Source organism: Anolis sagrei, chromosome 6 (assembly GCF_037176765.1).
Source record: "Anolis sagrei isolate rAnoSag1 chromosome 6, rAnoSag1.mat, whole genome shotgun sequence".
Classification (NCBI taxonomy): domain Eukaryota; kingdom Metazoa; phylum Chordata; class Lepidosauria; order Squamata; family Dactyloidae; genus Anolis; species Anolis sagrei.
This window is the reverse complement of record NC_090026.1, coordinates 119,286,028-119,337,587: the sequence shown is the minus strand read 5'-3', so window position 1 is coordinate 119,337,587 and position 51,560 is coordinate 119,286,028. Positions and strand designations below refer to the sequence as shown.

Genomic DNA, 51,560 nt, shown 5'->3' with positions numbered 1-51,560 from the left:
AGTCTGGAGAAGAGCAAACCACAAATCACTTGTTTCAATGCAGCCTGTGCCCTGCCATGTGGACAATGGAGGACCTTCTCACAGCAACACCAGAGGCTCTCTAAGTGGCCAGCTTCTGATCAAAGGTCATTTAGCATCATGCCAAGTTTTTTTAAAAAAAAAACCTTTGTTTTGTGTTTTTAATGCATTTTAACTGTACCCTCAACTTGCTTCTGACACGATAAATAAATGAAACCTCAGCAAGCAAGAATCCAAAAGTGGCAGACTAAAACCCAGAAACTTAGTCATTGTCTGACACCGGATGAGAAACTCTCTCCTGGGCAAACAGAACATCAGGCAACCTGGAAGGTGCTGAACAGGCAGGCCTGTAGCGAGGGGGGGGGGGGGGAGGTTGGGGTTCAACCCCCTCCCCCCTGAAATTTTTCAGGTTAAAAAAAAACTGGTTTACTCATGAATTTTAACTGGTTAAACAAATCCCCATGCTAAGTGTGTGAGATGCAAAAAATTAAGAGTCCCTCCAGAACTGCAAGCACTATCTCAAGCAAATATTGTCAATTTATTCACACTGTCATTACTTGCAGCAATAGCCGATGCAGTGAAGCAACCAAGTTGGGGGGGGGGGGGTTGAATGCTCTCATTAAGGAGGCCAGACTTGGTGGAGGTGATTGACAGGGGCGGAGCTGCAGGCTACTGAAGGCTGCTCTGCCCCTGCTGTGCTCTTTGCTTCAGCGTGAGCTGAGAGGCAGGTTTCAACCCCCGTGCCCGAAATTTTCAACCCTCCCCGAAAATTTTTTGTGGCTACAGCCCTGTGAATAGGCTACACTCTGGCACTATGAGATGCAAAGCCAACCTTAAGAAATGGGACTAGAAAGTGGAGTCGACGACATGTGAGTGTGGAGAAGAGCAAATCACAGACCACCTACTACAATGCAACCTGAGCCCTGCCACATGTGCAATGGAGGACCTTCTTACATTGACATCAGAGTCACTCCAAGTGGCCAGCTTCTGGTCAAAGGTCATTTAGTATAATGCCAAGTTCTTAACTTTGTGTTTTAAAATACATTTTAACTGTACCCTCAATTTGCTTCTGACACGATATATAAATTGAAAAATTCCGGACTTTGACCTGCCAGAGTTACAATTCACCTGGACCTGTGATTGCTGGAATGGCGACTTTACTAGCAAAATGGGCCCATAATACCATTTGCATGGTTTTTCATGTACATCCCATTGTACTTAGCTATCTTTACCACATGAGTGTGTCTCCTGGGCGCCATATAATGGCTGTTTCACTTCCAACTTTTTATACAACTAGATTGCTTGGAACTGACTTTGAAACTGCGCACCGAAGTAAAATGTATTTCCCCCAATGGGTTTACATAATCACATTTTGCCATTTTCTCTTTGACAATAAGCCATGTACTTTTTATTAAAGCTGCTCCCCTCTCTTTTTATTAAAAAAAATGCTTGAAATCTTAAAGGCCGTAAATCAGTTTAATTCTCACAATTAATAGAGGCAAGATTTATTCTTAAATCATGGGTGCTCCTTTCTAATTAAATTCAAATGAGTTTAATACCTCTCCAAAGTGCTCAGATAATAAGTAATCCCCCTTTTTGGACTTTAACATCCTTGATCCCTGTCAATAATTAGATTGGGTGCCTTATAAAGCATAATGGTTGGCATTTTTAAAAAATCTTTATATTCGTCTCCTGTCTCATTAACAAAAATGAATAGGCACCCTTTTCTGGCACAGGAAACTTGGAAAAATTCAATGTTGCTCAAGGACATGACAAATAAATTCTAGTGTTAGTGAATTAGCCCTTCTGTCCTCCTTGAAATACTCCCCAATGAAAGAGAGAGAGAGAGAGAGATCTAGATTTCAGGATTGGTAATTATTTCGCAGCCGGAAAACTCAAATTGTATCATGAAAAGATGATGCAAAGGTATAAATCAAAGTAATTTTCAGAACGTGTTCCGGGCTTCTAAAATTCTTGGCAGGATGATGGGAGCAGGGCAGAGCCAAAGGTACTTGGCTACCCCAAGCAACCTTTCCAAAGACTCGGAGCACACCAAAGGCCAGAGTTTTATTATGTATGTGTGTACGTTGTACTATAACTCCCAGCTGCCCTGGCCATCGTAGTTAAGTTTGCTAGAAGTTGCAGTGTATGCATACCAAGGACCCTCCAGGTATTTTTGGATTAGAGTTTATAATCCCTTACAATTTGCCACACTGTCTGTGGCAATCCGAACGTATCTCCTTCTATAAACCATCAAGGACTTTAAGATCTTCCGGAAAGGCCCTGCTCTCAGTCCCACCACCTTCGCAGTCGTGTTTGGTGGGGAACAAGAGACAGGGCCTTCTCTGTGGTGGCCCCCCAGCTATGGAACTCTCTCCCTGGTGAGATTAGGTCTGCCCCCTCCCTCCTGTCCTTCAGGAAGCAGCTAAAATCCTAGCTTTGGAATCAGGCATTTGCAGATTGATAGAGTTATTTGACCACAACATTTGGATTAAGTTGGATGATGTTTTTAACTTGATGAATATGTGTTTTAGAACTTATTTATTGTGTAAGTTTTTTATGATGTTATTTATTGTATAACATTGAATTTTTGCTGCTCTGAGTCCCTCCACGGAGGTAGAGAAGAACGGGATATAAAAGTTCTAAATAAATAAATAAATTCAAAATTTCAGGAGCACAAAAGGTTCCAGAGTCCTCTGTCTATAACAGGCATGGGCAAACCTTGGCCCTCCGGGTGTTCTGGACTTCAACTTCCACAATTCCTAACATCCAGGCTGTTATGGATTGTGGGAGTTGAAGTCCAAAACACCTGAAGGGCCAAAGTTTGCCATGCCTGGTTTATAGATCTGAATGTTCTCCTCACTATCCATCATTGTATTCACTTGACTGGTCCCAGAAGCCTCTCCATCTGTCTATTTATTCTCCATCTTCGTATTTGATTGCTGTATTGCTCCAGGCCATTAAGCTTGCTGCATTGTTCAACAGACCACAGCAAATAACTTAGAATAGCATTTAATGCCATGAACCTTAAGAACCAGAGCACCGGACTTTATTAAGTGGATTTAATGAGATTGACAGGGACAAGTTCTTGGTTTCAGAATTACGTAATATCCTCCAATATTTCACAGATGAAAACTCAGGGTGCAGCTATGCTGTAGAATTCATGCAGTTTGATATATATCACTTGTACTGATAATGGCTTAATGCTACAAGATGCTGAGATTTACAGTTTTGTGAAGCACTAGGACCATTTGGCAAAGAAGGCTAAGGACCTTGTATAAATTCAGCTCCCATGGTTCCATAACAAAGATAAAGTGGTATCAAACTGCATTAATTTGACAGTATATGCCAGGCATGAGAAAACTTCAGCCCTCCATGTGTTTTGGCTGTTAGGACTTGTAGGAATTGAAGTCCAAAACACCTGGAGGGCCGAAGTTTGCCCATGCCTGGTCTAGGCGCACCCTGAGACATGTGTGGCTAAGAAATATCAATATATGACTGGAACGGAGATTCGACGGATGAGACTGTTTTATTGTTTTAATGATTGTTTTATTGCTTGTGGATGTGCTGTTTTTAACTTGATTTATGTCTAATTGCAGTGTATAATTGTAATTGTTTGTACTGGCATTGAATGTTGCCATTACTTATGTGTAAACTGCTTTGAGTCCCCCTCGGGGTGAGAAAAGCGGTATACAAATACTGTAAATAAATAAATAAATACATAAATAAAATATCAATATATGAGCAATAATATATATAAATAAAAATGTAATGTTCGCTTGTGGGATCAACATAACTCAAAAACCACTAGATGAATTGACACCAAACTTGGACACAATACACGTATCAGGCCAATGAGTGACCATCACTCATAAAAACACAGAAGAGACTTAAAAAGCTAAAAAGTAAAAAATGCATTATAACACATGCACAAAACCACTTATATATGCAAGCATACAAATATACACAAATCTATATGCAGATATACACATGCTGGGCCACAGCAACAAGTGCGGGGACAGCTAGTATGATAATAACACTTTATTTATTTTCCACCTTATCTCCCCGAGGGGGCTCAGGGCGGATCACAGTACACATATGTGGCAAACATGTCATTTTGGACAGACAAGACAGAGACAGGCAGAACAAAAAGGAGGTATGTTGTGTCGATGTCCTGCTTTTTGGCGCCTTGGAGGTTGTGCTTGAATCCAGCCACATGGGGTGCTGTTGCTCCATCCTCTATGGCAAAGAGCCATCAGGACACCCTCCTTCCTTTTGGTCATGAGATATTTTCTGATCTTTTTCTTTATGGCGTCGTAAAATACTTCCCCCTGCTTGTTTTAGCGATACCTAATTTCTCTACTTACAGCTCAAGCTGCTTTTGAACTGCTTAGGTAAACCGTGAGTTGAACTGGCAGTCGGGAGCCCATGTCAACCTGGGGCTTCTAACAGACAACCTTTTGTTTGGTAGATCTTATCATTGCTGGTGATTTACCAGCTGTGCTAAAGCGGCTAAAGTCACTATTGAGGAAGAACTCTACCAGAGGCTGTAGCAGTTTGGTTTTGCCTAAGTCTGTTGGAAAGGGCAAAATTGATTGAGCACAAACTGCTTTTGCTTTCTGAGAGCAGTTTGCAGCAATTGAATTAAGACAAAGAGGGAAAGTGTGGTGGAGAGTAGGACATGGGGACATTTTAAAACAGCAGAAAAGGGGCTGCTACCTATTTTCATCCTATGGCATTCAAACTGTACGTCAGCATTGGCTACTGAGAGAGCTGTGCTTTTGTTTAAAATCTAAATGTACTGTTATTGGTGATTCACAACTTAACCACTATTCACAAAAGATACAAAGCGATTTAGAGCTGATGCGCTCTGTTGACACATTGGCATTCTGCACATGGCGAGCCCTCTGCAATTATACTTTCATCTGGAAGGTACAACCTCTTTCAGTCAGGACGCATTTGTGACTTTGCCAAAGGCAAAGGACAAGCTTGTGTGCCTCTTGTCAAATCACTCTAAAAGTAGATCTCAATTAGATTGTGACTCATTCCAAAGCACTCGGGAAGAAAGAGATGCAATTCACTTCTAGGTTTACAAGAATTAGTTCAAAAGCAGGCTGGCTGTGTACCCAGAAGTAATGCGGGAAAGAGGAAGGATGACTTTTTGTAGATATTTTTATTATTTATTTTATTTAAAACATTTATATTCCACCCTTCTCACCCCAAAGGGGACTCAGGGCGGAGCACAACATATATACGGCAAACATTCAATGCCAGGACACAAATTCTTATATACATAAACATTAAAAACATTTATCAAAATATTAAAATACACCATTTAAAACTGTCCTAGTCATCTGCATCAAATCTGATTGGCCTGGTAATCTTTCCTATTGCTGTTTTATTGCCCTGTCCTGAAAGCTCGGTCCCACAGCCAAATTTCTACCATCCTTATAAAGGACAGGAGGGAGGGGGCCGACCTGATCTCACCAGGAAGGGGGGTCCATAGCTGGGGAGCAATCACTGAGAAGGCCCTGTCTCTCGTCCCCACCATTTGCGCCTGTAACAATGGCGGGACAGGAAGCAGGGCCTCCCCGGAGGATCTTAATCTCCACGATGGTTCATAGGGGGAGATGCGTTTGGATAGGTATTTGGGCCAGGGCCGTTTAGGGCTTTATAGGTCAAAGCCAGCACTTTGAATTGTGCCCGGTAGCAAACTGGCACCCTGTGGAGATGGTGTAACATGGGAGTTGTATACTCCCTTTATGCTGCCCCAGTTATTAACCTGGCTGCCTCTCGTTGGAGTATTTGAAGCTTCCGAGTAGTCTTCAAAGGCAACCCCATGTAGAGTGCATTGCAGTAGTCTATCCTAGATGTAATGAGAGCCTGGACCACCATGGCCAAGTCTGACTTCCCTAGGTACGGTATTTTCAACGTGTATTGCATTCTTTATCGCTGTGTGAGGTACATACATGTACATACATGTATGAGCATCCGTTCTGGTATGTTTCTGACCTGGAGAATCCAATTTAACTAGCAAATCTAATAGGTCTGTGCATTGCCAGGGGTAAGAAGAACATAATCGCATTTGTAGTCACAGCAGTCATTACTCAGGATACCCAAAATATGAGACCATGGGGTTGGATCCAGATTTAGTCAGATAGGAAACTCAATGAAATCAATGGGACTTAAGTTCGTTGTAACTCAGAGTGCATCAACACTGCAGAATTAAAACTGTTTGACATCACTTTAACTGCTATGGCTCAGTGCTGTTGTGAGTTGTAGTTTTACAAGGTCTTTAGACTTCTCTAGGGCCCCCTGGTGGCGTAACGAGGTAAACCGCTGAGCAGCTAAGCTCGCTACTGAAACATTGGCAGTTCGAATCTGAGCAGGGTGAGCTCCCACTGTTAGGCCCAGCTTCTGCCAACCTAGCAGTTCGAAGGTACCACTTCTGCAGGAAGGAAACAGAGCTCCAAGCAGTCATGCTGGCCACATGACCTAGGAGATGTCTCCGGACAACGCCGGTGTGGTGAAGTGTGAGTTTTAATCTACAGTTATGCATAATAATAGATAGGTGTTTAAAAGGGTAAGTTTTAAACTAGCATAACTGGGGAATGGTAGCCAAATGAACTCACTTTGAGCTGGGTTGCCATGAAAAAAGGGACGGAGCCAACTGCCACTTGGCAGTGCAGCCATTTTAAAACGGTTAGTCTGTAGTCAGCGAACTGCAGGGAAGGCTGCTTCTGTTGTGTGTTGAGAACCAGTAAGGTAGTCTGTAGTCTAAGAACTACAGGGAAAGGCTGATTCTACTGTGTTGAGAATCAGGGAGGTTTTGGCTTTTAGCCTGTATAGTTTAGGTAGGTTGAGTTGACTTATTTATACTATTAGTCACTGTATGAACAAAAGGGGGAGAGAACCCTAATAAGAATTTTTACTGCAACAGAAATAACATAAGGAAAGAATAAGCTTGTACCTGAAGTAATCTGCCAAAGAAAGAAACACATTTTGAAGGAAAATAAGTTTAAAACCTGTTTAGTGGAAGGAATAGTCCTCTTTTTTTCTGAAATGTATTAAATGTAACCACTGAAGAAATGTGTCTTTAAGAGTTAAGAAACATTGAAACCATCAAGCTTCTTCTATACTTCAATAAACTTGTTACAGTTTCTTCTAAAGCCAAGTCTCTGTTACAAATACTTTCAAGTTAAGCCACGCTACACATTGAAGAAAGCCCAAATCAATATTGCAAGCTATTAGTTGTGTTATCAATTTAGTAAGTCCTTACAAACTGGTGGCCTCTTTACAGCCGGCTCTTTGGCTTAGAAATTGAGATGAGCAACACCCCCCAGAGTCGGACACGACTAGACTTAATATCAGGGGAAACCTTTACCTTTACTTTTAGACTCTTAGTTTTGGTGCCTATAAAAGCTACAAATCCCATAATCCCATAGTATTGAGCCATGGCAATTCAAATAGTGTCAAACTACATTGATTCTACTATGTAGATGCTCCCTTAGTTCATTCCCCTTGATTTCAGTAGGTCTGTTCTAGGCATGACTAAGGGTCCATCTGCAACAGGCATGGGCCAACTTTGGCCCTCTGGGTGTTTTGGACTTCAATTTCCACAATTCCTAACAGCTGGTAGGCTGTTAGGAATTGTGGGAGTTGAAGTCCAAAACACCCAGAGGGCCAAAGTTTGCCCATGCCTAATCTACAACCACAAGACAGATTAGGCCAATGAAAGCACATGCTTCTATATGTTTTTGGGCTCTAACTCCCATTATCCCCACAATTGGATATAGTCTCCACAGCTGTCAGGAGTTGTAGTTCAGCAAAGTCTGGAGGGCAGCGTTTTGCCCGCCCTGCTTTACATGATCTCAGTTTAATCTGCATATCTTTATTGAGAGATGAGATTTAATGGGCGAGTCTAACCTTGCTGCCTATTATGTGATTGCTGCTTTCATATTTCTCTTCAGAGAAAAAAACTTTTGAAAGGAATTGGGCATCCCCCCAAAAGGGAAATGGTTGGTCTCAACCCACAGGAAACATTTGTTCTGATCTCTGGAAGAAATATGAGCATGGGTAAGGCAAATCCAGGCATTAAAATTGAGAAATGATATTTATATGTAAATATATAAACCATATTAACCAAAGCATTATGTTAATTATTTCTTTGCAATATAGCTGGCCTGCTTTGCAGAATGCACATGGGCCTTAGAAGGCTATAATAACGCTATTGCAAGGGAAATGGGCACATTGATTTAGATGTCTCCTTGTCTGAATTATTCCAATTAAACCCCACAGCCGTGCTTAAGAGAACAAAATAGACCAGGTTTTTTTCTGCTGCAAAAGAGCATCATTGTGGAAGTACTTGTGCACCAGCTGCGCCCGTACCTTGGGAAGTCTGACTTGGCCACGGTGGTCCACGCTCTGGTTACATTCCGTATAGACTACTGCAACACTCTCTACATGGGGTTGCCTCTGAATACTGCCCGGAAGCTCCAATTAGTCCAACGAGCAGCAGCCAGATTACTAACAGGGAACATACTACTCCTCTGTTGTGCCAGCTCCACTGGCTGCCAATTAGCTTCCAAGCACAATTCAAAGTGCTGGTGTTGACCTATAAATCCCTAAACGACTCCGGCCCAATTTACCTGTCCAAATGGATTCTCCCTATGAACCATCAAGGTTGTTAAGATCTTCTGGAGCGGCCCTGCTCTCGGTCCCACCATCTTTGCAATTGCGTTTGGTGGGGACGAGGGACAGGGACTTCTTGGTGGTGGCCCCTCAGCTCTGGAACTCTCTCCCACTGGAGATTAGAACTGCCCCTTCCCTCCTGACTTTTAGAAAGTTGGTGAAAACCTGGCTTTGGAATCTGGCATTTGATGAGTTAGACAATGGCTTTTGACCACACGGACGGATGGGGATGAATAGTGATTTTTATGCTAATGACTTGGCTTTATATAATTATATGATAGTACTTTAATGTGTTTATATTAGTTTATTATTGATGTGATGTTTTTAAACTATTGTGTATGAACCCCTTGTTGTAAACCAGCCTCAGTCCCTCGTTGGAGGTGAGAAGACCGGTATATAAAAGTTCTAAATAAATAAATAAAGTACATTGAGGGACGGGGGTTCCATCCTGGGCCTGGTTCTGTTCAACATCTTTTTTAATGACTTAGATGAAGGGTTAAAAGGCATGATCATCAAGTTTGCAGACGACACCAAATTGGGAGGAATAGCCAATACTCCAGAAGACAGGAGCAAAATTCAAAACAATCTTGACAGATTAGAGAGATGGGCCAAAACTAACAAGATGAAGTTCAACAGTGACAAATGCAAGATACTCCACTTTGGCAGAAAAAATGAAATGCAAAGATACAGAATGAGGGACAATGCCTGGCTCGAGAGCAGTACGTGTGAAAAAGATCTTGGAGTCATCATGGGCAACAAGTTAAACATGAGCCAACAATGTGATGCGGCAGCTTAAAAAGCCAATGGGATTTTGGCCTGTATCAATAGGAGTCTAGTGTCTAGATCCAGGGAAGTCATGCTGCCCCTCTATCCTGCCTTACTCAGACCACACCTGGAATACTGTGTCCAATTCTGGCCACCACAATTGAAGGGAGATGCTGCAAGTTGGAATGTGTCCAGAGGAGGGCAACTAAAATGATCAACGATCTGGAGAACAAGCCCTATGAGGAGCAGCTTTAAGAGCTGGGCATGTTTGGCCTGCAGAAGAGAAGGCTGAGAGTAGACATGATAGCCATGTATAAATATGTGAGAGGAAGTCATAGGGAGGAGGGAGCAAGCTTGTTTTCTGCTGCCCTGGAGACTAGGACACAATGGAACAATGGCTTTAAACGACAGGAAAGGAGATTCCACCTGAACTTTCTAACAGTGAGAGCTGTTCAGCAGTGGAACTCTCTGCTCCGGAGTGTGGTGGTGGCTCCTTATTTGGAGGCTTTTAAACTGAGGCTGGATGGCCATCTGTCAGGGGTGCTTAGAATGTGGTTTTTTTGCTTCTTGGCACAGGGTTGGACTTGATGGCCCACTAGGTCTCTTCTACCTCTATGATTCTATAATAATGTAGAGTTATCAATAAGTTGGTTATACCAACTGAGGGATTTGGTGATTTATAGTCCAAAAGGTAACTTTTTGAAACTGGTTTTGAATATCAGATACAAAAGAGTTCTTCTATACAAAATAACCCATACCATATGGTTCACTTTTACAAAAATTCTGCAAGGGAGTTAGAAATTCTTGCTGACCTATTTCAGGTTGCCTACAGAAGATCTTTATGTACATTCTTCCCTTGGCTGGAGTAACCAAACTATGTCATAGGTATGTCAAAGAACAAAGAAGTATTCAGAAATGCAATTATCTACCCATTGCAATTAATATATATATATATATATATATATATATATATATATATATATTTAATGCAATGTCCAGTTCTATTTCCATGAGCCATCTTATCCACACTGAGTGCAGATTCCTATGGGGAAAAAACAAAAATTTTGGAAAGGCATGACTTTTTTTTAGTGAGCATAACCTTTTGGGAAACCAGAAATCTCCATAGCCTTCTGGAAGTGTGACCTTTTGGAGATTAATTGGCATTCACTATAATTTGGGAAATCACAACCCTTTTGTAAAGTATGATCTTCCTGAGAAGAGCTAAAAACTCATGTGAGTGAATCTTCTCTTTAGTTGCAAATGTCCATGAGTACTCATGCAAGGCAAATTAGATTTCTCAGCTGTTAGACTGATATCCCTAATTATCTCTTTGAACTGTTAGGAACAAAGATTATGCCAATGCACAAAATATATTGCAGAGTTTCAGAAGTATCACTTCAGTTGCCCAAAAGACATCTATTCTCCCTTAAAACATCTTGGTTTAAATCACATAAAAATAAAGTAGTCTTCGGTAAAAATAACATAGTTGTTTTACTTACAAACTTCATGTATACAGCATGCAGGTGCATTGCTTATCAATCCAGTTACAGATAGGTTTGAAGTAGTTTCTCTGTGCAGATAACAAAGAGTGTCATTCTTAGAATCAGAGTCCAAAGTCTAATGGAGTCTGTCTTTCTAAAATGGAGTCTGAGCTTTGAGCAGTCCCAGATCCGATCACATGGTCTGCAGTCCCTCTTTAACATAGAGTTAAGGGAAAAACTGCAGACCAATACACACATATACTGTAAGCAATCTGGATTATAGACATAACAAATAACTAGTATCAGAGGCTTATAGAAGGTTGCTATTTCCAATTTTAAAAAGCTACACTTTATTTACTTACTTAGACGATCCCTCGTAGCTCGTGATGATCCTCCAAGTGGAGTGTCTTTGCGTTGGGTCCGTAGGTGGCTATGGAACCCTATTCTTGATCCGCTTGTTCTCCCGCAGTGAGGACATCCGTTTCCAGGTAGAAGGCGGTTCTGGCCAGGGTTAGCTTGATGTGCTTTCCTCTTGGCATGCTTCACCCTTTCGTCCTCCATTTGTATCTCTTTGAATTCTGCAGCACTGTTGGTCGCAGCAGACCTCCAGTTAGAGGACTCAAGGGCCAGGACTTCCCAGTTCTCAGTGTCTATGTCACAGTTTTTAAGGTTGGCTTTAAGCCCATTTTTAAATCTCTTTTCCAGTCCACCAACATTAAGTTTCCCGTTCTTGAGTTTGGAGTATAGTAACTGCTTTGGGAGATGGTGGGATTGAACTAGGGTCGTGTTCAGTGTTTGTTGATTGCTCTCCTGTCTGCTTTGGTTTTGTCTGTTCCCCCACTGTAATTGTGCACATTACTTTGTCAAATACAAATTGTGGCTTAATGGAAATAAGGATTGACATCAAGAGCCAGATAAGAAAGGACTGACATTTTTGCATATTAAACATAAAGCCATACATCCATTCAACTCACATGATGAAAATAAAGAGGGAAAACGAAATGTCCTTTGTTAAATATTTACTGCTTTGAGTATTGATGAAAACTGCCCAATAAATGACAATATAATACAAGTAAGTGTTCCCAAGGTTAGGTCAACTTTCAGGCTGAAGTTAAGTCATTCATAGAGGGAAGAATTACATTTCTTGGCTTTGACACATTAATTATATAAATTTCGAAAAGGAAATGCAAAGTCCTATAATGTGTGACATTGATGAATGATCCTCCCCTGATTTATTGTTGTGTATTTTTGAACTGTGAAATTTAACAAGCAGCTAATTTAAAAGCTGGGCTTCTGTCACAACTTTTATGATGCTTCTAGTAGTTCCATGAATAAGATGAAAATGGTTCTGCTAATGCTTCTACAGCCAGTTTCCAAAACGACATTTTCTTCCATCAAGAAAATAAAAAGATGTGGTGGATTAGAAAGTTGTGCTCAGTTTGGTTCTTCGGTTCCTCACATACAAGTGAGGTAGTAGATATAGCAGAGCCCCCTTCTACACTGTCCTTATATCCCAGGATCTGATCCCAGGTTATCTGCTTTGAACTGGAATATATGAGTCTCCACTTCCATACAATCTGGGATAAGCAGATCTGGGATCAGATCTTGGGATATAAGGACAGTGTAGAAGGGCCCTGAGATGACCCCACTTGATATTTAAGTTTAGGTAGGGGGACCTTTCTCAGACCCCATCTACACTGCAACATACAATCCAGATTATCTGCTTTGAACTGGAATATATAGCAATGTATATTCATATAATCTGAATTATATGACAGTGTGCAGATCCAACCTCACTGCCAAAGCTCACGTCAAACTACCAAGTGTGATTTATCTGAAAGATTGCTTTCTCCCTAGATGAGGCCACTCCAATTTGCTCCCATGCAGAAACAAACAACTAAAGGACCGAAAATCACCATCCAATCTGTTTAAAGAAGAGAAGGGGTCTCCACCATCCACTGTGACACTTTCCACTATGGAGGTCTGGAGGCCATGAATCCCTATGAGGAGCATCTTAAAGAGCTGGGTATATTTAGCCTGTAGAAGAGACAGTTGAGAGGAGCCATGTATAAATATGTGAAAGGGTGTCATATAAGGAGGGGGGAGCAGGCTTGCTTTCTGCTGTCCTGGAAACTAGGACATGAAGCAATGGGTTCAAATTACAGGAACATTAGGAAGAACTTCCTGATTGCAAAAAAAGCTGTTCAGCAGTGGAACCCTCTGCCTCGGAGTGTGGTGGAAGCTCTTTCCCTGGAAGCTTTAAAACAGAGGCCACATGGGCATCTGTCAGGGCTGCTTTGACAGTGCTTTTCCTGCAGGGAAGAAGGGGGTTGGAGTAGATGGCCCATGTGGTCACTTCCACCTCTATTATTCTATGATTCTATGCATAGCTCTTACAGTAAAGACATTATTCTGAATATTTATGTGGAATCTCTTTCCTTGTAATTTGAATCTACTGGCTTGTGTTCTAGGGCAGCAGGAAACAAGCTTGCTCAGTTTTCTACATGAGATCCCTTCTGATATTTAAGACGGCTATCGTGTCACCTCTCATTCTTCCCTTCTTCAAGCTAAACATACCCAGCTGCATAAGCTATTCCCCACAGGGTTTAGTTTCCTTTGATCACCTTCATCACCTTTTTCTGGACCTATTACAACCTGTCAATATCTTTCTTGAATTCTTGAATTGTGGTGCCCAGAACTAAACATAATATTGCAGGTGACAAATAACCAATACAACATAGAATGGTATTCCTATTTTCTTTCATCTGGGTATGATTCCTATCGATGCTCCTTTGTTTTAAACTGTTTTAGCTTAGTGCTGTTTTTAATATTATTTATATAACTGTCCTATATCCCAGAAGGCAGAAAGTCCAACAATATCTGCTTGAACTGGGTTATCTGAGTCCACACTCAGATAATGTGGGATATAGGGCTGTGTGGAAGGGCCCCTAGTTTCACCTTCCAAGATTTCAATCTATTAGTGGTAGAAGTAGAGTTTATTTTATTTTCATCTCCTTTCCAGGCAAAACAATCTTCAATTTTTGGCTGTTTGGTGTGTTTCGGCTGCGGAAGGGAACCTGGGCTAACACCAAGCTGCTTCTTTCTTTTCCTTTTCCCCATTGCTCAGTTCAGAAACCTTTCATGGGCTTTTAATTGAGACTTTCTCTTTGGGGTAATATAATCAAGGTAAAGCTGATAAAATAAAATAAAAACATGGCTATTTAATAAATAATAAATCCTTAAAACCCACAGTCCTCGGGAGCTCTCTCCCATACGTCTGCTTCTCAGCTCAGCCAACTGCATCTATATAAATAAAAATGTGATGTTTGTTTGTGGGATTAACAGAACTCAAAAACCAGTGGGCCAATGGACACCAAATTTGGACACAAAACACCTAACAAACCAATGTATGTCCTCCACTAAAAAAATTGATTTTGTCATTTGGGAGTTGTAGTTGCTGGGATTTATAGTTCACCTACAATCAAAGAGCATTCTGAACTCCACCAATGATGGCACTGAACCAAATATGGCACACAGGACTCCCATGACCAACAGAAAACACTAGAAGGGTTTGGTGGGCATTGACCTTGAGTTTGGGAGTTGTAGTTCACCTACATCCAGAGAGCACTGTGGACTCAAAGAATGATGGATCTGGACCAAACTTGGCACAAATATTCTATATGCCCAAATATAATAACAGATGGAGTTTTGGGGAAATAGACCTTTACATTTGGAATTTGTAGTTACTGGGATTTATAGTTCACCTACAATCAAAGAGCATTCTGAATCCCACAAATGACAGAATTGGGCCAAATTTCCCACACAGAACCCCCATGACCAACAGAACATACTTAAGGCCATCCAGTCCAACTCTCTTTACCAGGGCAAGAAAATGTAATCAGACCCCTCCTGACAAAGAGCCATCCAGTCATAAATATAGATAGATAGACAGATAGATAGATAGATATGATATCGAGCTCTTTTGGAGGGTCCTCCCAGCGAGGGAGGTCCCGGAAGACCGCGAATGGGGTCTTGACCTTGGTGAGCTGCCAGCGAACGCCAATCCAAAAAGACGCAAAAATATTAAAAATCAATCTCACCAGGCTGAAGAGAAATCTGCGACCGAGGCGTTTATTTAGCGATTCAGCTGAAAAGGATGCGTTACAGGGATGAATCCTCCATAAGCATACAGTACAGTGATTTTCAGGCATATTTATACAGGAAAAACAAAGAAAACCCGGTTTGAATCTCCCGCCCGCCTTCTGCCAGTTTCCTTTGTCCTGATTGGCCGGCTCCGGAACAGCTGGGAGGAGGCTTGGCCGCTGGTCCCGCCTTTCCTCCAATCGCCGGCCGCTGTCGCCTCCAGGGGGCCAACCAGAGCCCTCGGAGCGCCTCTGAAGATTGTCTAATCAGCGGCCAGGAGGCGGGATGTAGTTTGACAGCGCAGAGGGGCGGAATGCCTGGGAGGCGTCCGCCAGCTGATTGATAATCTTTTGTCCTTACACGGCAGGGTGGCAGACGGGGGAAACAAGGGATTTCCTGATTTCTGATAGCAGATGTGTATAGACATAAAGGAAGGGCTATGGGTGGTATTTGGATCTCAACCTTGTGGACAAAGGGGATCCTTAGTCACAAAGGAGCGTACACAAATACCATGATTGATTTAATCAGTCCGTTTTCCGGGTTTCGGCTGACAAATCTTTGGCCCTGTTTGTCTGACTCTGAAAACAAAGCCCTAAGATATTTGTCAGCCCTGATCCATGCAATGTCAATATGAATGGGGTTTTCAAAGGAGATTGGATTTCCTTTGCTGTGGCCTCAGGTCACATCCTTTCTTGGTAGGGCAAAGTTCAGGGGGAAAAATAGGGAGAAAAAGGGCAAAGGGTACATCTCATAGATTTCATATTTTTCATATCATATATCATACATTTCATATAAGGGTCCCCATCCTACCCCATCCCAGCAAAGTTTATTAGAGGCAGTAATAATTGATAAAAGCAATTCATCAGAGTTCTTGAGGTATGATCTTCTTGGCAAGGGCGCATGTAGGCTAGAGGTTTTTGAGTCCAAAAGTGTGGCTGAAAACAGTCCGGGATGTGGAGCAGAAAGTCAATAGGAGAGGGCGAGCAAGAGAGTTCAAACAAAAGGGGGGGGCTTCCGGGTTGCGATCTGTGAAGCAGTGTCCTTTGGGAAACTACATTTCCCTGATCAGGGGCCAGGGTCCAGTGCACAAGCCAGAGAGTTCACAGAGAGGAAACAGGAACCCAGTTATGTGTGCTGGGTCAGGAAGCAGCAGAATCCATGGTCCGGCCCTTGGCGAACTACAAATACTTGGGGGGGGGGGGAGATGCTCTGCATCAGATAGATAGATAGATAGATATGATTCTCTCACACACAGAGAGAGAAAGATATAGTATCATAGATTTGAAAGGGGCCCCTAAAGAAGGACTATGATATGTTGCAAACCAGACACTCTCCACATCAACACTGACAAAGAAACAACAAAAAATACTGTTTACCCAAAAGAATAAAGAAATTACATGTATTAGAAACCAACACTTTCTCATTACTTTATTTTCCAGATCACCAGACTGGGCCACAGCAACGCGTGGCAGGGGACAGCTAGACCTTCTATATAAATGTAAGAGATAATTAAATAGTGGTTGCCAGGGATGAGAAGGACGGGATATAAATATTTGAAATAAATAAATAATAAATAATACATTGAAAACAACAAACTAGTTTTGTTTTAAAGCATGAAAACTGCAGCAGAGGAAGTATCACGTTGATTCATATTCCGAATAACCATCAAGAACACAGACTATAAATCACATCCAAATTTACATTTCACACGTTTGTTTGCCATCATGTAGCTGAGTATATTTAATACATTTGGCCATTAATACAAAGTTTCAGATTTCTGAAAGCCATTCATCTTTCACAGAACAACATCTACTCAGGTCCTTAAAAGCCCCCTTAATTTGAAAGGTTAAGGCTATTAAACACTTTGTTGTTGTTTTTTTACAGAGAAGCAGTGTGTGAAACTCTCTCTATATATTTAAAAACTGTCATATGGCCTGTTACAAAGGATTGTATTGTCGTTTTTTTGAAAGTGTAGTTATCGGTCTGTTCCCCCCCCCCCCCCAATAATTCTATGCAAAATAAGTCTCTCCAGAGCTTTGTAAAGATGGTACAACAAGGAGATTGGTCTATAGCTTTTTGGATTATTGACACAGTGAAGACATTTGCCCTTGCGTTTGCTATTTTGCTGCTGAATAAGCATGCCCAGTGTGGAAAACATCTCACCACGCTAAAACAGTGGATGTGGCTCTTAATGAGACATGCCACATTATCACAGGATAATTACACTGTTTAGATGGTATTGCACCATCTGACATCCGCCAGGAAGTAGCAGTCACCAATAAAGACCAAGGCATTGATATCTCTGGCCAATCCTCTGTTTGGATATCAGCCAATATGCCAATGCCTTAAATCAAGAAACAGCTTCCTAAGGTCAACTGAGATACTCGTGGGAACACCTCAGCAAGTGAGAGTCCAAAAGTGACAGGCTAAAACCAGCACTTCAACCAGTAGCTGAGACTGGATGAGAAACTCCCTCCTGGCACAAAGAAGAGTGGACGACCTAGAAGGCACTGAACTGGCTGCGCTCTGGCATCACAGGATACAGGGCTAACCTTAAGAAATTGCGCTACAAAGTGGAGTCCATGACATACGAGTGCAAAGAAGAGCAAACCACAGACCACCTATTACAATGCAGTCTGAGCCCTGCACATGCACAATAGAGGATGTGCTCACAGAGACAACAGAGGCACTCCAAGTGGCCAGCTTCTGATCAAAGGACATTTAGCATAGTGCCAAGTTTTTAAAGCTTTTGTTTGTGTTTTCAAAATGAATTTCAGTTGTACCCTCAACTTGCTTATGACACGATAAATAAAATAATAAATATTAATCTTTAAATTGTATGTGTGGTTTGGTTTTTCCCTTCTCTTCTGTCCCGAAAACCCTTTTTACAGGAATGCTGCTTGGTTGAAAAGAATGAAGCAGAAACTGCAAAGATAAGAATCCATTGCTACCAGTATATCCCAATGGGATCCGTCCATGGCATAAGAACTGATAGCTAAGAGCATTGGCTTTCACTGGCATATCTCAGATATCAAAATCTAATGAGGCCCCTTCCACACTGCCCTATATCCCAGGATCTGATCCCAAATTATCTTCTTATCCCAGATTATCTGGCAGTGGAGACTCACATAATCCAGTTTAAAGCAGATTGACTTTGTAAGGACTCCACCACACTCCAGGGCAACATATTCCACAGCCAAAGAGCTCTTACCATGTGACTAACTATCCCCAATCTCGTTGTTCTCCAGCTATGTTGAACTATCATCCCCAGCCAACATTTACCATACAGACTAGGATAATAGCAGTGTGGTCTAGATGGAGAAGGTGGTGTAAACTTTCTCTTTCACCTTCCGTACCCCTCGCATTGTGTTTTGTTTTCCCCAGAACATTTTCTCAGTGAAATATTAATCAGAAACGGATTTTTTCTATACAGTTTAACCTTGCGAGGGGAAATCAACCTCTACATCCTTTGACAGATCAGCAGGACCTCTCATGCCAAGGAAGGAGAAATACTCATTAGGTATAAAGGATTTTGTCTTGGAACCGGAAAGCTGTAGTCCTGTGGTGCTTGTGCCATCTAAGATACACGATGTAATGAGTGGGAAAGGAGAAATGCATCGAAGGTAACAAACCATCTTCTGAAAATTAATGAGATATTATCGTTTCCCAGCCAGGGCTGGATACAAATGTTCAGAACTTCAGAGGACAAGAAGTGACAGCCGTGGGACCAGTGCCCAGGGACAACAAGTCCATGAGCAGCGCAGCAGAGGATACAAAGAAGACAAAGCTGGCAATGCAGCTTCCTATTGTCAGTTATTAGCAATACAGCTGAGAGCCAGCCAGACGAAGATACTCATTTCCTCTTGAACCTTAGCTCCATACCTCTGAGGGCAAGACCAGAACATGGGAATACTGGCCTTCTTTGCCCATCTCATGTGCTAGTGCATTTAGAATAAACTGAGATAAGGAAAAAGAAGTATATCAATGTGCAACACTAATGGGGCTCATCCAGAATATTTTGCTTCCAAGGGCAAGAAAACATATTCAGCTCTCCCTGTTTTCCACTCTTTTAGAAAAGCTGAGGCCCCTTCTACACTGCCTGATAAAAATCCAGATTATCTGCTTTGAACTGGATTATATGGCAGTGTAGACTCATATACTCCAGTTCAAAGCAGATAATGGGGATTATCTGCTTGGATAATCTGGACTATATGGCAGTGTAGACAGGTCTAAGGATGCATCTATATCAGGCCTGGGCAAACTTGGACCCTCCGGGTGTTTTGGACTTCAACTCCCACAATTCCTAACAACCCCAGGCCCTTTCCTTTCCCCCCACAGCTGCTTCAGCTGTTAGGAATTATGGGAGTTGAAGTTCAAAACACCTGGAGGGTCCAAGTTGGCCTATGACTGGTATAGAAAGTCCTATAAAAGAAATTCTGGGAGTTGAAGTCCCAAACACCTAGAGAACGGAAGGATGGGAACCACTGGCCTATCAGGTGTTTTGGGCTTTAGCTCCCAGGATCATTGGCTGAAGCAGCAGAGCCTTCTGAGAGTAGAAGTCCCAAATACTTGGAGGAGGAGGGTTGAGGATTCTCTTATGCCAGTGGTTCTCAACCTGTGGTTCCCCAGATGTTTTGGCCTTCACCTCCCAGAAATCCTAACAGGTGGTAAACTGGCTAGAACTTCTGGGAGTTGAAGGCCAAAACACCCACAAGTCGAGAACCACTATCTTAGGCAACACCTCATAGCCCAAGGATGATGGCCTTCCAAGTGTAGGGTCCTGGCAGTGGATACGTAGGTGGATGTGGAGATCTATTCTTTATCCACATATTTTTCCGCAGTAAGGGGATTGGGTTCCAGGTGGAAGGCGGTCCTGGTAAGGGTTGGCTTGACGCGCCTTCCTCTTGGCACATTTCTCCCTTTCACCCTCTATTCATGCCTTTTTGAATTCTGCAGCACTGCTGGTCACAGCTGATCTCCAGTTAGAGCACTCAAGGGCCAGGGCTTCCCAGTTCTCGGTGTCTATGCCACAGTTTTTAAGGTTGGCTTTCATCCAATCTTTAAATCTCTTTTCCTGTCCACCAACGTTACGTTTCCCATTCTTGAGTTGGGAGTAGAGTAACTGCTTTGGGAGACGGTGATTGGACATTTGGAGAATGTGGCCAGTCCAGTGGAGTTGATGGTATAGGATTGTCGCTTCAATGCTGGTGGTCTTTTCTTCTTCCAGCACACTGACATTTGCCCACCTGTCTTCCCAAAAGATTTGCAGGATTTTTTTGGAGACAACGCTGATGGAATCGTTCCAGGAGTTGCGTATGACGTCTGTAAGCAGTCCACATTTCGCAGGCGTATAGCAGAGTTGGAAGGACAATAGCTTTATAAACAAGCACCTTGGTATCCCTACGGATGTCCCGATCCTCAAACACTCTCTGCTTCATTTGGAAAAATGCTGCACTCGCAGAGCTCAGACAGTGTTGTATTTCAATGCCAATGATAAATTTTGTGGAGAGGTGGCTGCCAAGGGAGCGGAAATGGCCAACTAATAATATTACAATATAATGGTATAGTGCAATATAGTAATATATAATACTGATATTGTACTATGCTAATAATATAATATATTGTATGAAAATATATATTGTAAATGCCATAAATAAATAAATAATAATAATAACATTTTCTTGTGTTACACCATTAAGCAGTATTTCTGGCATTGCAGAAGGATTGCAGAGGGACTGGCTGGTGACTGCTGGAAGAGCACTTTGGTTTTCTCGATGTTCAATGAGAAGCCGAGCTTCTTGTATGCTTCTCCAAATGTGTTTATAGAGTGGCTTGTAGATCTTTCTGAATGCGCACAGACTACATTGTCATTGGCATATTGGAGTTCTATAACAGATATTGTTGTGACCTTGGTTTTGGCTTTCAGTCTGCTGAGGTTAAATAGCTTGCCATCTGTCAAGATAGTTGATTTCCACTCTGGTGGGAAGTTTCCCATCAACAAGATGAAGTATCATAGCGATGAAGATGGACGTAGCTGCATTCTAATAAGTTGTTGTTGTTGTTCATTCGTTCAGTCGTTTCCGACTCTTCGTGACTTCATGGACCAGTCCACACTAGAGCTCCCTGTCGGCCATCACCACCCCCAGCTCCTTCAAGGTCAATCCAGTCATTTCAAGGATGCCATCCATCCATCTTGTGTGGAGTCCCACAGGGTTCAATTCTGTCCCCGATGTTATTTAACATCTACATGAAGCCGCTGGGGGAGATAATTCGGAGTTTCGGAATGAGGTGTTATCTCTACGCAGATGATGTCCAAATCTGTCACTCCTTCTCACCTGTCACTAAGGAGGCTGTCCAGACCTTGAACCGGTGCTTGGCTGCTGTGTCGGACTGGATGAGAGCTAACAAATTGAAATTGAATCCAGACAAGACAGAGGTCCTACTGGTCAGTCGTAAGGCCAAACAGGGTATAGGGTTACAGCCTGTGTTGGACGGGGTCACACTCCCCCTGAAGACGCAGATTCGCAGCTTGGGTGTGACCCTGGACTCATCGCTGAGCCTGGAACTCCAGGTTTCAGCGGTGACCAGGGGAGCATTCGCACAGTTAAAACTTGTGCGCCAGTTGCACCCGTGCCTTGGGAAGCCTGACTTGGCCACGGTTGTCCATGCTCTAGTCACATCCCATTTAGACTACTGCAGTGCTCTCTACGTGGGGTTGCCTCTGAAGACTGCTCAGAAGCTTCAAATGGTCCAACGATCGGCAGCCAGGATGCTAACAGGAGCGGCACTCAGGGAGCACACCACTCCACTGCTGCACCAGCTCCACTGGCTGCCAATTTGCTACCGGGCACAATTCAAAGTGCTGGCTTTAGGCTTTAAAGCCCTAAACGGTTCTGGCCCGACCTACCTGTCCGAACGAGTCTCCTCCTATGAACCAGTTAGGACATTAAGATCGTCTGGGGAGGCCCTGCTCTCGATCCCACCGGCTTCACAAGCACGCCTGGCGGGGACGAGAGACAGGGCCTTCTCAGTGGTGGCCCCTCGGCTGTGGAACGCCCTTCCTGCAGATATTAGATCGACCCCCTCCTTGCTGGCATTCCGGAGGAAAGTAAAGACCTGGCTGTTTGAACAGGCATTCGACTAAGAGGTGTGATTGATTGACTGACTATCGGAACACGGAATATCGGATAACGAGTTTGGATTCTGATTTCATGGATGAGACCTGATGGATTTGTTATATGGATGTAGTGATGTATTGATATTGATGTTTAATGATTTGTGATGCTATTGCTTTTAAATGCTTAATGATTTTGTATTGTGTATATCTAAATTGTTGTAAACCTCTCTGAGTCGCCTAACGGCTGAGAAGAGCGGTATACAAATAAAGTAAATAAATAAATGTATATATGTCTATCTGTATTATTGTGTAGGCATCGAATTGTGCCTTTTGTAAGCTGCCCTGAGTCCTCCCCTCGGGGGTTGAGAAGGGCGGGTTAGAAATGCCTGAAATAAGTAAATAAATAAATAAAATCTTGCCCTTGGTCAGCCCCTCTTCCTTTTTCCTTCCATTTTCCCCAGCATCATTGTCTTCTCTAAGCTTTCCTGTCTTCTCATGATGTGGCCAAAGTACTTCATTTTGGCCTCTACTATTCTTCCCTCCAATGAGCAGTCAGGCTTGCTTGCTTGCTTGATTTCTAATAAGTGGCTTCTAGCTTTTGCTTGTTGGACCACAACTCCCAGAAGCCCCGGCCACTTTGGGCAATGGCGAGGAACTCTGGGAAATTTATTTTATTTTATTTATTTGTCGTGTCAGGGCAGCCAGTCAATTATATTAAATTTCTAACAGAACAAAGCAAACAAACAGGCAAAATACAAAATTTGTGAGTTTGGTAGTTGATTAAATGTCCTTTGACCAGTATCTGGCCACTTGGAGTGCTTCTGGTGTTGCTGCAAGAAGGTCCTCCATTGTGCATGTGGCAGGGCTCAGGCTGCATTGCAGCAGGTGGTCAGTGGTTTGCTCCTCTCCAGACTTGCATGTTGAGGATTCCATTTTGTAGCCCCATTTCTTGAGGTTGGCTCTGCATCTTGTGGTGCCAGAGCGCAGTCTGTTCAGCGCCTTCCCAGTCGCCCAGTCCTCTGTGTGCCCAGGGGGGAGTCTCTCATTTGGTATCAGCCATTGGTTGAGGTTCTGGGTTTGAGCCAGGCATGTAGCCGGGGGGGGGGGGGGGGGCTTGAGGGGCTTCAGCCTCCCCCCCCCCCCCCAAATTCTCATGGTGGTTCATGAAAAGGCCTTACTGGTGCATTATTTAAACTGTTATGTTTATTCATATCATGATCTGATCACCATACTCAATATATCCCATATGCATGGGGGTATTGGGGCAACGATACAAAAAGTTTGCTAGGCTAGACCCTCTTTCACTCAGACTCAGCCCCCTTGAAACTCACCCCCCCCAAACGGCCCCTGAAAAAAATTCAGCCTCCCCCCCCCCCCCCCCCAAAAAAAAATCCTGGCTACGGGCCTGGTTTGAGCTTGCCACTTTTGGACTCTCACTTGCTGAGGTGTTCCAGCGAGTGTCTCTGTAGATCTTAGAAAACTATTTCTGGATTTAGATCGTTGACGTGCTGGCTGATACCCAAACAAGGGATGAGCTGGAGATGTCTCTGCCTTGGTCCTTTCACTATTGGCTGCTACTTCCCGGCGGATGTCAGGTGGTGCGATACCGGCTAAGCAGTGTAATTTCTCCAGTGGTGTAGGGCGCAGACACCCTGTGATAATGCGGCATGTCTCATTAAGAGCCACATCTACTGTTTTAGTGTGGTGAGATGTATTCCACACTGGGCATGCATACTCAGCAGCAGAGTAGCAAAGCACAAGGGCAGATGTCTTCACTGTGTCTGGTTGTGATCCCCTGGTTGAAGGTACTAATTATACACAGAGCATTTTTATATTAGATAGATAGATAGATAGATGAGATAGATAGATGAGATAGATAGATGAGATAGATAGATGAGATAGATTAGATAAAATAGATTAGATAAGATAGATTAGATAAGATAGATTAGATAAAATAGATTAGATAGATTAGATAGATAGATAGATAGATAGATAGATAGATAGATAGATAGATAGATAGATAGATAGATAGATAGATAGATAGATAGATAGATAGATAGATAGATAGATAGAGTGGCGTCTAGCTTTTGCATGTTGGACCACAACTCCCAGAAGCCCCGGCCACTTTGGGCAACGGCGAGGAACTCTGGGAAATGAAGTCCGAAAGTGAAGCCCTACACAAAGCCTTCGCTGCCTTGCCAGCAGGTGGCGCTGCTCTTGTTTTTGTTTTTCTCCCTTTCCAAAATGGCGGCGCCCATGAAGTGGTGTGTTTGAAGAGAAGGCAGGCCTGCGACACCATGAAGGCCTCTTTCTCCTCACGGGGCCGGGGAAGGCAGGCCGGGAAGCAGCTCCACAAACTGGGCCTGGCGGTGCGGGAGTTCGTGGAGGCCTCAGTCCCGGCGGGGAGCGAAAAGAACGGAAGCAGCGGCTGTGTGCAGGGCCTTCCCAAGCAGAGGCCTCGAGGGAAGCGCCGCGAACTGAGGCGAGAGAAGCGCAAATGGAAGCGAAAGCAACGGCGGTGGCTCCTGAACGGGGGGAAAGTGGAAGAGAAGGAAAAGAAGGCCGTTATGGAGGTGAAAAGGCCTCCCCCATCGCTGCCGCCTTCCTCAGGCAAAAAGGAGAAGGAGAAGAAGCCGAGAAAGGAAGTTCTCCCCACGGGGAAGGCCTCACTTGAGGCGAGGAAGAAGGCGCTGCTGGCGGCCAACGAGGCGGAGGAGAGGGAGATCCGCCGCCTGGAGAGGCAGCTGGGCCTCGGGAAGAGGAGGAAGAAGCGGCGGCAGAAGGGCCTGGAGGAGGCCGAGGCGGCGGCCTTGCCTCGCAGCTTCGCCCTAGATGGTCTGGGCTACGTCTTGGGGGCCTTCGGGCCTGGGGACGCCTTCTCCGGCCTCTACGAGAGCACCACCGAGGAAGAGGAGGAAGAGAGAAAAGGAGGAATGGCCAAGCAAGAGGGAGAAGAAAGTGATGAGGAGGAGGAAGAAGAAGATGGTGATGATGTGGAGAAGGAGGAAGAAGAGGAGGATTTGAGCATGGAAGGAGAAGCTTCAGATGATGAGGATGATGTGGAGAAGGAGGATTTGAGCATGGAGGGAGAAGCTTTAGATGATGATGATGTGGAGAAGGAGGATTTGAGCATGGAGGGAGAAGCTTCAGATGATGATGATGAGGAGGAGGAGGAGGAGGATTTGAGCATGGAGGGAGAAGATTCAGAAGAATCCAGTATGGAAGAAGAAGAAAAGGACAGTGAAGATGGTGGAGATGCCGCCAATGAACTTCAAAGTTCAAGAGGCAGAACTTTGGAGTCGCTCCAAGATGGCGAGGTCTGTGCAAAAGGTTTCTGTGGGTCCAATTCAAACCCTATAAAGCCCTATACCAGTGGTTCTCAACCTGTGGGTCCCCAAGTGTTTTGGCCTACAACTCCCAGAAATCCCAGTTTACCAGCTGTTAGGATTTCTGGGAGTTGAAATCCAAAATATCTGGGGACCCACAGGTTGAGAACCACTGCCCTATACAGTTTGGGTCCTGCCGGTTTACGTGACCACATCTCTCCTTATGAACCAGTACAGGCTCTAAGATCAGCTGGGGAGGCCCTTTGCTTAATCCCACCTCCCTTACAAGCAAGGTTGGTGGGGACAAGGGAGAGGGCCTTCTCAATAGTGCCCCTCCGACTTTGGAATGCCCTCCCCAGGGAAATTAGATGGCAATAGTATGATAGTATGGGAGCCCCCAGTGGCACAGTGGATTAAAGCGCTGAGCTGCTGAGCTTGTTAACTGAAAAGCTGCAAGTTCCCTGTCAGCCCCAGCTTCTGCCAACCTAGCAGTTCAAAAACATGCAAATGTGAGTAGATCAATAGGTCTACTGGTGGGAAGCTAACAGCACTCCATGTAGTCATGCTGGCCACATGACCTTGGAGGTGTCTACAGACAACGCTGGCTCTTCGGCTTAGAAATGGAGATGAGCACCACACCCCAGAGTCGGACACAACTGGACCTAATGTCAGGAGAAAACCTGTACCTTTACTAGTATGATAGCGGGGACCCTACGCTATGTTGCTCGCACAACACGGGTCTGAATTAGGGGAACATATGCGTGAGTCAGCGCACTGAATGAAAGACACAACTGTAGCGGAGTCATAATGGAAGGAAGGATAAAAAGGAGGGGGGAAAGACGACCAATGGAAGGAAGAATAAAAAGGAGGTGGAAAATACTGTTACATTACCTTATCCGGTCTCTTCTGAGTTAAATTACTTCACTGCTATGCTGTCGCAGCTGGGTCTCTCACTCACTCCGCTGTCTCGCACACGTGTTCCCTTCATTAATTCTGACCCTCGTTGCGCAATTAGCGTAGGGTCTCAGCTATCATACTTTTGCCAATTAGACAAGCACCCACCCTCATAACATTCAGGAAGGAGATGAAAACCTGGTTGTTTAAGCAGGCTTTTAATAATGGCTAAAAGTATCATGCATCCTGAAATGGTTTGGGATGTGTAGTATTACTAGTTATTATCCTCATGGCACTAACTGCCTATGCTTTTTTTTAAAGTAGCCTTTTGTGAAGTTCACATTGATAGTATAATGAAATACATACAATGAACTGCTTAGTCATCTTCAATCTAAATATTCAGATATATTCTGAAATACAAAATTACTTACTAAAACATTTTGTCCTTGTTTTGTTTAGAGCCTTACCCAGAGTGCCACTAAATATGTTCCCCCTCAGATGCGAAGGTCTGAAGAGACATTAGATGCAAAGAAGATGGAAGAATTAGAAAGGCTGAAAAAAAGTTTGAAAGGTTTAATTAACAGGTACTCCAGAAATTGTGTTAACCAACTTTGTCTTAGAGTTCAACCAACAGGGCTTGAGTAGAACTTATTTTTCATGGCTGCATGTCTAGCACCTCTTTTGCTTTGTCGTTTGGCTTTTCAGAACAAAATTAGTATCTTTCCTCCCTTCCACTCCATATGTGTGATCATATGCTAGGTTTGATATGAAACATGGCATCTGACATTCAGATTCTCAGCCAGCAATTTTGAAAGAGGTTTATTTATCTCCACAATTATTCTGTTAATGTTTATGGAGCTTAAGAAAGTTTGTAATCTGTATTAAATACATGCAGTTTATCACAAATGAGGCTGGGTTCTATAGGTATGTTTCATCTGAAGAAAATAGATTTAAATGCATATACAGTATGTTTATTCAAAGTTGCATCTGATCACCCTTAAATCATAACTAGGATCTTGTAATTCTCCAGAAGTTTCAGGACTGCCACCTCAGCATTAGCTTGCAATCTCAACAATGTGTGGAGGACAACATGATTCTCCCCTCTACTTTGAAAGTATAAATATATATTTTGGAGATGCTATTTATTTGAATGGATTTTATTTATTTATCGTGTCAGGAGCAAACCAAACAGTTGTATTGCATTTTTTAACAAACAAAACACAAAGTTTACAAGCTTGGTAGTTGATTAAATGTCCTTTGACCAGTATCTGGCCACTTGGAGTGCCTTTGGTGTTGCTATAAGAAGGTCCTCCATTGTGCATGTGGCAGTGCTCAGGTTGCATTGCAGTAGGTGGTCTGTGGTTTGCTCTTCTCCACACTCGCATGTCGTGGATTCCACTTTGTAGCCCCATTTCTTAAGGTTGGCTCTGCATCTTGTGGTACCAGAGCGCAGTCCGTTCAGCGCCTTCCAAGTCGCCCAGTTTTCTGTGTGTCCATGAGGGAGTCTCTCATTTGGTATCAGCCTTTGATTGAGTTTCTGGGTTTGAGCCTGCCACTTTTGGACTCTTGCTTGCAGAGGTGTTCCAGTGAGTGTCTCTGTAGATCTTAGAAAACTATTTATTGATTTAAGTCATTGGTGTGCTGGCTGATACCCAAACAGGGGATAGGCTGGAGGTGTCACTGCCTTGGTCCTTTCACTATTGGTTGCTACTTCCCGGCGGATGTCAGGTGGTGCAATACTGGCTAAACAGTGCAATTTCTTCAGTGGTGAAGGGCGCAAACACCCTGTGATAATGCAGCATGTCTCATTAAGAGCCACATCTACTGTTTTAGTGTGGTGAGATGTGTTCCACACTGGGCATGCATACTCAGCAGCAGAGTAGCATAGTGCAAGGGCAGATGTCTTCACTGTGTCTGGTTGTGATCCCCAGGTTGTGATTTGACTGGATAATATTGATGAAACAAAATATTAAAGCAGATACTTTAATGTGTTTTATATTTGTTTCCTATTAGGTTGAGTGAGCCAAATCTAGCCTCCATAAGCGGACAATTGGAGGAGCTATACATGGCCAACAGCAGAAAAGATATGAATGAAGCGCTAACTGATATTCTCATTAGTGCCTGTGTTACAGCAGCTATCATGCCATCCAGATTGGTGATGGAGCATGTTCTTCTGATTAGCATCCTTCATCGGACAGTGGGAATCGAGGTAGCTGTTCTTTTTAGTTGTCAGTATTGGTTGGTGCAGCAGGATAGTTCCTTTTCTAGTAGATGTATCATTTACGGGGCTAATTATTATCTTTTTTCAATTGTAAGACACCAGTGATTGTAAAACATGCCCTAATTTCAGTAGAACCACCACAAACAAAAATATATAAGATACACCTGCAATTCTAAGATGCATCCCAATGTTAGAGATGTTTATTTAAGAAAAAAAGGTCAGTCTTAAAACTGAAAAAATACAGTAGGTTCTGCTGTTTATATCACAGTATTATGGTAATCAAGGACATTTCTTTTCTAATTTTAACATCTGTTTTGATCAGCACCATCCTGGGTATCATTTAGCACAATAGCGGAATAGAAATTGAAAGAAAGTAAACTGCTTAGCAGATCCCAAACATATGTGCTGCATAGACTGTTGTTGCAAAACAATCCCTGACTATAGTCATCCTTCTCAAGGAGTAGGAAGAGAAAGATAATGACCTGGATAGAGTAGCCGGTCCGAGTCCCTCTACGGAGGTAGAGAAGATTGGGATATAAAGGTTTTAAATAAATAAATAAATAGTCAAAGTAAGACAAGCCCAGTGTTGACTCATCCTCCTCACTCTGCTTCATCTCCTTTCTCACTAACATCCACAGTCCATCATTATCTTTGAAAATGAGTTGGAAGTGTCATTGAGCACTACGTTGAGCACTAGATTGGTTTTATTGATTATGATGTATAATTGATTGTTTTAATTGTTTTAATTACTGTTTATATATGTTTATTTTTATCTTATTGTTGTGTTGGCATCAAATTGTGCCTTTTGTAAGCCGCCCTGAGTCCCCCCTCGGGGGTTGAGAAGGGCGGGGTAGAAGCGCGAGCAATAAATAAATAAAAAATAAAATGGTGCTCCCAAAAGTTCTAAGTTTTGAAGCGTGGTTGGTGGGGACGAGAGAGAGGGTCTTCTATGTTGTGACTCCCCATCTCTGGAATATTCTCCCAGAAGAGATTAGGTTGCCCACCACCCTTGAATCCTCCCGATCCAGACGAAAAACATTTTTAAGCAGGCTTTTGGCCTCAAGTAGGCTGAAATGGACCCATATGAGATTGACATTTAGTTGTGAATTGATGGCAGCTAATTTCAACTACAAATGGTCTGTGTTTTGAAATTATGTGATTTTATTTTTATATGTGTTGATAGTTGTTGTTTTTATCATTTTTATGTGATATTGTTTTATACTCTTGTACCATTTTTGTTATGCTGCACTTGGAGTACCTTATAAGCCACACCGAGTCCCTTTTAGGAGATGCTGGTGGGATATAAATAAAGTTTATTATTATTTATTATTATTACAGTGCTCTTGAGCTTCGCTTTGTGTTGGTGATGAGCATGGAAATTCTCCCAGTCCTACCACTGGCAATTTTACTACCTTCAGTCCTGAGTTGTGCGTCTCTGCTTCGTGGAGTTTCCTTTTGCTTCTTGTTCTGTCTTGGGGGCTGTTCTGTTTTTTAGTGGGACAGGATGGCACTGGTGTGAGGAGGGCAAAAACAACAGGAAGGGACCGTAGTAGCTGCTCCTATGGAAGTGGCCTCATCAGTTCTGGGCTTTGTAAGGACTTTGCAATCTCCATTAAGCACAGAACCACTGAGGCTGCTAGCAGAAAACAGCTACCACGACTCCTTCCTGTTGCCCTCACTCTTCTCTCATCACAACCATTCCTCTCAATGCCATGCCTCCCAACCCACTCTATCTTTAACCCACCAAAATCTGAGACTCGTGCACTGTCCATCTTTACTCTTCCCTCCCCCCAAAAGTGAGTCCTGAACTGGGTTCCTGTGTGTCCTCACACTTACCTGTGACTGGTATTAAGAAACTACCTTTATTGTAAGTAAGATTGCCCTGTTTTCTGTAACTACTATTTGCAAGCATGCTTACTAAAAGCCTTTCAAATTATTCTAATGAGCAACTGTGTCATTGACAAAGAGAACATTCTGTGCACTGATGCAGGAATTGGTAGTGTTATACTAGTGCTCCATCCTATATCTGTCCTTCTGTGCCTTCCAAAGAGCTGGTCAGCAAGTTTTAAAGCAACAAGATTAGTTGCACACTGTTTTGTTTTATTTTTAAACTGTTAAATGCTTAGTAGCTCATTGATCATTTGTATGTTAACTGTTCCAGGTCGGTGCTCACTTTTTGGAAACCGTGGTGAGGAAATTTGATGAAGTCTACAAAAGTGGGACTGAAGGAAAAGAATGTGAAAACCTGCTTACCTTAATAGCTCATTTGTATAACTTTCATGTAGTGCATTCGTTGCTGATCTTTGACATCTTAAAGAAGCTTGTTAGCACTTTTTCTGAGAAGGATATTGAACTAATGCTGCTGCTACTGAAAAATGTGGGCTTTTCCCTGAGGAAGGATGATGCCCTGGCACTGAAAGAACTTATCACAGAAGCCCAGAAAAAAGCAAATGCTGTAGGGAAGCAATTCCAGGACCAGTCACGGGTAGGAGTGATTTTCTTACTTGTGTGTGTTGATGATGATGATGATGATTATTATTATTATTTATCATATGGCAGGAGCTTTTGTTTCTTTGTGTTTTCTCAGTACCATGTGCATGATGACATCATAGGTGGGTTCTGTTCACTAACATTTCCTTGGAATCCAGAGTTATGCCTTTGCACTTTCAGGTTGTTATATACGAGAAATACAGTCAACCTCCCACATTTGTGGAGATTAAAGGATTAAGGAATGTATGGCTTTTCAGATGGTCTTGGACTGACTCCCATCATCCCTCACAATTTGCTCTGTGAGCTAGTGTTGAGTGGCAGTTTATCAATATTTGGAAGGTTACATGTTCCCTAGCCTTAGTTTAGTCATACATTATGGCATTAGAATTATCCGAAAACAGTATATGTGATTTGGTTCCTCCCACCAGATCTGATCGCTCCCTGGAATGTCAATGAATTGCAGGTTTTTTTATATCTCTGAAGAAGGAACAAGACTCGTCATAAATCAGTCAAAACTTTTATTTTGTTTGGGAGTTTTTAATATTCAAGACTGGTATAAAAGAACATTTTAGATTCATTCCAATTGTTCATTTTTATGTTAAGTTCTGGAATAACAGTGCATGCTTGTCTCTCTTTCAAAAGGTTCGGTTTATGTTGGAGATAATGCTGGCACTAAAAAATAATGACATGAGGAAAATCCCTGGTTATGATCCTGAGCCTGTTGAGAGATTACGAAAGCTGCAGAGAACTTTGGTAAAGGAGAGAGAAAAAAATGTGGCATATTTTGTTTTTGATACATTTTAAATGAAATCTTATGTTAGTAAAAACTGATGTTAATTTTGGACCTTTAGGAACTATTAACTTAGATTAGTTAGCTATCCTTGTAAAAGGAGGTTTGGCTTGCAAGAGAACAGACTGTTGGGTGAGTGGGCTTATTAAGAAAAGACCCTCCTCATAAATCCACAGCAGAGTAACTTATTTGCAGCATTGTCACCCAGCACCAGTAGCCAAAAGTGATGAAAAAAACAAAAACACATAGACCAATGTTATCTCTTCCATTGGAGGCTTTTCTTTGCAGTAAAATAATATGATTGCACTATTTACAAGAACAAAGTTTCCAGAACAAATAAAGTTCTTTATACTTCTTTCTTTGCTTCCACGCTGAGCTTCTTTCTCATGCAAATAAACAGCTTCGCTCTCACAGAACCTCTTCTCTCACCAAACTTACACAAGAGCTTCTCACAGTAACTACACACAGCAGCCTTCACCCTGAAGCTTTACACACGATGGCCTTCAACCTGGGGCTCCTCTTACTGAAGCTTCTCACACCAGGCCTACTCACACAAAGGTTTACTAACACTGAGGCCTGGCTCACACTGAGATCTTTCTCCCACTGAGGGATCTCTTACACTGAGACTAACAAACACTAAGGCTTTGTCATACTAAGGCAAACCTCTTCTCTCCCAAACTTACACAAGAGCTTCTCACAGTAGCTTTACACACAGCAGCCTTCACACTGAAGCTTTACACACGATGGCCTTCAACCTGGGGCTCCTCTCACCGAAGCTTCTCACACCAGGCCCACTCACACTGAGGCTTACTAACACAGAGATCTTTCTCCCACTGAGGGCTCTCTCAGACTAACACCTGTCTTTCACTGAGGCTAACTAACACTGAGGCTTTCTCATACTGAGGTGAACTAACACCAAGGCCTACTAACTCACTGAGACCTTTCTTCCACAGAGATCTCTCACAAACTGAGGCTACTATTTATTTATTTATCGTGTCATCAGCACCCATACCATTGTATTACATTTCTAACAGAACAAAACACAAGCAGATAAAAAAACACAGATGTTGCAAACTTGGTAGTTGATTAAATGTCCTTTGACCAGTATCTGGCCACTTGGAGTGCCTCTGGTGTTGCCACAAGAAGGTCCTCCATTGTGCATGTGGCAGAGCTCAGGGTGCATTGCAGCAGGTGGTCTGCGGTTTGCTCTTCTCCGCACTCGCATGTTGTGGATTCAACTTTGTAGCCCCATTTCTTAAGATTGGCTCTGAGGCTACTAAGCTACAGGCACACCTGCTTAAATCAAACTGCAGCTTTTGCTGAGTCATTGCTTCCATTTAAACCTTTCAGTCCTTGGCTCACATTTTTGTAATTAAAAATACCTAGCAATTCTTTTTATATTTCTGACATAGACTAATGAGTTTGACAACTGAAGCAACTGAAGTTCAAGTAAATGAACCTTAGATCTTCCACTTGCTTTAGTAGTATAAATGCTGACCTTATTTTGTGGTTCAATGCTTGGTTACAGAGCTCCTCATTTAAGAACATTCTTCCTGAATGTAACTTCTTTCCTATTAGATTCACAGCAGTTCTGGAAAAGAAGCACAGCTTCGTGTGTCCCTGGAGTCCCTCCTCAGTGCTGATCAGGTCGGTCGCTGGTGGATTGTGGGATCATCCTGGAGTGGAGCACCCATGATTGACAGTCCTAGTGACAAAGTTCAACAAGTACTTCCTGTAGGAAAGGTAGTTATGATGAGCACTAATCCAAGCCCTGAGACCTTTCTAACACTGTGACTTCAAACAGTTTCTCCAAATAACCTTTTAACTGCCGGGATTTATTTTTACATCAATACAAATGAGGATGCTTGTGCTTGCTTTGCTTAGGAATGTATTCCTGTCTCAAAGTATTTGCAACTCAACTTTAGTTTCCTAACATGTTTGTTCTTGTTCTGTGCCTTCAAGTTGGTTTCCAACTTAAAGAAACCTTAAGGTGGATTTGTCAAACTCAAGGCCCGCCATGTCATTTTAGATGGCCCTCCAGATACTGGACCACAACTCCTGTATTCTTTATCATGAGACTTCATGACTAGAGATGATGGGAGTTGTCATACAGTAATAACGGGAAGGCTGCAGTTGGTTCTGCTTAGTCAGGATAGTGGAGTTTGGATTTAGACACATGTGGATATGATGCCATGATTGTTACATCATGGCAGAGAACAGGGCACACTGTCCTTCTCTTCCAGTTGGTAGAGGAAATTGCATAACTGATCTGTAGCAATTTTACACATCTCTATTGTATTAATTCATAAACTACTAAATAACTGAAGCACTTCTGACATATACTCTTTAAACTACATGCTATTTTCACTCAAATACCACAAAACACATACAGTACAATAACATCTAAGGACCCAAATTGGGTAAAACCTAAAGAGCATTGACCACTATGAAAAATATCATAGTCATATTCTCAGTCCATAGGTTCAACAGCCTTTTGAACCTGGTCTGGTGTGGCTCTCGGTGAGAATGAGTTTGACACCCCCTTCCTCAAGGGGAGTCTATGAAAGGATTTTCTGAAACTTGAGAACTAGTGAGAAAGCTCATCTTTACATCCTGATTGTTTTCTGTCCACTAGAACAGAAGAATATCCCATCTTTCTCTCTTCTTTCCAAATACTCTTTTCCAAGGGCTCATTTCCTAATCCATACATCCGTTGGCAGTAAAAAAAAGAGCAACAAACAAGGTTTTTTAAAGGAAAGTAGTGTTGGTTTTGGATCATAAACATGCTACTAGTTGACACTGCTACTCAAAATAAAAGTGTCAAGTTTAGTCACAATTTTAGAAACCGAATAGTTCTAAAAATTGCCTTTTAAAAAATACACTGAACAGTTGCTAAGCCCAGAGTTGGGATTTACTTGCATTTACAGTGGTGAAGTAACTATTTGGATGTACATCATGTTGGAATTGAACCCCACACTGCCCAAGTCTCAAGTCCTCAATGAGGAACAGTTTAATTCGCTTAGAATAGACTTAAGGGTTTCTCTTCCCCCATGTCTCCTGAATGACAGTTGGGAATGTATCTTTTTCTTCTCTCTTTCTGCTCTCATTTAGATTGGTTGTTTAAAATGGATGCTTTTCTACTTTTTGAATCTGACTTCTGCCTTATACTTTTAGTATGGAGAGTATGTGCTGTGTGCTTTGAGATCTCTCTCTGCTTGTGTGTCAGGAGAGATAGAGTGATTTTTTTCCTCTCCTTGAAACCTAAGAAGAGATTGGTATTATAGTAGCTCAGATTCAATTCTTGATTATTAAGAAATGCAGTTATTTCTTATTATTGTAAATAAACCTTTTGTGATTTTTAAAGATTGGACTCTGCACATTTGCCTCCTAAGCTCTGAATTCTTTACAGCCACTTCACACGGCACATCACGCTCTGCTTGCTAATGAGCTGATGCTCAACTTTTTGTGTCCTGTTTGTTTTTGGATGCTCTGCTGTATATTTTAGGGTAGTTTTCCCTAACATATCATTCACCTAGGAAATACATATTTTAAGAATATAATGTGCTATAAATGTATAATTCTGAACCCTTTCCTTCCTGGAGGTGAGTTCAAAGATTCTGGATCTTGCTCGTAAACAAAGAATGAACACAGACATCAGGAGGAATATATTTTGTATCTTGATGACGAGCGAAGACTTTTTGGATGCCTTTGAAAAACTTTTGAAGTAAGTAGTCACATGGATAGGATTATCCCAAGAATTAAACCATTATTTGAATGTGGAAAAAATCTATAAAAGATTTGCATATGTCTCTATTGCATTCCATCCCATTCACATTCGCACACTTCTGTAAATATTCTTTATATTTTGAAGCCTGGAAGTAATGCCAGAGCATTTTTAAGGTAACTGTTTTGGTTTAATTTGCTACATATTTAGGGAATTTCAGCATTAGTCCTTCTGCTTACTTGTAAAGTTTAGATCTTGCTCAGCCCATCCATATGATGGCATACAATAAAGTCCACCTCTTACATGTGTAAAAATGTGTTTACTGTAAAGAAACATACATGCAAAAGTGTCACAGGCAGTCCCCTAAACTCAAATGAGAAACACTCTTAAATGCATTGATTTCTGAAAATGTGATAGAAATTTAGGTCTTAGGCCTCCATGTAAGGTTACGAGCCACTGCTATATATATATATAGAGAGAGAGAGAGAGGTCTTGCTAATGATCCATTTGCCCTGCTATTTGGTTCAGCATTCAGTGTTTGAATAGCCCCTTGTCTGCCTGTGCTCATTCCCAGCAACTGGATTGGGAAATTAGCTGCCTTACCTTGACCCTTTTAGCTAATGACCTCTTCTGGAGCCATCAGTGGCATTGTTTATTACAAATTGCACATTGTTGTTCCATTGAGTGCACTGAGCCTGGGTATCAAGTTAGACATTTATCTACATTTTAGCAAAATCAGGCCACTGAAGGCAGGCAGGTAGTTCATCTCGGACTCGGAATTCATAGATGAAAGCCTTGTCTTGAAAGGATGCAAATTTTGTTCTTGACACTCTTTGCATTATAATATTAAGCATTTGTCACATTAATTGGCTTCAGTGCTGCCAAGTATGTGACAGCTCTGGAAGCTAAATCAGACTTATTTGACAGAACAGGTACAGCACAAGTTAGGGCTATTCCCTGCCAATGTTTCTTAATCTTCTCCTTTGTGGCCCAGCTCTTTGAGCGAGGAGATGGTTCAGCCTGCCAGGTTTTCTGCTGAGGCAGCCAGTGGAAACTCATTAATGCTGATTATATTTTTGTAATTAGGTTGGTTGAGATCCCCAACACTCTCAATTAGGAATTAGAAAAGCATGCAGACTAGTTTTTGTTCTGTCATCACCCTCTGATAACTTTGGATGATAATAACTCGGAAGCCAAAGGATCTTTTCCCCATAGTTCTTCCAAATACCATAATACTTAATACTAGGTAGCACACAAATTGCCTATTCAACCAGCCCTTAACCTTTTATAAAATTGGTAGTTGTTCCATAGCTATGTGCAATGTAGTACACAGATGTGTTGTCGAAGGCTTTCATGGCCGGAATCATTGGGTTGCTGTGAGTTTTCCGGGCTGAATGGCCATGATCCAGAAGCATTCTCTCCTGACATTTTGCCCACATCTACAGCAGGCATCCTCAGAGGTTGTGGGGTCTGTTGGAAACTCCAGGCAAGTTAGGTTTATATATCTGGAATGTTCAGGGTGGGAGAAAGAACTCTTGTCTGCTTGAGACAAGTATGAATGTTGCCATTGGCCACCTTAATTATCATTTAATGGCCTTGCAGCTTCAAAGCCTGGCTGCTTCCTGCATGGGGGAATCCTTTGTTAGGAGGTGTTAGCTGGTCCAGATTGTTTCATGTCAGGAATTCCCCTGCCTGCTGTTTGAGTGTTCCTCTTTATTTACTGTCCTGATTTTAGAGAGTTTTTTTGATGCTAATACTCAGATTTGGTCCATGTGCTTGTGGATTTCAGTGGCTTCTCTGTGTAGCCTGACATGGTGGTTGTGAGAGTGGTCCAGCATTTCTGTGTTCTCAAATAATATGCTGTGTCCACATTGTTTCATCAGGTGCTCTGCTATGGCTGACTTCTCTGGTTGAAGTAGTCTGCAGTGCCTTCCATGTTCCTTGATTTGTGTTTGGGCGCTGCATTTGGTTTTCCCTATGTAGACTTGTCTGCAGCTTCATGGTATAAGGTAGACTCCTGCAGAGGTGAGAGGATTCTTCTTATCCTTTGCTGAACATAGCACTTGTTGCATTTTCTTAGTGGTCTGTAGATAGTTTGTAAGTTGTGTTTCTTCATGAGTTTCCCTATGCGGTCAGTGGTTCCTTTGATGTATGGTAAGAACACTTTTCCTTTGGGTGGATCTTTGTCTTTATTAGCTGGGGCTAATAGTGGGAGCTCACCCTGCTCCCCGGATTTGAACTGCCAACCTTTCGGTCAGCAAATTTAGCAGCTCAGCGGTTTAACCCACTGTGCCACCATGGGGCCCCTCTATCTGTCTGCCTGCCTGCCTGCCTATCTGTGCAAGCTTTGGATAGCACAGGGAAGGGTGAACACCCCTGTGGTGTTTACTTTGCTGCCTGTGCCCCTGTTCAGATGATTTTACCTCACTTTCTGTGAGGTATATATATTTGACTGAAGTTGCACATAAAAATCTACCTATTCCAAATTACAAACGTATATAACTTAAGAACAAACCTACAGAACCTATCTTGTTTGTAACTTTAGGACTCTGTATTTCTGTTATTGTGGATTTTAAACTGCATTGTTTTTTTAATGTTGTGAGCTGTTTTGGGTCTCAAGATAAAAGTGGGAAGATGATGATAATAGCGTTCTCACACTGATGGAGGGTAAATTCTGGGCAAAGGGATTTTACATGCACTCAGTCTCCATGTATCTTCAATAGGTGCTCCAAAGTGGTGCAAAACAGTCCACAACAGTCCTGAGCATAACACTGAAAGAGAAATCACTTCTTCCTCCATCTTCCAATGAAGTTGTCTTTGTGCAACGATCCCTGTTGGATCCTGAACATTTTATGACACCACATACACACACTCCATACATGTTTAGATAGCAGGACACAGTAATACAATGCAGAATACTAGTTTAAAGCTATTTGGATTTACTTTTTTTTTGCTTGATTCCTAATAGCATGAACTATGTATGATTCTTAATTTGGCAGTAATTCCTTATTTTATGATGGTTCATTCCAAAAGTATGGATTTTTACATAATGGCAATTGATATTTTAGGCTTAGGCTCAAAGATCAGCAGGAGAGAGAGATTGTCCATGTCCTCATAGACTGTTGCCTCCAAGAGAAGACTTATAACCCCTTCTATGCATATTTGTCTGCCAAGTTCTGTGAATATGAGAGGCGATTCCAGGTAAGAGAAGAATTTGTCTTTCTCTTTACTGTTTACAACCATTTGAATAAAGGTGTTTCTTGGAATAAGTGACATTATCAAATGCCAGTGCAGTGCAACTAAATCCATTGCTTCTAAAGCAGTGTTTCTCAACCTTCCTAATGCTGCTACCCCTTAACACTGTTCTTCATGTTGTGGTGACCCCCAACCATAACATTATTTTCGCTGCTACTTCATAACTGTCATGTTGCTACTGTTATGAAAAATAATGTAAATATCTAATATGCAGGATGTATTTTCATTAACTGGAGCAAATTTGGCACAAATGCTTGATATGCCCAAATTTGAATACTGGTGGGATTGGGAGAGGGGAGTTATTTTTGTCATTTGAGGACTGCAGTTGCTGGGATTTATAGTTAACCTACAATCAAAGAGCATTCTGAACTTCACCAATGATGGAATTGAACCCAACTTGGCACACAGAACTTCCATGGCCAACAGAAAATGCTGGAAGGGTTTGGTGGGCATTGGCCTTGAGTTTTGGTATTGTAGTTCACCTACATCCAGAGAGCACTGTGGATTCAAAGAATAATGGATCTGGACCAAACGTGGCACGAATACTCAATATGCCAGTGGTTCTCAACCTGGGGTCTCCAGATGTTTTGGGCCTACAACTCCCAGAAATCCTTGCCAGTTTACTAGCTGTTAGGAATTCTGGGAGTTGTAGGTCTAAAACATCTGGGGACCCCAGGTTGAGATCCATTGCAATATGCCCAAATGCAAACACTGGTGGGGTTTGGGGAAAATAGACCTTGACATTTGGGAGTTGTAGTTGCTGGGATGTATAGTTCACCTACAATCAAAGAGCATTCTGAACCTCACCAACAATAGAATTGGGCCAAACTTCCCACACATTACCCCATAACCAACAGAAAATACTATGTTTTCTGATGGTCTTTGGCGACCCCTCTGACACCCCCTCACGACCCCCAAGTTGAGAAACACTATTCTAAAGCTTAGTTGCATCTAATAGCTACCAATGAGAGCCATAGAGCATTGTCCCTTGGCATCTTAGCAAATACAAATGTTGGAGCAATCATTCGTGGAGACAAGATGACTGTTTTTGAGAACATGCTTTAACATCTCTTTCTGGTTTTGATTTGACTTTTTAGATGACTTTCCAGTTCAGTATATGGGACAAAATCAGAGATCTGGAGAATCTGTCACCAACTACTTCCTCCAATTTAGTCAATCTCTTGGCTCACCTGTTGAAGACAAAGTCTCTCTCCCTTACTGTTTTCAAGGTGAGCAAAATTTACTCATTTTTCAAAAATATTTATTTTCTGTTGAAAATTTTTTTATTTGTTTAGTTATGTAACTTTTTGTAAAAATGCAGATTTGTCCCTTGTTTTCATCTATATCCATTATTATAGACCATTACAGATTTAAGCAAATCACTGTTGATAACTTCATATTTAAATAAATCTTTGCCACTCTATTACCATATGTACTTTACCACACACAAAAAATTGATGGAAAATGTAGCAGCTATTGGTAAATTTCAAAATAAAAATAGATACCAATAAAATGACATTAATTGAGGCATCAGTAGGTTAAATATTTTTGAATATCATACACGAAAATTTGGAAAACTGAGAAAATTCCAGAAGTAGAGGACTGGATTAATTTGAATTTGAACCTGTTTCTATGTTGTACACCGCTGTGAGTCGCCCCCGGGCTGAGAACAGCGGTATATAAGCAAAATAAATAAATAAATAAATAAATAAATTGCAAGAGATTAAAGATATGGATAAATTAACTTTTTATTTGAAGAAAAGCTCGGGAAAACCAATAAAAGGGACAAATTAGTCATCATTTGAAAATTATCTAAATGAGAAGAGTCAACAGGACAAATAACTGAAAAGATAATCCTCTGGGAAATCTATTTGAAATATTTTACATTGCCTTTTTATAAGCATACGAGCTCAAAGAAGTTCTCAGAGGGGAATGAAAAGATATAAATTAAAACTAAATAGGTTGATATATACTACAGGCAAAGACGCAGAATGGAAGTCAAAGACATTATTTTTATTTTCAATTTTTTTCTTTTCTTTTCTTTTCTCTTTCTACATCGGTTTCTTATATTTCCTACTTTTCTATAGCCCAATGTTCTCCCACTTTCCTTGTAAATTTAAACAAAGCTGATATTTTTACTTTATTTTTCTTTTCTATTGTATATGTAAAATCTAATAAAATCTATTTTAAAAAATGTTTTTGAATATTTACATAAAACTGTAATTTAAGGTAAGACTGTCCAATTCTGATTAAACCATTATTCTCATCTTCTTCATTGTAAATGTGCTTACGTATCCTTCCAATAATAATAGTGTGTAAAATAATAAATGTAATAATAGAGTAAAATAATGTAAATGTAATAATAACAATAATAATAAAGTAAAATAATAAATGTAATAATAACAGTAATAACGTTAAATATTAAATGTAATAAAATAATATTACGGTAAATTAATGTAAGTGTAATTGTAACAATACTAGAGTAAAATAATACATGTAATAATAATCAAAATAAATGGAGTAAAATAATAATAATAATAATAATAGAGTATAATAATAAATGTCATAATAACAACAATAATAAAGTAAAATAATAAATGTCATAATAACAATAATAAACAAAGTTAAATATTAAATGTAATAAAAATAATAGAGTAAAATAATGTAAATGTAATAATAACAATAATGGAGTAAAATAATACATGTAATAATCAAAATAAATGGAGTAAAATAATAAATGTCATAATAACAATAATAAAGTAAAGTTAAATATTAAATGGAATAAAATAATATTAGAGTAAAATAATGTAAATGTAATAATAACAATAAGAGTGAAATAATACATGTAATAATAATCAAAATAAATGGAGTAAAATAATAATAATAATAATAGAGTAAAATGTCATAATAACAATAATAGAGTAAAATAATAAATGTCACAATATCAACAATAAATAGAGAAAAATAATCACTGTAGTAGTAGTAGTAATAATAATAATAACAACAACAACAACAACAACAACCCAGTAATTTAATAAATAACTTTGACTCTGGTATAAACAGAGAGGGGCTTTTACAGCCTTAAAAAGAGCTGAAAAACTCAGCTTAAACTCGAGTATATACTGTAATTTGCAATTATGTGTCTTTTTTCAGTTGCATTTTTAGAGCCTTGATTCAAATGTATCTCGAATTGTAGAATCAAGTAGACGAAGTTACCTTTAGAATAAACTTTTGCTTTTCTTTTGAAAATAGTTTATGGATGATATATATAGAAGTAGCCTTTTAAACACTGTTTAGTTACTTGTGTTTCTATCTTGACACTGCATTATTTTAACTAGGTAATTGAATTCAGTGAATTAGACAAGCCCAAAGTCCACTTCTTGCGACAAGTATTGTCTGTGCTGCTGCTAAAAACGGATCCAGAAGATCTTAACCACATCTTTGGAAAGTAAGTTCTCACAAGCATTCTGAGTAATATTACTCATATGGCATGGGCAGATTTGGGCCCTCCAGGTGCTTTGGACTTCAATTCCCACAATTCCTAACAGCCTACCGGCTGTTAGGAATTGTGGGAGTTGAAGTCCAAAACACCTGGAGGGCCCAAGTTTGCCCATGCCTGCTCTAGAACCTTTTGTAATCCTGAATTGAATTCCAATTAATTCTTTGTTTTGTGTGTCTTTCCAGATTGGCCGACAACCCCAAGCTAGGAATGCTTCAGGAGGGTCTGAAGCTTTTCCTCACCCACTTCTTGCTGAAGAGTGTACAGTCTCATAGAAGTGCTGAAGAAGCCACTCTACTGAGAGAGAGAATTGAACTAGTATCTAAAACTTTGAAAGCAAAAGAATCAAGAGTAAAGTTATAGTATTAGATGGTAACAGATTCATCGTATCAGGACTTAATTGAGGAAAATGGACTAAAGTTTTATCATTATTAATGAACTGGGAACTTCATGTTCTGAACATGGAGCTGGATTCAGTTTGGTATTCAAACCCATCTGTGTATATTTTAAAAATATATTAATATATTGATGGTATGTAATGGTTATTTTACATTCTCTTAATACAAGGCAGAGATACCAGTGAAATCTGAATAATGTCAGCAATGTATTTTTAAAAATAAAATTTCATTTCATTTGTAGCCTGATCCTATTATATAGAAAGATTTATATGTGATCTTTTAAAATATATAAGTACCATTCATATAAGCCGACCCGAATATAAGCTGTGGCACCTAATTTTACCACAGAAAACTTATTAATGAGTATAAGCTGAGGGTGAGAAATGCAGCAGTTACTGGTATCTATAAAAATAGATGCCAATAAAATTACATTAATTGAGACATCAGTAGAATAAATGTTTTTGAATATTTACCATATTTCAAAGAAAAAACGTAAACTAGCTCTGTAAGAGGAAAAGAAGGGTCAACAAAAACATCATGTTATCAACAATAACTTAATAATAATAATAATAATAGAAATTCATTTGTATCCCGCCCTATCTTCCCCATGGGGACTCAGGCCGGCTTGCAACATAGTAACAGGCAAACATTCAGTGCCTATTTAAACAGTTCAGAGCTAGATATAGATCTATAATTATATATACTAATTTCACGTATGCATTTCCCACTGAAACATTTGCAAATCCTCTCTCTCTCCATGTGCATTTCCCTCCTGCAATATTTGCAAGCACTATATATCTATATTCATATATATCAATCTAGACATCTCTCTCTATATAGATAATTATTAGGGCTGGGCGGTTTCATTTCGTTAATTCGTAATTTGTTAATAATTGGTTAAATTTTTTTAATTACAAAACGATAACGAACCATTCTGGAGCAATTTTTTAAAAAAACGAATTTTTAAACACGTTTTGTAAATGCTTCGTATTTCGCTATTGTATTCGTTTTGTTATTGTTCTGAAGTCGTTTCGTTATTATTTCCGCATGTCTGGGGCAAGTTTTTTGTTTAATTAGTGAAAAAAAATTATAATATCACACCAACAGTCAACAACAGAGGGAGAGGGAAGCTTCAGAAGTTTTTGGAGGTTTTTTAGCGTATTTCGCGGTCGCGTCCGCCATTAACGAATCGATTCATTATTGTTTCGGAAATCGATTCGTTAATGTTGTGTAATTTTTTTCACATTTACGAAATTTCGTAAATATCGAACTTTTTAAAAGGAAAATTTTGTAATTATTTTAAATAACGAAACGCAAAAAAACCCCAAAAAACGAATCGATTTTAGAAACAAATTTTTCCGTTGTTACCCAGGCCTAATAATTATATCTATATAGGATTTGCAAAGACTTGCGAACATGTGAGGGAAAAATTTATATTAAAAATACACACACACACACACATAGATATAAAACCTCTACATATCTATCAATATCTATCTATATAGGATTTGCAAAGACTTGCAAACATGTGAAGGGGAAATTCATATTAAAATTGTACACACATATACACACACACACACATATACATATATATATAGAGAGAGAGAGATACAGACCGCTACATATTTATCGATATCTATAATCTATATAGGATTTACAGAGACTTGCAAACGTTGGGGGGGGGGGTTCATATAAAAATAATGTATACATATAGGTAAAGATATACAGGTACATGGAAATCTCTAGATATCTGTATGTATATAGGATTTGCAAAGTCCTGCAACCATATGAGGGAAAAACTTCCAAGGGAACAAAAATGCAACTATAAAGTTAATACATTTAGATACACACACACAAAAAGAGCCAGGAAATTGTGTGGGTTTGAAAGAGAGCCATACGAACAAGGAGGACATGAAATATATCTCATTTCCCTCCTTCGTTCCTTTTTGACTGGAAAAGAAAACACACTGTTAGGGGAGGTGAAGAGGAGAGAAAAATATATATTGCAAGCAATGGCCTCAAAGCTCTGCTGCCTGGCTTGACCCCATTATAAGCCGAGAGAGGTTTTCTCAACTCAATTAAAGGACTGAAAACCAGTCCTTTAATTTATTTGACTATATGTGATATATTAGCTAAATACATTGTTATCAATGTACAGCTACATTTGCTGTAGTTAAGGGCACAGGAAAGGGGAAAACCATGAATCTTGATTTTTTATTTTTTTTACCTGAGAGAACACCTCTCTAGGAATTTAATCAAATCTACAAAAGTTGAAACCGCAAATGTAGAGGGACGGCTGTACTTCTGCCTAGTCCTCAGACATTTAGAAAACCTTAGCCAGGCTTGCATGTGCAAACATTTGGTGAAAGATGCTGAGTGTCAGCACGGAACTATTATCATGGATTTCAGCTCTTAAAGAAAGCCGGACAATGAGACATTAAACCCCTATTCTGGTTTTTGGATTAGCATTAACAAGAGAACACAAAGAGATCTGTTTTGTAGCTTGGGATAAAGTGTGACAGGGATAAATCACACGCATATTCCCCCTTTGGCAGAGCTTTCTCGCTGCAGCACCTGAGAGCCCTGAGCTTCTGCAGGCCTCTGGTGGCATGGTGTACTTTTTTCCATGGTGCAACATGAAGGGAGAGGATGGGTTGGAGATCTGCACTTCTCCCCAACACACTAATATGTCAGTGTGGCTGCCCCGCTTTGCCTTTGGCAGCTGAACATTGTTCTTCGGACATCTGGAATAGTTTGAATGGTATTGTTCAGGAGAACCTGATACATTAAAGCTGTCAAAAGCTGGGGGTCCAAGCTGCGCCCGGGACATTTCTCTGGGGATGATATGTATGTCAAACACAATCCCTTAATAATCCCATATTGGATCCTTCTATGCCTTTGGTGCAAGTCCTTACTTGTGACGTACAACTGATGCTGCCGCAAATATGTTTTCTGTCGAGAAATAAACCTGAAGTTTGAAAGCATTTCAGAGCTTTTGTTTGGAAATGGCAAACTAAATCCCTTTTTACCCAAGGCTACAAAATTCAGAGACCAGAGATATATTTCCTCCTCTAGTTGTATTAGGAAAGAAGTCAGCCATTAGTAACTCCGGCACTATTTTGGTGTGATAGGCACGTTAAAAGTCCTGCTTGGGGATTTGAAATATTCAAAGTCAAGTCCCTAAAGTACCATGAAATGCACCTTAGGCCTCTCACTTGACCTTGGGCAGGAAAGTCCTATATACTTATTATGAGCTCATTGATGAATGCAAAAAACAAACAAATGTCTAAAGCAATGGTTCCCAAACTTTCGTCCTCTGAATTATTTGGACTTCAACTAGAAGCACCAGTTAGGCGATCCCTCATTGTCCGAGTAAGATTGTTCTCTAAGATCGGTGTCCTGGCGGTGGGTACGTAGGTGACTGAGCCCTATTCTTGACCTGCATGTTCTCCCGCAATGAGGGCATCGGTTTCCAGGTGGAAGGCGGTCCCGGTTGGGGTTGGCTTGACGCACCTTCCTCTTGGCACGTTTCTTCTTTCTGCTGCCATTCGAGCTTCTTCAAATTCTACAGCACTGCTGATTACAACTGACCTCCAGCTAGAGCGCTCAAGGGCCAGGGCTTCCCAGTTCTCAGTGTCTATGTCAGAGTTTTAAGGGTTGGCTTTGATCCCATCTTTAAATCTCTTTTCCTGTTCTCCAACATTCTGTTTTCTATTCTTGATCACCAGCCAACTATATCAACTGTCAAAAATTCTGGGAGCTGAAGTTAGCCCTGCTCACTGTTTACCTAAGCAGTTCAAAAACAGCTTTAGCTGTAATTAGAGAAATTAGGTACCGCTAAAAGCGGGGAAGGTGTTTTACAATCACATAGAAAAAGAAGATCAGAAAATGATGGGTGACGAAATGGAAGGAGGAAGTCCTGACGGCTCTTTGTCATAGAGGATGGAGCAATAGCACCCCCTATGACTGGACTCGAGCACAATGTTCCACGGCACCAAAACAGCTGGACACTGAGTGGAAACAACATACCTCCTTCTGTTCTGTCTGTGTATTGTCTATAAAAAGCGGCATCGAATGTTTGCTGTGTATGTGTACTGTGATCTGCCCTGAGTCCCCTTCAGGGTGAGAAAGGCAAAATATAAATAAAGTGTTGTTGTTATTATTTGTGATCTACTAAGACTCCTAAGTCCCTTTCACATGGATTTTTTCAAGGCAGGTGTCATCCATCCTATATCTGTGCTTTCCCCCTTTCATCTGCAAACTTAACATACTTTTAAATTTTCTGTCATATATAAATAAATACTACATGTGAAGTTTACAGCCAGAATGGAACAGAAAATTGGAATTCTGACTAATCAATGGCCATCACTTTTAACATCTGTAACTAGTATGGCTAACATCTCAAACTATGTCTTGGGCATCATAATGTCTATTTTTGAATCATCAAATTGTTGGAGACGCAATACTGCTAATGCTTTTTTACTGCATATATTTTGGAGTTGTCCCATTACAGCTATTTTTTATCATTTCAGAAGTGACTTGAGAAGCTGCAAGTCGCTTCTGGTATGAGAATCATAGACTCATAGCGTTGGAAGAGACCTTGTGGGCCATCTAGTCCAATCCCTTGCCTAGAAGCAGGAAAATCACGTTCAAAGCAACCCCAACAGATGGCCCTCCAGCCTCTGTTTAAAAGCCTCCAGAGATGGAGTGAAGTGTCCGTCTGCAGAGACGTTACCCAGCATATGCTCGGATGTGTTACCATCCTTTGGGAGGCTTCTCTTATGTCCCCGCAGGGGAAGCTGGTACTGACAGACAGGAACTCACCCTGTCTCACGGATTTGAACTGCTGACCTTCAGTTCAACCCATTACGCCATCGCGGCTCCTATTTTAGCTATGTTTTGGGGAAAATCACATGAGTAAATATCGTTTTGGAGAGTTCCTTGGTATTCAAGGACATGTGTGTCATTTTGAATTATTTACCTGTTTCTCAGAAATTAATGAATGATCAAAGGGTCCTTTTGACTGCCCATGTTTGATACTTCGTTACTAGAAAAATATTTTTTCTCCACCTGTGAGCCAATGAATACAAGATCTAACAATACTTGCAATACATTTACAAATGGACTTCTGGACATTTGATCAGCTTTTATAGAAACGTATGACTTGTGGTTATTTTCCTATCTTTTGTATTTTTATTGTCCTTCTTTTGTCATACCAGAACATTATAGTAAATAATTTACATGAATTTTTTAAAAAAATAGATTAAAAATACATTTGTGATACTCAAATACAGATGTAATCATCCTTTTGCTCTAATAGACAGCCTTTAATATATCTGGCTGACTCCTTTTGCAGCTGTCACTTTTTGCGATTTCAGATCTCCTAAAAGTGCAGATCCTTCTTTCCAATAAAGCTTAATTTACCTTTAGAGCCAGGGCCCTATGAATCACACCTGCTCCTATAAAACATTTGCTCTGCCACCAAAACCTGCTAAAATCTGCCGTCTCACTTACCATAAGTTAAAAACCAATGATTTGTGGTAATCTTGGACAAATGCATCTGCCCAAGAAAAGCCAAGTTTTCCACCAGCTCCTGCTGCTATTGCTTAAATTAATGCTGCTCAAAACTATGGTTTGTAGTCCAGTGTCCACCCAGAAACCATCAGCTCCTGAGTCTCCTGGATATTGCAAATGTGATAATAATATGTCACAGATACATCACTGATCCCTGACAATTTGATGGAAAATGATCAGCTCATTACATCAAATAGATTGAGAAGCACAGTCTTAAACAACACTCAGATTAGTGATTCCCAAACTTTCTTCATTCTGATGTTTTGGACTTCAGAATTCTTGACTGTTGGCCATGCTGGCTGAGGTTTTTGGGAGTTGAAGTCCCACATTTTGGAATTACCAACTTTGGTAAACATTAGTAGATGGATGTTCCATGGAGGTTCCACTGCGCTTTTGATTAGACAATTCTCCAGATAACTTGGCACCAGCTAGGACTCAAAATCTCATCCTCGCACTTTACTACTGTCCTATACTCAATGTTATAATGCTCCATCTTACATTGCCCTCTGTCCCTAATATTGCCATTTGACTTACGTAACTTATCCATCATGAATGGAGAGCAAGAAAGAGAATCATGCCAAGTCGAAGGCATGTCAAGCAAGCCCTTGTTGGAGCCGATCTGGAAATTGATGTCCTCATTGCGATAGACCTCATGGATCCGGAATAGGTTTCTACAGTGACTTACGGACCCACCACCAAGATACTACTTCTGGAAGACAATCAGACTCAACCACAAGGGATTGTCAATGACAATGATCATGATCATACAACTCAAGGTAGCACAGATGGGCTTCTCAACAATCACACATCCACTATCATGCCAGACCAGTGGTGGTTAGTGTCTTCCAGTTGGGTAAAGAAATCCACTTTGAACCTTCAATATTCCACCTTTGAAGGAGCTGTCCAAAGTGTGGAACTCTGTCCACCAAATAGATTTAACTCCTTGAAGCTCCTTTAATGTTCAGACTAAAACCCAAAGTGCTCCACTGACATGAAATAACCTTCTGCCCAGCACCAGGTACAGGCTTGTTCAGCTTCAACAAGATCTTCAAATGTCAAGACAGAGTACTAATCAAAGCTCAGAAAGCTTGCCTTGTTTTACTTCCCAAATAATCCAGGTAGCATGGCCATTGATAGGGCTGATGGATAGCACTTTATCCATCAGCCCTATCCTCATAATTGATTTGCACCAATCTGCCCACCTGTGCCCAGAAACTGATTAATATCTCAGGTTCATTGGTTGTTAGTTCGATGGTTGCCCTTATATTTTGTTATAATGTTGTTGTTTCATTCTATTTTTATTCTGTTGTTTATGTACTTTAGTATGCTATATTTTAACTATGCTGACTGGGCTCATCCCCATGTAAGCCGCCCCGAGTCCCTCCAGGGAGATGGAGGCAGAGTACAAAAATAAAGTTAGCAGCAGCAGTAGTAGTAGTAGTAGCTGGTACCAATGGTTTTATTTCTTTCTTGAAAAGCTTCACATCTTAGTTCCTACAAGTCAAACTGCTGATAAAGGCACAATACCAAGGTCTGACCGAAATGCTGATGAACCCTAGTTCAGGGCTGGCACCCCTCCAAAGATGGTTGAACTGTAAGTCCTACAATGTTTCACCATCAGTCAGCGATTGGTTAAGGTGACTACATCTAATTCCTAGTGGTAGGGCCAGTAGATACTCACAGTGGACTCTGTCCACCATCTTTATTTGGCATAAGATTATGAGTCTCCTGGATACCACATAACAGGGACTCTGCTTGAACTGTTAACTTGTAGGTGAGAGATCCTGTATCCCATTACTAGTGATGTGAAGAAGCAGTACACACCTCCTGCTCCGAAGGTCATCAAGAGTCAAGAGTGAAACTTCATCCTTTATACAGTATTGTCTTATGAGACAGCCCTAAAGGAATTCAAATCCTGGTCAAGAGAGATTCCAGATGTTTGGCAACTCTGCAAAGGCTACAAAAGTCATATAGAGACTGGGATGGGGCTTAGGATGTAGGGGACAAGTAGTAGAGTTGTTGCTGTGTGCCACCTGGTCATTCCATGGTGATCCAACCACAGTGTTTTCTTGACAAGATTGGCACACAGCATAGAGAGCTAAGCAGGACAAAGCCAGCTTTGTGGCAAAGTATTCTTGAGCTTTGGTTGGGTGACAGTAGTAAAACACTTATGCTCTAGTTTGTGTTCCACTTTTCCTCAAAGTTCAATAATGATAGATCTCCATCTTCCAAAGCAATTACTTTACTTTGAGCTCAGGAATGGAAAATGGACAGAGATTTAAAGGTGGGCTTAAAGCTGACCTTTAAATATGTTGCATAAACACCAAAATCTGGGAATTCCTGGCCTCCAAGTGTTCTAACTGGAGGTCAACAGTTGCCAACAGTGTTGTGGATTTTGAGGAGGCATGAATGGAGAGCAAAAAGGAGAACCATGCCAAGAGGAAGGTGTGTCAAGCAAGCCCTTGTTGGAACCATCTTCGATCTGGAAATTGATGTCCTCATTGTGATAGACCACATGGATCCGGAATAGGCCTCTACAGTGAGTTACGGACCCACCACCAAGATTCTACTTATGGAAGACAATCAGATTCAACCATGAGGGATTGCCAATGATGTTGATGATTATCATACAACTCAAGGCAGCACAGATGGGCTTCTAACAATCACACATCCACTATCAGGCCAGACCAGTGATGGTTAGTGTCTTCCAGTTGGGTAGGGAAATCCGCTCTGAACCTTCAATACTCCAACTTTGAAGGAGCTGTCCGAAGTCCACCAAATAGATTCAACTCCTTGAAGTTCCTTTAAAGTTCAGATTAAAAAGCAGAATGCTCCACTGACATGAGACATACCTCCTGCCCCAGCACCAGGTACAGGCTTGTTCAGCTTCAACAAGATCTTCAAATGTCAACACATAGGACTAATCAAAGCTTGGAAAGCTTATTTTTTATTACTTCTCAAATAATCCAGGTAGCAGGGCCATTGATTTGAGGAGGCGGAAAACTGCAAATAATGTCAGAACACCTCTTTAGGAATATTTAGGTCCTTTAGCACACTACTTCTTAAACTGTGTAGCCCAATCCTAAATAGGGTTCACTTAGCTCAATGTTGGGGTCAACAGCAAAAGATATCTTAACAGCACCCATTTACACAAATCTGCTAGAAACAATGTGC

At 41.1% G+C, this 51,560-nt stretch overlaps 1 protein-coding gene across 1 annotated transcript; it reads left to right on the top strand.

Annotated features, from left to right (window-relative positions):
* The first annotated feature begins 24,453 nt into the window (after nucleotides 1-24,453).
* Nucleotides 24,454-43,052, top strand: NOM1 (nucleolar protein with MIF4G domain 1). The gene is made up of 11 exons (XM_060782580.2): nucleotides 24,454-25,532; nucleotides 26,895-27,019; nucleotides 28,449-28,644; nucleotides 30,818-31,141; nucleotides 31,789-31,899; nucleotides 33,515-33,679; nucleotides 35,539-35,660; nucleotides 38,729-38,861; nucleotides 40,013-40,144; nucleotides 42,254-42,363; nucleotides 42,600-43,052. The coding sequence occupies exons 1-11, from the start codon at nucleotides 24,513-24,515 to the stop codon at nucleotides 42,775-42,777; spliced, it is 2,616 nt and encodes an 871-aa protein (XP_060638563.2). The 5' UTR covers nucleotides 24,454-24,512; the 3' UTR covers nucleotides 42,778-43,052.
* The last annotated feature ends 8,508 nt before the right edge of the window (nucleotides 43,053-51,560 follow it).

Coding starts and splice junctions, on each gene's coding strand:
- NOM1 (XM_060782580.2), top strand. CDS start 24,513: ATGAAGGCCTCTTTCTCCTCACGGGGCCGGGGAAGGCAGGCCGGGAAG. Junction 31,900..33,514: donor GAAAGCTGCAGAGAACTTTG/GTAAAGGAGAGA, acceptor CTTTCCTATTAG/ATTCACAGCAGTTCTGGAAA. Junction 38,862..40,012: donor AATATGAGAGGCGATTCCAG/GTAAGAGAAGAA, acceptor TTGACTTTTTAG/ATGACTTTCCAGTTCAGTAT.